The 71,783-nt window shown below is 47.8% G+C and overlaps 1 protein-coding gene across 4 annotated transcripts; it reads right to left on the reverse strand.

Moving 5' to 3' along the window:
• Positions 1-9,509: 9,509 nt before the first annotated feature.
• NXNL2 (nucleoredoxin like 2) lies at positions 9,510-50,507 on the reverse strand. Of its 4 annotated transcripts, none has more exons than XM_016961102.3 (3): positions 49,816-50,507; positions 14,212-14,333; positions 9,510-10,216 (listed from the first exon to the last, which is right to left on the reverse strand). In XM_016961102.3, exons 1-2 carry the CDS (start codon positions 50,115-50,117, stop codon positions 14,228-14,230), a joined length of 408 nt encoding a protein of 135 aa, XP_016816591.1. In that variant the 5' UTR covers positions 50,118-50,507; the 3' UTR covers positions 9,510-10,216; positions 14,212-14,227. The 4 variants fall into 4 exon arrangements, 2 of the variants coding, with proteins under 2 accessions (XP_016816591.1, XP_520116.3); XR_010148649.1 differs by lacking the exons at positions 9,510-10,216; positions 14,212-14,333 and adding exons at positions 40,479-40,549; positions 40,690-41,181 and having other exon boundaries at positions 49,816-50,448; XR_001720843.4 differs by lacking the exons at positions 9,510-10,216; positions 14,212-14,333 and adding exons at positions 41,095-41,181; positions 47,752-47,906 and having other exon boundaries at positions 49,816-50,491.
• Positions 50,508-71,783: the final 21,276 nt, after the last annotated feature.

Here is a 71,783-nt window from a genome sequence, read left to right on the forward strand (position 1 = left end):
AGAAAATAATTTCTCCATGGAATACTGAGTTGACCTGCTGAGGTGTGTCTTTACTTCTAATGTACATACATGTGAGGAGGGACATAGCCATATAACCTAGACTTCATAAAATGAAGTGAGAATGTGTTTTCTCATTAATTTATCAAGGGTTCTGTGCTTAATGACACGTAAGTGGTGATCTTTATGTCTCACCATTCAGAAACGAGATGTCATGAATTAAGACTTCAAATAGAGCTGAAGCTGTTGCCTCTAACCCTTCACCCTCTTCATCAGGACCCATTTCTGAACTGACTTAGAAATACAACAGGAGAGGCAAGCCATGGTGGCTCACATCTGTAATCCCAACACTTTGGGAGGCCAAGTCAGGCAGATCACTTGAGGTCAGGAGTTTGAGGCCAGCCTGGCCAACATGGTAAAACCCCATCTCTACTAAAAAAACAAAAATTAGCTGGGCATGGTGGCATGCACCTGTAATCCCAGCTACTCGGGAGGCTGAGGCAGGAGAATTGCTTGAACTCGGGAAGTGGAGACTGCAGTAAGCCCAGATTGTGCCACTGCACTCCAGCCTGGGCATCACAGTGAGACTTCATCTAAAAAAAAAAAAAAAAAAAAAACGGAAATGCAACAGGAGAAAATACACACCCACACCCCATACCTCATTGTAGCTCAGGAGACTAGCCACAGGTGAACTCCCCTGTCCTTAGAGCCTCTAGGAACTTGGGCTGATAGCTCAGATGGCTCAGACTCAGGAGGATTGATGACTGATCCTCCCTGAGTGGATGGTTTCTTAGCTTCAAACATGTTTTTTCTCTCTGGACATTAAGTGACTGTATTTTTTCGTTCAGGCTGTCATAACAAAATACCACAGGCTGAGTAGTTTAAACAACAGACGTTTATTTCTCACTGTTCTGGAGGCTGGAATTCCAAGATTAAGATGCCCGGCAGGATTAGTTTCTAGGCAGAGCTCTCCTCCAGGCTTGCAGACAGCCGCCTTCTCTTTGTGTTCTTGCATGGCTTTTTCTCAGTGAACGCACACACTTCCTGTTCTTATAAGGACACTGGTCCTATCAGATTAAGGCCCCTTCCTCCAAACACAGTCAGTGATGAGTTGTAGGACCTCAGGCAAATCACCTCGACAGCCCTTGGCTTCTTCTGAGATGATTTCATATTTAGAAATACTAAAAACAGACTGGCTGTCAGGCTAAAGAATTGCTTCTTAGTTCCACCAGCTTCTTCCCAGTGATGCTTTCGGATGATTCTGCAGGCAATTGGATTGCTTCCACCAGATGGCTTGGAACAGAAAGTGCAGGCATGGAGAGAAGGTGGCCGCATGTATTAGTTGGCTCCAGCTGCTGAAACAAAATACCACTGACTGAGTGGCTTACAGATAAAAGAAAATTACGTTCTCATAGTTCTAGAGGTGGGGAAGTCCACATCAAGGTGTCAGCTGATTTGGTTCCTGGCAAGGGTTCTCTTCCTGGCTTGCAGACAAGTGCCTTCTCAGTGTGTTCTCACATGGTGGAGAGAAAAGAAGCTCTTTCTCTTCCTCTCCTTATAAGACCACAGTCATATCAGATTAGGGCCACCCTGTGACACATTTAACCCTAATTGCATTCTACAGACCTTGTCTCCAGACCCAATCACATTGGGCGTGAGGGCTTCAACATATGAATTTGGTAAATGCAGGACACAATTCAATCCACAGCAATGATAAACCACCACCACCACGACCAAAGTCTAGCTTTCATCCCAAAGCATCAGAGCAGCACAATCTCAGCACCATCCTAAGATTTCATGCCCCCAAAGCGGGGGTGTCTGTGTAGGGTGGAGTCACCCGTGAACAGTCAGACCCCTCAGATGCTGACCAGAGACCAGTGGGGTGATGGAAATCCATTTTAGGGCCAGATTACCATGCAGCGTCAAATACCATTATTCCTGCTCGACCTAAGAAGAGTGAGCTATGGATTGGGGGAATTCAGAGAACATTCCCTCTCACTCTTGGAAGTTGTGCCCTGCTGAAAGAGTGAACCCTGATATTCCAAAGAAACTAAGAAGATAACACTGAGCGGGTCTCCATGAGCATGCCACGCATTAGGGCTTTCATCCACGTTTACAGTGCAGCGGTAACAAATGCCGCAGAAGCAGAGACTTGAACAGTGCTGCACAGGCTTAGAATCCCAAAACCACCATGGGAATGAGCCCAGTCGGGCCTGCCAGGGGATAAGAGGCCATAGAGAGCAGCATCAAGGTGCCCTAGCTGCCTGGCTGCCCACTGGCCACAGACACATGGAATTGTCCAGTAGAGACCATCAAGCTGGCCCAAACTAGAAGAAATGCCCAACCAACTCCTAGACTAGTAAGCCAAAGAAAAGGGGTATCATTGGGCCAGGCTCAGTGGCTCATACCTGTAATCCCAGCACTTTGGGAGGCCAAGGCGGGAGGATCCCTTGAGGTCAGGAGTTCGAGACCAGCCTGGCCAACATGGCAAAGCCCCATCTCTACTAAAAATACAAAAATTAGCTGGGTATGGGGCACATATCTGTAATCCCAGCTACTCAGGAGGCTAAGGCACAAGAATTGCTTGAACCCAGGAGGTGGAGGTTGCAGTGAGCCAAGATCGTGCCACTGTGCTCCACCCTGGGTGACAGAGCAAGACTGTCAAAAGAAGAAAGAAAGAGAGAGAGAGGGAGGGAGGGAGGGAGGGAAGGAGGGAGGAAGGAAGGAAGGAAGAAAGGAAGGAAGGAAGGATTGTTTTAAGCCTCTAAGTTTTGAGATATTTTGTTATGCAGCAAATAGTGCTTAATACTTGCTAATGGTGCAATCTCCCCACTTAGACTGCTTTTCTTTTTTTTCATTTTTTTATTTTTTTGAGATGAAGTCTCTCTCTGTCACCCAGGCTGGAGTGCAGTGGTGTGATCTCGGCTCACTGCAAGCTCCGCCTCCCAGGTTCACACCATTCTCCTGCCTCAGCCTCCCGAGTAGCTGGGACTACAGGCGCCCACCACCACGCCCAGCTAATTTTTTGTATTTTTAGCAGAGACAGGGTTTCACCGTGTTAGCCAGGATGGTCTGACCTCGTGATCCGCCCGCCTTGGCCTCGCAAAGTGCTGGGATTACAGGCGTGAGCCACCGCGCCCAGGTCTAGACTGCTTTTCTAATGAAGAACATCCTCCCCTTCCCAAACAAAATTCCATTTCTTTGTACAAATATAGGACTAGGGAGTAGCAAAACCTCCTGCAACTCAAATATTCTTCCAGAAGCCAGGTGAGGAATGACAGAAGTAGTGAATGACGACCCCGAATGAGCTCTGGGGTGGGGAGTGGTGACAGGAGAGGAAGCCGAAGTCCATAAGGAGATGTGCCAAAACCACTCCTCTCCATGGGCTGCAGCCACCAGAACCGGCCACAAATGTGGTCATCTTGCCCATGGTTAGGCTCACCTTGAAAAACAGAACCTTCTCAACTGTAGAGAAAAGCATAGACATCAGCAAGTACTTATGTGCAGCAAAGTCCATTCCACAATATGTTCTTACTGATCTGGAAACAACACAGTCACAAATAAATGGGTTAAGAAAGTGGTTGCAGCCGGGTGCAGTGGCTCACGCCTGTAATCCCAACACTTTGGGAGGCCGAGGTGGGCGGATCACCTGAGGTCGGGTGTTTGAGACCAGCCTGACGAACATGGAGAAACCCCGTCTCCACTAAAAATACAAAATTAGCCAGGCATGGTGGCACATGCAGGTGCATGCCTGTAATTGCAGCTACTCGGGAGGCTGAGGCAGGAGAATCGCTTGAACCTACGAGGCGGAGGTTGCGGTGAGCTGAGATCACGCCATTGCACTCCTGCAGCCTGGGCAACAAGAGCGAAACTCCATCTCAAAAAAAAAAAGAAAAAGTGGTTGCTTCATTTAAAATTACTCATGCTCACTATTGCCAAACTCCCCCCAAAAGTGGTAGCATTGCCTTTGTCTTTGGACACACTGGGTGTTGGAGGTCATTGATGAGGAACTCCTTGTGGACCCCCAGCCGGCTTTGTCCTCTTGGTTTCAGTGAAGCTCCAATTAGGCTTCGCCCATTTCCTGCAGTGGGTAGCTGCGGACAGAAGCTCCTTCCAAGGCAGTGGCTGGGACAGCAGCTAAAAGACTTAACTTGGCAGACACTGTGAGTCAGTGCATGAAAAGGCCGGTATGGAGATACAGATTAATTACATAGGGAAAAATAGCAACTGCCCCGAGGAGAAAGCTGCACACAGCACCTTCACCAGGTGAGCCGGGTTAGCATCATCAGTCATGCCACATACTGGCCTTATGTGCCCTCTGATACCACACACTGAGGAGGATACCACGTCACTCTTATGATATTCTTGCAAAAAAAAATGCATAAGCTACATTTAATCAGGAGGAACGTGCCACAAAATCATGGCCAGTACTCTTTAAAAGTCTGAAGGTCATTAGAGACAAAGAAAAGTTGTGAAACCATTCCAGACTAAAAGAGACCAAGGACATTTGATGACTTAAATACAGCATGAGATATTGGACTGGGTCCTGAATCAGAGAAAGACATCAGTGGGGGCATGGATGAAATCTGAAGAGCATGGGTGGATTCGTTAACAGTACTGCATCAATGCTAAGTCCCTGGGATTGACTATCTTAACACAATTATGTGAGGTGTAAACACTGGGGAAACTGGGGTAAGGCATACAGAAAATTTTTGTACTGTTTTTGCAACTTTAAGTTCCAACTTATTTCAAAATCAAGTTTAAAAAGTGAAAAATAAAATCTCTTTAAAATTTAACAAGAAGAGAAAAAAAAGAGAGAAGCTCCCACCACTGTTGGCTGACATCTATGTTCTTTAAATTTAGTGGGAAAGAAATGATCAATTTTGGCCAGGCAAGGTAATCCTAGCACTTTGGAAGACCAAGGCAGGTGGATCACCTGAGGTCAGGAGTTCAACACCAGCCTGGCCAACATGGTGAAATCCCATCTCTACTAAAAATACAAAAAATTAGCCAGGCCTGGTGGCTGGTGCCTGTAATCCCAGCTACTTGGGAGGCTGAGGCAGAAGAATCACTTGAACCCAGGAAGTAGAGGTTGTAGTGAGCTGAGATTTCACCACTGTACTCCAGCCTGGGCAGCAAGAGTGAAACTCCATCTCAAAAAAAAAAAAAAGAATTTTTTTTTTTTTGAGCTGGAGTCTTGCTCTGTCACCCAGGCTAGCGTGCAATGACGCGATCTTGGCTCACTGCAACCTCTGCCTCCCAGTTCAAGCGATTCTCCTGCCTCAGCCTCCTGAGTAGCTAGGACTACAGGCGTGTGCCACCACGCCCCGCTAATTTTTTTGCATTATTATTTTTTTTAGTAGAGATAGGATTTCACCGTGTTAGTCAGGAGGGTCTCAATCTCCTGACCTCATGATCCACCCTCCTCAGCCTCCAAAATTGCTGGGATTACAGGCGTGAGCCACCGCGCCCTCCCATCATTTTTTAATTCATTTGGCTACCAGCCCTCAGAAGGTTAAGAGATAGCCATATGGTGGACATTTGTTTGGGTCCACCCTGCATAACCCACTCACCCCCTTCTCTCACCCCAGGTTTTCATTGAGGAGTTTATTTTTCCCTTGACTCGCAGTCATAAGACTCTGGGAAAGGAGCTGCTAACTCCAGCCCTAGAAAAGAGGTGTGTGGCCCAAGCCTACCCAGCAGCATATGCAGTCTCCTTGGCCCTGGTGACACTCCACAGACGGCATGTGACAGCAGGAAGTAGACTTAATTCTGAGCGTTTGGCTTAAGCATCATGAGGCTGTCACAACCAGCCCCACCTCCACTGGACTTGAATAAGCTCAATGGGGACCAAAGCTACCTCTGTGACCAGCTGCTGCCAGGAGGGAGTCTGTCCCAGCAAGGAGCCAGCCCTGAAGCTGCAGAAATGAGTCCTGCCACAGCACCCAATCCCTGGTCAGGCCACACCTGACTCCACCCCGTGGGTCCTGTAACTAGAAGAGGTCAGGAAGCCCCCCGTCCTTCAGGCATTCCAGATTGCAGGGGCCTCCCGCAACCAAGAGAGCCACGTTTAGCTGAGTTCCATCTCCTGCTGAGAAAGTCAAGATCAGCCAAACCACATGCTGCAGTGTCAGAGTCTCGGGTTATGAAAGGCGGCATCAGTGGGGTAGTGAAGACAGGAGGAAAGGGCAGAGAGGCCACCAGTGTGCCTCTGGGAGGACAAACGTTTTACATTGGCCAGCGTGCCCCCATATTTTGGCGTTCTGACAACCCACCCACTTAATCAGCAAGAAATCGAGACTTTCCTGTGATCCCCATGTCCAGTTCATCCTTTGCAAGTTCCTGGGCGGGGAGCAGAGTGGCTGTCACATAGACAAAGATGTAGGCCGCCCACCAGCGCCTACTTCTCCAACTTCAAGGTCCCCTGCTCCATCCACTGCTCCCCAGATGGCCTGGGCATCCTTGAACGTGGCCAGCCCTTTCCCCGTGAATCTGTTCCCTGTATGGAGTCCAGGTTGCTCAGAAAGGCCTGTGGACAATGTCTGAGCCCCAGTCGAGGCTGAGCTCCACCAGTTCCTGTGCCCTAAGGAAGTCAGGAGATGGGGCTGAGCGCCCAGCCTTCCGGAGGTCGGAGCCTGCTGCCTAGCAGATGACCACGAGGGGGCAGTGTGGAGCAGTTGGTAGGCCGGGCCGGCGGCTCCTGGCTGACCAGCCGGACCGGACTTCCCAACCTGAAATCCAACCGGAGGGAAGAGAAAATACACAGCCAGCGGCAACAGCCAACCCTGAGTGGCGGGGTGGCAGATTATGTTTATTTCCCAAATGTCCTGTAATTGATAAGTAACTGATTACCAAATAAATTTTATTACTAAAATGAAAGAAAGAAGCCAGATCAGTAGATACCTGTTTTTCTGCATTGCTTGTATCCAAATTCACACATTTGTCCAACTGCAAAGATCCTGAACAGGTGTCAGGGACCACTCCAGGACCGGCAGGGACTGCTTCAGGCAAGGAAGATTTGTACCCCTGGGAGCCGCTGTGCCCGTCTCCACCTGGGGTCCAGCGCAGCCCACCTGGGGTCCGGGAACCCTCGCCTTGAGGACAGGTGTCTCTTATCCTGCGTCCAGTTATTTTGGTTGTGATGGAACTCCATTTTCTCTTGGAGATTAACAGCGCCTGCACTTTGTATGCTTGAGGACGTTGCCAGGGGTGCCCTCTACCACCCCGCTCTTAACTTGTTTTCATAGCGACATTTCCCAAATTCTCAGTCATTTCGCGTGAAGTCTTCCCAATTTCTCCATGGATCCACTTCAACCGTGAAGACACTGGACACAGAGTGCCATGAGGACTGAATATAACGGCAAGGGCCTGCGCCTAGGGGCGGGTCCCACAGCAGGACACTGCTCTTGCTGCCAGACCCACCGCTGGACCCAGGGTTTCTAAGCACTGATGACTCCCAATCACCCAGGGTTCTTGTTATGGACAGGATCATGTGCCCGTAGTTCATATGTTGATGCCCTAAATCCCGATATGGCTTAGAAATGGCACTTGGAAGGACATATTGGATTAGAGTCTCACACTTTTGAAATGAGGTCATAAGTAAGTCCCTGATTCAATATGATGATGCATCCTTAGAAGAAGAGGAACAGATGCACGGTGCTGCGCTCGCTCGCTCTCTTCTCTCTCTCTCTCTTTCTCTCTCCACATAAGCACAGGGGAAAGGCCATGTGAGGACACAGTGTCCACAAGCCAGGAAGCAGGCCTTCATCAGAAACCAGATTTGCCAGCACCTAGATCTTCAGCCTTCAGAACAGTGAGAGAATGAATGTCTGCCATTTGAGCCCCCAGCCTGCGGTATCATGTGAGGCAGCCTGAGCTGGCACCTGCAGTTCTCTTAGGACCGTAGACATGCCTACCCGGAACAGAGGCCACTGTGTCCATTGTCTGTGCAGGGCTGTTCTCACCCCTGCCCAGGGGTGCATCACAAACACCTGATGGTCTCATGCCGCCCCCCATTCACAAACACACACACCCCATCCATGAGCAGTAGAAATAAGCATCCAGGAAAGGAATCAGGGAGCTAATTCCTCTTCCTAATGCTAAGAATTGCTCAGAAATCCATGCACTTTTAACCCTCACTTGTCTGGGGCTCTGACAGACCTCCCTCTCTGGACGGCAGCTGTGTGTGCTTCAACCTGTTTCAGCACAGTCACCCCACTCCCCTGCTTCCTCTCTGCTCCTCATGGCCAGGACACCTCGCAAGGACCCTCCCTCACCCTCTACCTTGAGGGCAGCCATAAGCAGTAGCCTGGGGCTTGGGAGTTGGGAGCTGGGACCCCCCTACCTACCACTCTATGGGTGGTGGCTCACCCCAGTTGGGGATAAGGCTGCAGGGAACACAGTGTTGGAGCCCCTTAAGCATGGCCGAGAAGAAGCACTTCATGGAGACACTCAGGCAGCAACATGGCAGGGGCTGTGTCTGGTGCTCAGGCTCTTACGTCCCAGAGAACCCAGAGGAAAGCAGGGCTGACCTCCCTGCCACGGGCTGCCTGTAGTCTACTCCATAGTCCCAGGAAAACAAGCTCTGCCCTTTCCCTTTGAGGGGCTGGTGGAGAAGGGAGCAGTCCCAGCCAAGAAGACACAAGTTGTCCTTCTAGGCTTGTGGGCCCCGAGGAATAGCTGCCCCTCCCGCACCTCCATTGGCCATTCTCCCTCTTCCCCTTCTCCCCTCAGGAGAGCAGACATGTCTCCCTTGTCACCTGCTAGCAAACTGGAAATCTCTCTCCCTCCTTCAGCAAGCACCCCTGGGAGACTTTATCTTCAGCAGACAAGCTCTTTGCTCACCCTGCACGGGGAGAATTCAAGAGGCCTTGGACGTCACGAGGAAACCTGGCCCACGTGGGAGCTGGGGGTCTAGGGCCACCACATAAGTGTGAGTCCCCAACGTGAGAAAGAAGCAGCCACCTGTTGAACCAGGTATAAAAGGAGTCGAGAAACCTTGAGAAGTCTAGGTCCATCGCTGTGGGTTCACATGTCGGGAGAGTCAAGCGCATTGGGTTTTTGTTTGTGGTTTTCAATATTTTGTTTGTTTGTTTGTTTTGTTTTCTTTTTGAGACGGAGTCTCACTCCGTCGCCCAGGCTGGAGTGCAGTGGTACGATCTCGGCTCACTGCAACCTCCATCTCCTGGGCTCAAGCAATTCTCCTGCTTCCGCCTCCCAAGTAGCTGGGATTACAGGTGCCCGCCACCACACCCAACTAATCTTTTGTATTTTTTAGTAGAGATGGGATTTCACCATGTTGGCCAGGCTGATCTCGAACTCCTGACCTCATGATTCACTTGCCTCAGTCTCCCAAAGTGCTGGGATTACAGGTGTGAGCCACCGTGCCTGGCCTAATTTTTTTATTTTTAATTTTTGTGGGTACATAGTAGGTGTGTATATTTATGGGGTACATGAGATGTTTTGATACAGGCATGCAATGCATAATAATCACATAATGAAGAATCGGAGTATTCATCCCCTCAAGCATTTATCTTTTGTGTTACAAACAATGCAATTATAGTTATTTTTAAATGTACAATTAAATGATTATTGACAGTAGTCACACTGTTGTGCTATCAAATATTAGGTCTTATTTATTCTTTGTATTTTTTTGTACCTATTAACCATTCCCACCTTCCTCCCAACCCCACTATCCTTTCCAGCTTCTGGTAACCAACCTTCTACTCTCTATGTCCAAGAGTTCAATTGTTTTGATCATTAGATCCCACAAATAAGTGAGAACATGTGATGTTTGTCTTTCTGTGCCTGGCTTATTTCACTTCACATAAGGGCCTCCTTTTCCATCTATATTATTGCAAATGACAGAATCTCATTTTTTTAATGGCTGAAGAGTACTCCATTGTGTATATGTACCACGTTTTCTTTATCCATTCATCTGTTGATGGACACTTAGGTTGCTTCCAAATCTTGGCTGTTGTGAACAGTGCTGCAATAAACATGGGGGTGCAGATACCTCTTCAATATACTGGCTTCCTTTTCCTTTCTTTTGGGTATATACCCAGCAGCAGGATTGCTGAGTCACATGGTCACAGCACATTGTTAATGAGCACAGACTCGCAGAATGCAGGACATGGATGGTGCGGGGGGAGAACAGCTGCACTCTCGGGGTGTCCAACTCCTCTTCAATATCTTTCCCTCACCTAATTCACAGCAATGGCTTCAAAGGAATAAGAAGGGGAGGGTGAGCTTAGTGCCAGATCTTTTAATGACCTCCTCTTAAGCTTAAAAATGCAGTTTCAAAATCAAAGAGTCCTACAAAAAGAAATTATTTAAGGTAAGTTATGCAACGTGTGCCCTTTGGAAAAGCAGCAATGTCCTTAGAGTTATGCCCCCAGGATGGTGGGGACAGGCCCTACATCTGCAAACACATGTGCTCAGACCACCTGGCCCCTGCCAGGATCCCCCGCCCCTGGCCGTCTGCAAGTTTCCAGTCTTCGCAAAAATCCATTCAAGTCTGGAAAACATTCCTCTCCCCCACAAGCCGGCTCCTTCCCTCTATTCAGATCAGCTAAAAATCCTCTTCCTAAGGATCCAGCCCCAAATATGCTGTATAAGGAAGTCCCCACCTCAAAATCTCCACTGCTCTATTTCTTACTGAAATTCCTGTGGACAAAGGACAGACAGAGCTCAACGTCATCTCTCTGCACACTGACATAAATGCATATCTAATTGCTTCCTTTGGAACGACTAATCAGAAACTCAAAAGAATGCAATCATTTGTCTCTTATCTACCTATGACTTGGAAGCCCCCTCCTTGCTTCGAGTTGTCCCTCCTTTCTGGACCAAACCAATGTACATCTTACATATATTGATTGATGTCTCATGTCTCCCTAAAATGTATAAAACTAAGCTGTGCCCTGACCACCTTGGGCATATGTCATCGGGACCTCCTGAGGCTGTGTCACAGGCATGTCCTTAACCTTGGCAAAATAAACTTCCTAAATTGATCGAGACTTGTCTCGGATACTCTTTGGTTTACAGTATGGTACCACATTTGTGTATCCATTCATCAATTGACAGACATATGGGTTGCTTCCAGTGTTTGACAATGGTGAATAATACTGCTATGAACATTTGTGTATATGCCTTTCTGGGGCATATGTTTTCAGTTCTCTTGGGTGTATATATATATATATAAATATATATATAAATATATATATATACACATATATATATAAATATATATATATACACATATATATATAAATATATATATACACATATATATATATGAGTGGAACTGCTAGACCATATGAAAACATTTAACTTTTTAAAGAAACCACTAAACTGTTTTACAAAGAGGCTGCACCATGTTACAATCCCAGCAGGAATACAGGTGTTCCAGAGGCTCCACATCCTCACCAATACTTGTTATTAACAGTCTTTCTCATTCTATCCATGCTAGTGGCAGGGAGGTGGTATCTCACGGTGCTTTTGATTTGCATTCATTTGATAACTACTAACGTTTAGCACTTCTTCACATACTTTTTGACCACTTGTGTATTTTCTTTGGAGAACTGTCTATACAGATCTTTTTTAAAATTGTGGCAAAATGCTCAAAACATAACACCATCCTAACCATTTTAGTGTACAGTTCAGCAGTGGTAAGTATATCTGCACTGTTGGGCAACCCATCTCCAGAACATTTTCATACCCACTAAAAACCGTGCCCCATTTCCCCTCCCCCTGCTCTTGGCAACCACCAGTCTACCATTTCCATGCATTCAACCACCTGCTCATGAGTGCAATGAGTAATTCTATTCAATCCCCTAGTGTGATGATCCTATATAAAACATGTCCATTTTATTATGGAACTCTTTGGGGCACCAATCTCTGTTAGAGCATTTCTCCAATATCACCCAAGATAGTATGAGTATTTCAAGTTTCAAGACTACTGTATGGCCAGGCACAGTGGCTCATGAGTGTAATCGCAGCACTTTGGAAGGCTGAGGCAGGGGGATCACTCGAGCCCAGGAGTTCAAAACCAACCTGGGCAACATGGCAAAACGCCTTCTCTACAAAAAATACAAAAATTAGCTGAGCATGGTGGTGCATACCTGTAGTCCCAGCTCTCCGGGAGGCTGAGGTAGGAGGACTGCCTGAGCCCAGGAGGTAGAGGCTGCAATGAGCTGAGATGTCACCACTGCACTCCAGCCTTGGTGACAGAGCAAGACCTTGTCTCAAAAAAAAAAAAATTGACTATTTTATGTCCTTCAGTCAATCATAGGAACAATTTCAATAAATGTTCAATAGCAAGCTAGTAATTGCCCCTCAGGTGGGAACTCCCTAGCCCACAGGTAAATCGGCCCTTCAGACAATATTAATTGGACACATTAATGGGAAGGAGCAAGATTACCCAGGCCCACACAGGGTGCTAATTTCAACAGTACAGAACAGAGGCTGCAGTGCTGGCAGCAAAGTCTCTGCACAATGGCCTCTTGTGGGACACAGACTGAGGCTTATGGCACCAGCCTGTGAGCACATCCCGGCCACACGTGAGTTAGATCCATCTCTGTCTTGGGCGCCTCTTCACCAGGAGGATTAAAGAATAATATCCAGGGTGCTGTCAAAGTGCCGGGCCTCCTTCTCCTAACTCAGATACTCTTAGGGTGACATGGGGGATGGAGAGCTAAAGTGTCCGTCATTAAAGCGAGGCTCAACCTCACCTCAGAGGGATACCCATGATCCCGCTTCACCTCCCAACACCCGGGTCGCAGCACAGGCCGATCACCCTGTGTTTTGCCAGGGTCGGCTGCTCCTTCCGGCCGGCAGGAGCTTCCGCTGCTGAGCATGTCGCCTGGTAGGGGCACGGCTCACCCGGTCTGAGGGCGTCTCCAAAGGCCCGTCATTCGTCACATGTGTGACTACCTGCAGGGTGTACTGTGCATGTTTAACACCCAGCTGCAGGAGGAGCCGCTACTTAGAAGTGTTGTCTGATTTCTGCTCTGTGAATACTCCCCCATGGCCCATTTCAGGCCCGTTTCCTACTATGGGTGGGAGGCCGAAGAAAGGTTCACAGGAGAGCCCTAGTTGCTGTCCCCACCTAGGATCTACTCCACCCATCCACAGAGTCAGAACATGTTTGTCCCAAGGGCAGGCACAAGGGCTGGGATAAAGAAAGCCCCCAGTAATACAATCGAGTGAATGAATGAGTGCACGCCCCAGAAACAACACTAACAAAAGTGTTAAAGGTTCTAGTGCTATTAGAACTGAACTTGGGGTCAGCTATTTAGGGACACGCCAACAGGAATCAGATGCATTCTGTCTGGAGGTGGGCTATGGGGGACTGAGGGAGGGAGAAACCGCCTTCTCTGGGCACATGCTTCTCAGCCTTGGGACACCTATTCACCTTCTCCATTTGTTTGGGGACCAGAAGCCACTCAAGTCTTCAAGGAAGAGATAAACATGGGCCCTGTGTGGCCACCCCCTCCCTGCGTGCCCTCTGATGGTGAAAATGTCTCTCTGAATAGATGTGGTCCTGGCTCTCCCGGCTGAAGGTCTCCAGTGGAGACGTTAAATGGGCAAGGCACAATTCTGAGGAGGACTGGCCTGAACCCCCGTCTTGCCCAGTGAGATGCCCCCAGGTGTTCAAGGATTCATGGTGGGACTGGGCCCCTCCTCCTGATGGAGCAAAGCTCTTGGTGAATTACACAGGACTGGACTAAACCTACTGACACAGGAACTTGCCATTTAGTTTAATTCAACCCTTGCTTGGAAACAGGAGCTCTTGCCATAGCAACGGTGGAATCACAAGATTCCCTGCCCACTCCACACGCGCAGCACAGTTACCAGAGCCAAATTGTGGTAGGAGAGAAAGAGAATTTCAACAGGAAAATAAAACATCAGTTCTGATTCTGCCAGCTAGCTTTAAGATTAATAAGGTATTTAAGATTTCCCCATGTACAGGCCTCAACATTCTTCCTGCACAGTGGAGGCATCTTCCAAAGCACCTATAGCTCCAAGCTCTGATCATTTGAAAGCATCAAAACAGGGCCAGGAGCTGTGGCTCACACATGTAATCCCAGCACTTTGGGAGGTCGAGGCGAGTGGATCACCTGAAGGTCAGGAGTTCGAGACCAGCCTGGACAACATGGTGAAACCCTGTCTCTACTAAAAATACAAAAAAAATTAGCCTGGCATGGTGGCACGCACCTGTAGTCCCAGATGCTCAGGAGGCTAAGGCTAGAGAATCACTTAAACCCAGGAGGCAAAGGTTGCAGTGAACTAAGATCACGCCACTGCACTCCAGCCTGGGCAACAGAGCGAGACTCCGTCTGAAAAAAGAAAAGAAAAGAAAGCATCAAAACAGTATTGGGGACCTGGCACCGGTGGTTCACGCCTGTAATCCCAGCACTTTGGGAGTCCAACTCGGGCGGATCACCTGAGGTCAGGAGTTTGAGACCAGCCTGGCCAACATGGTGAAACCCGGTCTCTACTGAAAATACAAAAATTAGCCAGGCATGGTGGTGCACTCCTGTAATCCCAGCTACTCAGGAGGCTGACGGAGAAGAATCGTTTGAACCCAGGAGGCGGAAGTTTCAGTGAGCCAAGATCCCGCCACTGCACTCTGGCCTGGGCGACAGAACAAGACTCCATCTCAAAAAACAAAACAAAACAAAAACCAGTATTGGGCTCTTCCTGTTAAATCTGAGATTCTCTGAAGCTAACCAAATGAACCAAGCATTTACATAATGTTTGCTGGGTGCTGGATGCCCTTCTAAGAAGTCTGCATATATTCACAATCCATCTATTCCCCCAACAGCCTTATGAGATAGGTGTGATCATTATCTCCATTTTACAAATGAGGAAACTGAGGCATGATGAGGTAAACAAACTTGCCCAGGAGTTTGCATTTAAATAAAGGATTCAAACCTAGTACATCTCCATATTCTATTCACCAAAAAGGAAAGTACATCTTTGAAAATTAAAAACAAGTAAAACCTGCCAGGCATGGTGGCTCACGCCTGTAATCCCAGCACTTTGGGAGGCCAAGGCATGGGGATCGCTTGAGGTCTGGAATTTGAGATCAGCCTGGCCAACATGGTGAAACCTCATCTCTACGAAAATGCCAAAATTAGCCGGACATGGTGGCACGTGCCTGTAATCCCAGCTTTTTGGGAGGCTGAGGCAAGAGGATCACTTGAACCTGGGAGGCAGACATTGCAGTGGGCTGAGATCACAACCCTGCACTCCAGCCTGGACAACAGAGCCAGACTCTGTCTCAAAAATAAAAATAAAAATAAAAATAAAAAAATTAATTAATTTAAAAAAATAAAAACAAGCCAAACCAAGAGTGACACCCTATGAAAAACCACCGAGTACACTGCAAACTACGCAGGTGAGTGGACAAAGCCCTGAATGGGCATGGAGGTTTGCAGATATGAGGCGCCCTGCAGAGGTCTGCAGAAAAGACAGCACATTGCTGGGAATGGCAAGATCTGGGGGCAAAAAGTGCAGAAGAAATAGCATACAAAAAACAATCTCTGCAAATAACCTAAATAAAATATTAGCAAATCTAACTCTAAAACATATTAAAATAATAATAAATCATGGCCAAATAGAATTTATCCCACAGGAATGCAAGGTAAATTCAAATTAAGAATCTATTAACACAATTCACTATATTAATAAGTCAAAGAAGAAAAAACCACATAATTGTCTGCATACAGCTAAAATGGCACTTTAAAAATTCAGAATTCCTGATTAAAATTTTAAAACACTTAATAACAATAAGTGCATATTATGATACAAAGCATATCTTAAACCAAAAATAAGTATTAAACTTGATATCAAAACATCAGACATTTTCATTATGTCTCTGCCATTATTAAATGTCAATTTAAGGCAAGAGAAAACCCGAAGAGATGAAAAATTATACTAAGGAAGGCAAAATTGAAAGATGGCACCTCCATGTGCTTGGGAAATCCAGATACAACTGAAATGCCTTAAAAACAATAAGGTTGCTGGCAAGAAACTACATACTGCACAGAACTTCTTTTCTATATATAAAGTTTGAAGGAAGAAAAAAAGGAAGAAAGGATTATCTTTACAATGGCAACAGCAACAACATATGTGAAAAGTTACAAGCCATGCAGACTTGTATGGAAAAATCATTAAAACTCCAGCAAGTGGGCCAGGCATGGTGGCTTACACCTGTAATCCCAATATTTTGGGAGGCCAAGGCAGGAGGACCATTTGAGACCAGGAGTATGAGACCAGCCTGGGCAACATGGCGAAACCCAGTCTCCACAAAAAAAATACAAAAAAATTATCCTGTGTGGCGGTGCATGCCTGTATTCCCAGCTACTCAGGAGGCTGAAGTGGAAATATCGCTTGAGCCTGAGAGGTTGAGGCTGCAGTGAGCCATGATTGTGCCACTGTACTCCAGCCTGGGTGAGAGTGAGGCGTTGTCCAAGAAAAAAAAATTCATCAAGAGATGTAAAACAAAATTTGAATAAAAGATATCTCAGATCTTCTTGCTGGATCAAAGCCTCCATAATGTAACCAAGTGGGTTCTCATCAAACCATATTATAAATGAATGTGAAATAAATGTGGATTCATGTAAAAACAACAGGATTCTCTTCTGAACTACATACTGACATTTAGCTTATTGCAGAAAAACTAAACATGTGAGAATACCCAAGGAAGTTCTGCAAAAGAAGAGAAAACAGGGAAGATTTGCTCTACCAGATGATAAAACGTTATAATGATACAGAAAATCCAATAGCTTGATAGGACAAACAGATTGACGGACTACTTGGAAAGACCAGAAAGAGGCCCAAGTATAAACATAAATATGGAAAGATAATGCCAGATGCAGGTGACTCTTAGAGTTTGAGGTTGTGGCCCCCAGTGCTGATCCCCTGGGGGGCCCAGTGTCCCCTCAGTCTTTTCAGTGGCACCAGGCCTGCCTCTCACCCTCCCCGGTGCGGAGCTGGGTCCATGGCTGTCTGGCCAGGGACGACACCCCCGGGCTCTCTCTACTCAAGTACAGCCATGTGACCAAGTCTTGGCCAGAGAGAGGAAAGCAGAAGTTCTGAGTGTGGATCCCCCTGTGCCATCCCATTCAGTAGCCACTAGCCACATGTGGGCATTTAAATTTAAATTTAAATTTAAATTAATTAAAATAAGACATTGTTAAAGATGCAGTTAGTTGCACTAGCCATATTTCTTGTGCTCAGATAGTTGCATGTGCCTGCGGCTGCAGTGCTGGGCTATAGGGAATTCTGTGTACTTGATCATCTCTAACTTAAAAGCAAGTCACTTCCCCTGGGTATCCCCTAGCCCAGCGTGGCTCCACCCACGGTAGTAACCATCTGTGGTCACACAGTAAGAACACAACCTTAGGGGCAGGGTTGGGACTGGGTGAGGCAAGTCACGTACCTAGGTTGCAAAATTTAAGGAGGGACTGGCACCCAGCATCACCCAAGTGAGGGCCCCCCTGAATTCTGAGCATCAGTACCTCCTTCAACTCAGGCTGGTCTTGGTCCTGCTGTAGGGAGTGGAGAGCAACCCGATGCAGAGAGCCTAGGGGTTGGCCTGGAGTCTGGGCTGCTCCCCACACAGAGAAGAAAGGCCCAAGTACTTAAGTCACAGCTCCAGGCCCTTGTGGTATAAGTGAGAGATTAGTGCCTTACATATTAGTGTCTTATTTTATTAGCGGGAGAAAGACAGATTATTCCCTAAGTCAGAATGGGACAACTGGCACACTGTTTAGAAAAACAGAGATGAATCATTTTTTTACTCTTTCACCAATTCATCTTGAAGTTAATTGTAGTCCAACAAAAGTCCTGGTTGGCATATATATGAGGATATTTATTGAAGTAAAAGTTAAAGACTGGCATCAATTCTATCAACCAAGGACTGTAGAGAATAAATTATAGTATACCCACTTTAACATGCTGCATAGACATTAAAAAGAATTCAAGCCCAGGCGCGGTGGCTCACGCCTCTAATCCCAGCACTTTGGGAGGCTGAGGCGGGCAAATCACGAAGTCAAGAGTTGGAGACAAGCCTGGCCAACATGGTGAAACCCTGTCTGTACTAAAAATACAAAAATTAGCTGGGGATGGCGGCAGGCGCCTGTAATCCCAGCTACTCAGGAGGTTGAGGCCGGAGAATGGATTGAACCTGGGAGGCAGAGGTTGCAGTGAACCTAGGTTACATCATTGCACTCCAGCCTGGGCAACAGAGCAAGACTCCCCCAGAGAAAAAAAAGAATTCAATAAGTCAGCAAATAGTTATAGAGAATCTACTATGTACCAGTTCTATCAACCAGGCAGATGGAAGTTCTGCTCTCAAAGAAGTCACAGTCTGTCTGTGGAGAAAGAAAACATATTAGATGATAGATAGATAGATAGATAGATAGATAGATAGATAGATAGATAGATGATAGATAGATGATAGATAGATAGGTGATAGATAATAGATGATAGATTAGAAATGATAGAGCTAGATTAGATAGATAGATAGATAGATAGATAGATAGATAGATAGATGATAGATAGATAATAGGCTAGATAGAAAGATAGATAATATACCATTTTCAATAGCATCAAAAGAAATAAAATACTTAGGAATAAATGTAACTAAAAAGATGAAAGACTTGAACACTGAAAACTACAAAACTTTGATGAAAGAAGTTCAGTAAGTGGTGTTGGGAAAACCAGAAAAGAATGAAACATGCAAAAGAATGAAATGTGTCCTTTGTCTACACCATACACAAAAATCAACTCAAAATGGATTAAAGATTTAAATATAAGACCTGAAACTGTAAAACTCCTAAAAGAAAACATAAGGGATCAGCCAGGCGCAGTGGCTCATGCCTGTAATCCCAGAACTTTCGGAGGCCGAGCTGGGTGGATCACCTGAGGTCAGGAGTTTGAGACCAGCCTGGTCAACATGGTGAAACCCTGTCTCTACTAAAAATATAAAAATTAGCCGGGTGTGGTGGTGCGTGCCTGCAGTCCCAGCTACTCAGGAGGCTGAGGCAGGAGAATTGCTTGAACCCGGAAGGCAGAGGTTGTCATGTTGTCATGAGCTGAGTTCATGCCACTGCACTCCAGCCTGAGTAACAGACCAAGACTCCATCTCAAAAAAAAAAAAGAGAAAAAAAAAAAAGAAAAGAAAACATAAGGGAAATCTTCATGACATTGGCCTTGGCAATGATTTAATGGATCTGGCACTAAAAGCACAGATAACTAAGGCAAAAATAGACAAGTGGGATTACATCAAACTAAAAAGCTTCAACACAGCAAAGAAAACAATCAACAGAGTGAAAAGGCAACCTATGCAATGGGAGAAAATATCTGTAAACTGTATATCTGATAAGAGGCTGATTTCCAAAGCATATAGGAATTCATAAAACTCAATAGTAAAAGCAAAACAAAAAATTAATAACTCAATTAAAAATGGGATTAGGACTTGAATAGGCACTTCTCCAAAAACATACAAATGGCAAACAGGTATATGAAAAGATTTTCAACATCACTAATTATCAGGGAAATGCAAATCAAAACCACAATGAGATATCACCTCACACTTGTTAGAATGGCTATTATTAACAACAACAAAAATACAAGTGTTGGCTGGGCACGGTGGCTCATGCCTGTAATCTCAGCACTTTGGGAGACCGAGGTGGGTGGATCACATGAGTTCAGAAGCTCAAGAACAGCCTGGCCAATGTGGTGAAACCCTCTCTCTACTAAAAATACAAAATTAGCCAGGTGTGGTGTCCCGCACCTGTAATCCCAGCTACTCAGGAGGCTGAGACAGGAGAATCACTTGAATCCGGGAGGCAGAGGCTGCAGTGAGCCAAGATCATGCCACTGCACTCCAGCCTGGGCAAGACAGAGAAAGACTCTGTCTCAAAAATTTAAAAAAATTAAAATTAAAATACAAGTGTTAGAGAGGATGTGGAATAATTGGAACCCTTGTACCCAGTTGTTGGCAACGCAAAATGATGCAGCTGCTATGGAAAACAATATGGAACAATTCCTCAAAAAATTAAAAGTAGAACTCTCATATGATCCAGCAATCCTACTTCTTGGTATTTATCCAAAAGAATTGAGATCAGGATCTCAGAAAGATATCTGCAGTCCCATGTCCCCTGCAGCATTATTCACAATAGCCAAGATGGAAACATAACCATCATGTCCATCGACAGATGAATGGATAAAACATGTGGTACACACATACAATGGAATATTATCCAGCCTTACAAAAGAGGGAAATCTTGCCATTTGTGACAATACAAATGAACCTTGAGGATATCATGCTCAGTGGAATAAACCAGGTGCAGAAGGACAAATACTGCACGATTCCACTTACAGGAGGTGTCTAAAGTAGTCAAACTCACAGGAATAGAGTAGAATGGTGGTTGCCAGAGGCTGGGGGAGGAGAAAATGGGAGGTTGCTACTCAATGGATATAAAGTTTCATCTGTGCCACATGAATAAGTTCTAGAGATCTGCTCCAAGACATTGTGCCTGTAGTTGGCAATACTGTATTGTCAACTAGAAATCTGTTAAGAGAGATCTTATGTGAAGTCTTCTTACAAAAATAAAATCAAAATAAGAATCAAGAGATCTAAAGAAAAAGAAATATTAGTAAATGTATAATAGACAGATGGTTGACAGAGATAAAGATAGATGAGAAAGAGAAAGGTAAATAAAAGACAGATAATAGATTAGACAGATTAATAGATACAGCTGGGCACAGTGGCTCACGCCTGTAATCCCAGCACTTTGGGAGGCCGAGGCGAGTGGATCACCTGAGGTCGGGAGTTCAAGACCAGCCTGACCAACATGGAGAAACCCCGTCTCTACTAAAAATAAAAAATAAGCTGGGCATGGTAGCACATGCCTGTAATCCCAGCTACATCAGAGGCTGAGGTAGGAGAATCACTTGAACCCTGGAGGCGGAGGTTGCAGTGAGCTGAGATGGTGCCACTGCACTCCAGCCTGGGCGACAAGAGTGAAACTCCATCTCAAAAAATAAATAAATAAATATATAAATAGATACATATGTACATACATTGTACATATATACATGATAGATAATAGATGACAGATAAATAGATGATAGCTATAAATAGACAGATAGATAGATAGATGATTGATAGATAGATAGATGATAGATAGATAGATAGATAGATAGATAGATAGATAGATAGATAGATAGATAGATAGACAACATCAGAGAAAAGCTTTTTTTTTTTTTCAAATGGAGTTTCGCTCTTGTCCCCCAGGCTGGAGTGCAATGGTGCAATCTCAGCTCACTGCAACCTCTGCCTCCCAGGTTCAAGCGATTCTTCTGCCTCAGCCTCCTGAGTAGCTGGGATTACAGACACATGCCACCACACCCAGCTAATTTTTTTATTTTTAGTAGAGACAGGGTTTCACCATGTTGGCCAGGCTGGTCTCAAACTCCTGACCTTAAGTGATCCACCCACTTTGGCCTCCCAAAGTGCTAGAATTACAGGTGTGAACCACCGCGCCCGGCCCAGAGAAGGGCTTTGATGAAACTCAAGCACGCTGGAAGTCAGGTGCCATTTTTGAATGGGAGGGTCAGGGAAGGGTCCTCTGAGGAGATATTTAGGCAGAGGTGTGAACAATTGGAAAGAGTGATGACTGCAAAGAGGTGGGGAAGGATGCTCCCGAGAGAACGCCCAGCCAGCCACAAGCTCTTGAGAGGAGAGGGTGGTGTGTCTGGAGGGGAGAAAGGGAGGTGCAGAGAAATAGGGGAGCAGCAGGGTGGTTGGGAGAGGACTGGACTTTAGTCTAAAGGCACTGAGAAGCAGCAACACCACATGATCCAATTTAAACCTCAGAAGGCTCATTTGAGTGGCTGTATGGGCAAAGCATTATAGGGAGTCCGGAGTGAGTACTGGGAATCCAGCGGAGAGCCCACTGTGACCACGCAAGTGAGAGGCTGAGGGGCGCAAGGAGGGTGGGAGTGGGCGGTTCGAGATAGATGCCTCCTAAAGCACCGGGTGTGGGATGTGAAGAACAGCAGGCACTGGAGATGACTCCACAGCTTTTGACCTGAGCTACGGGAAGTCAGGAGAAGAACTAATGTATGAATATAAAGTAATCAGCAACAGATGCTGCGACGTGAGAAATTCAGGGTGCAGAAAAGTTAGAATAGAAAGTCGCCAAGTGCACACACGTGTGTGTGTACACACATATGTGTGAGCATGCATGTGCACGAGCATACATGTGTATGTCTGTTCATTGTGTCCATTACCACAAACAGGAATCAAGTCGGTCTATCTCTGTATTCTGACCCCAGACCCATATGTGGTAAGCCCTCAGTCTGTTTATTTTATTTTTATTTTTATTTTTGAGATGGAGTCTCGTTCTGTCACCAGGCTGGATTGCAGTGGCATGATCTCGGCTCACTGCAACCTCCGCCTCCTGGGTTCAAGCGATTCTCCTGCCTCAGCCTCCCGAGTAGCTGGGACTACAGGTGTGTGCCACCACGCCCAGCTAATTTTTGTATTTTTAGTAGAAACAGGGTTTCACCATGTTGGCCAGGATGGTCTCGATCTCTTGACCTTGTGATCCACCTGCCTTGGCCTCCCGAAGTGTTGGGATTTTGTCAATAAGCAAAATTTCCTCTGCCTTCTGTCCTACTATTTGTATGTCTCTTAATGCCTCACTACAATTTTTTTTTTTTTTTGAGGCAGAGTCTTGCCCTGTCACCCAGGCTGGAGTGCAGTGGCATAATCTCAGCTCACTGCAACCTCCACCCCCCGGGTTCAAGTGATTCTCCTACGTCAGCCTCCTAAGTAGCTGGTATTATGGGCCACGCCACCAAGCCTGGCTAATTTTTGTATTTTTAGTAGAAATGGGGTTTCACAATGTTGGCCAGGCTGGTCCTGAACTCCTGACCTCAAGTGATCCACCCACCTCGGCCTCCCAAAGTGCTGGGATGAGCCACCGCTCCCAGTCTCCTTACTACAATTTAAATTGCTTTTCTTTCTTTCTTTTTTCATTTTTTATTTGAAAGTTAACAGAAATGAAGGGCCTGATGGATTTTCACAAAGTGAACACACCCATGTAACCAGCACCTAGATGGAGATGCAGAGCACCTCCAGCACTCCCAGCCGCCCCCAGCCGCACCCTTGGGTGCCCTTTGCATTTCTAACCACCCCTCCACCAAGAGTGAGCACTATCTGACTTTTAACAAACACAGATCAATTTTCTCTGCTTTTGTATTTTCTATCAATGGAAACATACAGTATGTACTCTGTGTGCCTGGCTCCTTTTCCTCCACATTAATTGTTGAGATTCATCTCTATTGTATGTAGTTGTAGGTTGTCCCTGTGTAGTATCATGTTGTGTAAATATACTACAAACGATTTACGCATTCTACTTCTGAGGGGTGATGGAGCTATTCCCAGTCAGGACCTGTTACAACTAGTGCTGCTATGCACATTCCTGGTCGTGTCTTTGGGTAACATAGGATCTGTTGGGATACACCTTGGAATTCCTAGATGTGCAATTTTTCGGCTTTAGGACAATCAGCCAAATTCAATTTCTCAAATGGCTGTATGAGTCTGCATCCCCACCAGCAGCACAAAGACTTCCAGTTATTCCACCTCTTCTCCTGAGCTTGGCTTTCCCACCTTTAGGATCAGAGTCCTTCTGGTGGGTGTGCACCAGTGTCACGTCATGGCTGGTGTGGTTGGTTTCTAATCCTCTGGGCGGAGGTTCTCGGCACATTGGGATTACTGTCCACACAAGGCTCCTCTCTTGTTATTGGTGCTTGCTTATTTATGCCCCTTTGTATCCCCACACCCCTACCTTTCCCCCTCCTCCAGCATTAGGAATTCACTCTAAGGCTTTTATTGTGTAGACTGGTTTGTGTGTGTCATTGTCCCATGTATTAGTCAGGGTTCTCCTAGAGGGACAGAACTAATTAGACAGATAGATGATAGGTAGATAGAAGATAGATAGATAGATAGATAGATAGATAGATAGATAGATAGAAGATAGATTGATCGATAGATTGATAGATAGATGATAGATAAGAGGAGTTTATTAAGTATTAATTTACACAATCACAAGGTTCCACAATAGGCTGTCTGCAAGCTGAGGAGCAAGGAGAGACAGTCCGGGTCCCTAAACTGAAGAACTTGGAGTCTGATGTTTGAGGGCAGGAAGCATCCAGCATGGGAGAAAGATGTAGGCTGGGAGGCTAGGCCCGTTCCATCTCTTCATGTGTTTCTGCCTGCTTTATATTCGCTGGCAGCTGATTAGATGGTGCCCACCTGACTAAGGTGACTGCCTTCCCCAGCCCACTGACTCAAATGTTAATCTCCTTTGGCAACACCCTCACAGACACACCCAGGATCAATACTGCATCCTTCAATCCAATCAAGTCGACACTCAGTATTAACCATCACACCCCATATGTGGGGTCTTCTTGTGTGTGTACATATATTTTTAATTGCATAAAAATAATGTTGCACACCTATCTCATGAATCATCTTGTGTTTTGCTTTCCTCCCCCAGCGCAGTGCTCTCAATATCCATCCCTGCTGCTGTGGGGTCAGATTCTGGGTCTCAGCCCAAGGCCACTCCTCTCTACTCTACACTGTGATGCTGGAAATGAGAACCTATAGTGACGTTCAACATTCCCAGGCTTGTTGTTTGCAGCTTCCTAAATCTTCTTTCTTTTTTTTAGCGACTGGGTCTTACTATGTTGCCCAGGCTAGACTTGGACTCAAACTCCTGAGCTCAAGCGATCTCCAACCTCAGCATCCACAATAGCAGGGATTTACAATGCACAGCACTGCACCTGGCCTGTGTCTTCTTTGCTCTTGAACCTTGCATAGCCAAGATACTTCTGCATGCTCTTCTCTCTGTTTGTCGCAGGTAGTGCAGTTTCCCTTTTCTAATTGATTCTGTTACGCTTCATAAACATCTAGTCCCCTGCACTCTAGATGCTGCATCCACCATGTGGATCTTTGCTTTGGTGGACACCCAGGCCCCTCCAGTTCCAGAGATGTCCCGGCAATCCATTTTTCCGATGACAAGTGAGGTTTAGCATCTCCTCGTGGGGGCGTCAGCCTTTCCGTCTCTTTTCTGTGGCTTGCCAGTTTGTGTTTTTGTCTAGTACTGGGTAGGAGTTCCAACAAGCAGAAGGGCTGAGTGGGCAATGACAGGATCTCAGGGGAGAACCTCCCGCTGGCAGAAAGATGCATCCACATCCAGAGGTCCAGGAAGGGCTGTCTTGCAAAAGTGACCAGGCCTTTTTTCATCATCTTCACTGAGGCCAGAATTTACTGGGAATTGTTTGAACTGCTGCCTAAGGATGTGTATTAGGTTCCTGATGATAAAAGACAGGAAGACCCTGCAATTATTCCCAGGGAAAACTACAGACCTCCTTCCATGAGCCCCACTAGATCTGGAGGCCACGCAGCAGGGCCAGGACAGGGCAGGCCATGAAGGTTAACCCGAAAAGGTTTTAGAAACCCTCCAGACACTCACATCCTGTGTTTACATATGTCCCATTTCAGCCAAACCTTTTACGTTCTCAGGACAGGCTGACTTCATAAAACCTGCCACTTGGTGGCTTTGCTCTGTATGAGAAGTGGAAATGGCCAGGAAGGGCACTGGCTGGTCCTGAAAGATGGACACACACACTCTTTCTACTGAGGCCATTTGTTTTGCAATTTCAGGGTAGAGGGACTTACTGGTCGTGATTGTTCTGAAGTGTGGGATTTAAACAAACTGGGCGAGTAGAATGAGGCTCTGACCACAGGCAGTGCATGGAGTGTGGATTCTGTGCTCAGAGTCTGGCTCAGGGACCTGCTGCAGTAGCTGGCCACCTAGGCCCTTGAATCCCCATTCAAGGGACAGGCCTACGGATGGCAGGGATGAGGTCGAGCAAGTGAGCGTGCTTGGTAGCGAGGAAGCCCTTTGCAATTCGATTTGCTGTTGTTGCTGTTGGAGGGGCAAGTACCAGAGGCTGGCTGGTCATGAAGGACAGATTCTTGTAGGGGGCAAAGCTCTGAGTTTCAGGGGACAAGTTCCTGTTGCAGCCTCCTCTCTGGGCTGTCATTAGAGCCCAGCATCATGGGTGCCTAGAATAGCTTTCAGCCTCCAGAGAGCTGCTGCTATTCCTGGTGGCATTGATCATACTTGCCATGTTACCTGTAGTCCACGGGCCATGAGCAGGCCTCCTCCCAGGCCTGAGCACATGCCATCCCAACAGAGAAAAGGCACCAAGCTCCTTGTCCCCATCCCTCCAGAGGCCACCTGGAAGTGGAAGCAAACAAGAAAGCAGGCAGTGGTCCCTATGGGAAAGAGGTGGTCTGAGGGCTACCTGGACCCTCTGGCTCTTCTTTGTTGTCTGTGTCTCTTGGGAAACACAGAGGGTATCAGTTGCATGCAGAGACATCTATTTGCTCAGCATGGAGAGCTTAAGGGAGGTTGAGTGCTGGGTGCCATAAGGGGAAAGATGGGGACAGGGACCACATCAGTGCTGATGGACCTGCTACCTGGCATCAGAGGGGACTATCTCCACCTGCCATCTCTCCCCTTGAGACCTAAGCCCCTACAGGTAGAAGGAGGCTAAGAGACAGGAAAAACCAAGGTGTTTCTCCTATTCTCACTACCACTCACCACTCACTTCTGACATTAGATGTGTGGGGGTTTTCCCTACACATCAACCAGTTCTCCAGTGGACACCAGCTGGGAGTCCTATAATTTGATTCCATTTTGACACAACCTGCCTATAGTTAGCAGGCAGGTTGGGATATGTAGGGGCATATCCCACAGGTTAAGGGATCAGTCCCACAAGACGGCCTCTTCTACTTCAGACACCAACCAAGCCCCAGGTTGTTTAACCTGTGCTTTTGACCCAGTGGCTATACATAGGGGTTCCCACGACCCTCTCCTTAAGTTTGTTTAATTTGCTACAGGAGCTCACAGAAATCAAGGAAACACTTCACTTACATCTATCCATTTATTATAAAAAATATGAAAAAGGATACAGATTATGTAAGGATGTCTGAGGATGAAGAGATGCTTAGGGAGATGCATATGAGAGAAGGGGTATGGAGCTTCCATGCCCTCTCCGGGAACACCATCCTCCAGGAATCTCTACGTGTTCAGCTAGCCAGAAACTCCCCAAACTCTGTTCTTTTGGGGTTTCATGGAAGCTTTATTACGTAGGCATGACTGATGACATCATTGGCCATTGGTGGTCAACTCAATCTTCAGCCCCTCTTCCCTCCCAGGAGGTCCCCTCGGAGCTGAAAGTTCCAACCCTCTGACCACATGGTTGGTTCCCCTGGGAACCAGCCCCATCCTGAGGCTATTCAGGGGCCCCCAACCAGCAGTCATTTCATTGACATACAAAAGACTCATCACTCTGGAGATTCCAAGTGTTTTATGAGCCATGTGCCAGGAAACAGATGAAGCCCAAATATATATTTCACAGTGTCACAGAGGCACAATCCTATTCCCACTGAACACATTCTCAGTGATGTCTGCTGAATGAAGCAAGGGCAGAAAAATTGTTGCAGGGGAAATTTCCTGGAAAGAGAGAGCAAAGGCCCCTCATTCCAACTGTATGCTCAAACAGGAGAGTGAAATAATCCCTCCTGGAAATTATGCTCTATCTAATGTGCAGATTCTTGAGTGACTGCAGGGATTCTGATGAGTGGCTGCTGGTTGGCTGGTTTTCTGGGCTTTGCCATTCTCCCCCTCTGGGTAGTGTGAAGTGGAAAGCACAATTGTAAACCAAGGTTGCCAGTCAGCGCTCATTTTTGGACAAAGGTCAGTTGTTCAGAAATTAGACTATTCCTGCCTCCTGTCTTAGCTGTTGGTGGCTCCACTCCACCTGAACACAGGGTATAGGGAAGTCATTTCAAGCCCAGTGATTCTGCAAATTGGAATGACTCTGACAGCAAAAGTTGTTTGTTCATATGTTTGTGCATTTGCTTAATTCACGTTTACCTTAAGAACATGCTCACCCTGTGATCTCTGCAGAAATCCTGACTCTGGTGCAGGAGCCTCCACTAGGAAAATTTGGAAAATTTGATGCACAGAATGAAAGGAAAGCCACCCAAGCCTGTGATTTCTCAGGTCTCTTTTAAAGCTGATGTCCCAACAGTATTGTCAACCTAAAATAATCAAAAGGTTCAGAATCTAGTTCAAAGAGAATTTATCCCAACAGTACAAAGTTGAGGACAGCCCACTTGGGAAGAATGTATTCCAAAGAATGGAAATCTGTGCTTCAAAGTGTAGTAGAAGTTTGGGATTGCTTATATGAACAAAGCTTAGGGAAGCTTAACAGAATTTCAACATCTTTCTTTCTTTTTTTTTTTTTTGAGATGGAGTCTCACTCTGTCACCTAGGATGGAGTGCAGTGGCATGATCTTGGCTCACTGCAACCTCCGCCTCCCGGGTTCAAGTGATTCTCCTGTCTCAGCCTCCTGAGTAGCTGGGATTACAGGGGTCTGCAACCACACCCAGGTAATTTTTTTTTTTTTTTTTTTTTTTTTTTTTTGTATGTTTAGTACAGATGAGATTTCACCATGTTGGCCAGGCTGGTTTCGAACTCCTGACCTCAAGAGATCCACCTGCCTCGGCCTCCCAAAGTGCTAGGATTACAGGTGTGAGCCACTTGCACCTGGCCTAACATCTTTCTATGGAAGGCTTAATGCATAGTTACAACAATCTGATGAGCCAAAGTGTTGATAGCAGTAGGAGGCAGACAAATTCCTAGGCAGACAGGGGCAGGTCCCCAGTGAAACCTGATCTTCAAGCCATAGACAGCCTGAAGCCTGAAAACCAGGCAGCCAGCTCCAGGTAGAGTCCATGACCTGAGTGAGAACTTCCTTGATGCTTTTATAGCCAATCAAATGGTGCTTTTTCCAGGACTGCTTATGGACCAATCAGCACACACTCCCCCATTCTGAGCCCATGAAACCCCTGGACTCAGCTACATGTTGGGACTACCCACCTTCAGATATGGGTTACCCACTTCGGGTCCCCTCTCATGTCAAAAACTGTTGTCACTCAATAAAACTCTTCTCTGCCTTGCTGACTCTCCGCTTGTCCATGTAACCTCATTCTTCTTGGACAAGAACCCAAGACCCACCAAACAGTGGGTGAGAAAGGAGCTGTAACACTGTAGCCCTCCTGCCCTCTGCCATTGCCAGGTGGCCTCCCCATGTGACAGGAAGCAGCGGTGGGGCCAGGCCAGCCACAGGCTGAAGTGGACTGGCAAGACCAAACAAGCTGTAATGCAAACGAGCTGAAACATATTCCTGGCTGGCCCACCAAGTTGCAGGCGGTGATGCACTCCCATTCACCAGACTATGAGAGAAGAGCTGTGACCCTCTGGGGGCCGAGACCTCGGGACTCCCTGAGCCAGAGTTGTGACCCACTGTAACACCCGCTTGGGGCTCCAGGGTTGCTGTGTCTCCGAGTTTCTGGGAGCCACTGTGTTGCCCTCATCCAGATGCCAGCACCCAAGGTGGAAGCCATTCAAGGCACACCTGGTCCAGCTGCAGCCTTGCGTGGAGCCCATGCCTGTGCTGGCACCTAGAGCTGCCCACCCAACCACAACAGCCGGCGTGCCTGGCTGTGCACTGTGGCCGGACCCTCTGCTCACTGGCTCACACACCTTTTGCCGCTCTGCACCTGGCTTGCCCTCAGAAGGTGAAGGATCTGGGACAGTAGCAAGAACTGAGCGCAGCTCGCCAGGCTAAGTGGGAGGAGTGAGCCCAGTGCCAAGCCCAGAACCAAGCAAAGCCCGAGCAAAGGCACCACCGGACAGAGGTTTCCAGCTGGCAAAGCAGCACCGAAAGAATCACCAGGGCTTTTTTCCTTTCAGGAAAAGTATATTTACATTCCACACTGAAGATATAACTGTCATTAAGATAGGAGTTTGCAAGGACTTGTTTCACAAGACACAGGTCACAAAGACCCTGCTGATGTGGCAGAGAAGCCAGTCCAAACCAGCTAGAACACAGACAGCTACAAAAGCAACCTCTGGCTGTCCTCATGGCTCATTATATGCTAATTATATAGTGCATCAGCATGCTAAAAGACACTCCCAGTGGCGCCATGACAGTTAACAGATGCCATGGTAACTTCCAGAAGTTACCCTATATGGTCCAAAAAGAGTAGGAACCCCGGGTTTTGAGGATTCACCACCAGTTTCCAGAAAACTCATCAATAATCCACACTTTGTTTAGCATATGATCAAGCAACAACCATAAAAATAGCCAACCAGCAGCCCTGAGGGTTGCCTATGAAGGAATCGCCCTTTTATTCATTTACTTTCTTAACAAACTTGCTCTCACTGTCTCTGTCAGCTCACTCTTGAATTCTTTCCTGTGCAAAGCCAAAAAACCCATGTGGCCTCCTGGGCTAAGCCCCAGTTTCAGGGTTTACCCTGCAACATCATCAAGTCTTGTGTACCATCTGGTCTGAGTTAGGTACAGGACAATAAATGAGGCAGTCAATCTATAACCAAGATCAGTGATTGGAAGGTGGGTAGATCTGGTATCTGGTCTCTCCTAGTCAATTCTAGGACAAGAACAGTGAGTAAGAGAGTTAAGCTATAATAAGAAGCAGAATTGCAAACAACATGCTACGTGACTCAGTCTCCAGGCTTAAGTTCCCCCACGGTATAAAAATTTATAGGGCCCTGAAATTTTATTTTCTTTTACAATGTCCAGGGAGAGGTCGGAAAAAGAGGAGCCTCATTCAGGTGAGATATGTAAACGAGACAGCAACCTGCCAAAAATACTTGTTGCAATTAATATTTGTTGCTGCAATATTGTTATATCCAGGGCTCTGCAATACAGAGAAATATTCCTAAATGATTTCCTTCAGTGCAGATATATAATTCTTGGTTCAACTCCAGCAGATGGTTATTATCAACATAAAGAAATAAATCATTCCCTGCCAAAGGCATCAGATTTCCTCTCCAGGAAGTGGTCATTGAGGTCTTCTTTAAAGGGCCTGTCTGGGTGCGGTGGCTCACGTCTGTAATCCCAGCACTTTGGGAGGCCAAGGTGGGCAGATCACTTGAGGTCAGGAGTTTGAGACCAGCCTGGCCAACATGGTGAAACCCCATCTCTACTAAAAAGACAAAAATTAGCTGCTGTGGTGGTGCACGCCTATAATCCCAGCTACTCAGGAGGCTGAGGCAGGAGAATCACTTGAACGTGGGAGGTGGAGGTTGCAGTGAGCCAAGATCTCACCACTTCACTCCCACCTGGGTGACAAAGGGAGACTCCATCTCAAAAACATAATAATAAAAATAAATAAAGGGCCATGGTGTCAGAATGGGGCAGTGGTCCTTACAGGTTCCTCCAGCCCCACTCTATCTTCTCCCTCTGAGCTTCATCCCTGCCTGAGGCCCTGACTCCACCACCTCATCATATACCATTATAACGGTGAGTTTCATGTCAGCCCAGGCCTGGAGAGAGAAGAACCAAACACCTGTTGAATGAATGAATGGATGAATTAATTAATTGATATCTAAAACCTTGTACTAATACAATACATTTACCTGAAGATGATTATTTGTAACAAAATCATGACAACACATACATAAGGAAAGAGGAATAAAGATCATTACTTTTCTGTTTCAGAAAGTGAAAATAGAAAAGCAAAAAGAACATAGGAATGAAAAATGATGTCTCTTATGCCTTATCACTGCAAATGTTTACCCAAACAAACCATAAGGCTTTAATCTTGAGGATTTATTCCAGGTAAATATATCTGGAATAATATCAGATCTTTTACATGAAGTATAAAGGAGATATGATTTCTTGTGTCCCTAGCCAGCCCTCTCTCTGTCACTCCACAGCTAGATAAGAAAAATGTTCTTCTTACCCTGTCGGACTCTCCACCTCCCTGACCCGCTAGAAAGAGCCTCTGGGTTAGACCCAGCTGCAGATGTAGCACCAGGAGAAAAAAATAAAGCGATGCAGATTCAACCAGACATGCTGCAACACGCTATGTAGCAAGGAGTTCACAGACAAGGAGAAGGAGGGTGGGGAGCAGAGCCACATGGGCTGGGCCTCAAAAGGAGTGGATGGAAGACTCTGGAGGGCTATTTGGGGAGGAGAAGCAAGGGTTTTTTGTTGTTGTTGTTGTTGTTTGGGCTTTTTTGAGACAGAATTTCACTCTTGTCACCCAGGCTGGAGTGCAATGGCACAATCTCAGCTCACTGCAACCTCCGCTTCCCGGGTTCAATCAATTCTCCTGCCTCAGCCTCCTGAGTAGCTGGGATTACAGGCGCACATCACCATGCCCGGCTAGCAAAGGAGGTTTTAGATGAGTAGCCTTGGGTTGTGAAGTGGATCTCCTCAATTATTTTTCAAATGATGCAAGTAACAATTGGAGTTTGCTTTTTGCAATTATTACGGCATTCACTGAAGGCAAGACTGGGTCCCATGGGACATTAGATTATAGATGGGTTTTTCATGTGGAGTGGAAGGATATCATCCAGGATTTCAGATCTAAGATTCCTAGCTAGCTGCCCCTAGTTTAAAATCATCCTTTTAGGTCTTAGTCGTGGGCAATTTTTCCACCACTTCCTACCTCTGGTGTAAAGTGGTCAGATTCAACTGGGCACAATTGTTCTCATTCTCATACTCCAATGGCAAAGTCAGACAGATATTGTAGAAATAACTTTGAACTTGTCATTACAACTGTGGAGGTATTATAAAGGTTAAGAATGCATGTTTCACCGGGCGCGGTGGCTCACGCCTGTAATCCCAGCACTTTGGGAGGCCGAGGTGGGTGGATCACGAGGTCAGGAGATTGAGACCATCCTGGCTAACACGGTGAAATCCCGTCTCTACTAAAAATACAAAAATTAGCTGGGCGTGGTGGCGGGCACCTGTAGTCCCAGCTACTAGGGAGGCTGAGGCAGGAGAATGGCGTGAACTCAGGAGGCAGAGTTTGCAGTGAGTGGAGATCGCCATTGCACTCCAGCCTGGGTGACAGAGCAAGACTCCATCTCAAAAAAAAAAAAAAAAAAAAAATGCATGTTTAAAGCAGAAAACTAGATTCACATGGTATTTTGTCAGTTCACTAAATTAAGTAAAATTTTAAAAGGAGTCTTCTTGTAAAATTACAAACATAAAATTAACTTTTCTCAACAATCAGGCAAATAGGCAGTTTAAACACATGCATGCAATTTCACTCCCTAATAGAGCCATTGAAATGACAGCAAAGGGATTTGTTTTTTTAATGATGGGGAAAACAAAAGAGTAAACAAAACAAAAACATGTTTGGAAGCTGTAAAAGCGGAAGGGAAGTGGAGGCTGACTCCACAGACACACAGGCGTGATCTGGGCCAGAGGTAGAAAATGTGAGAACCAACTGGTTTATCCCAAGTAATCCTCAAATGACTGGGGGCCAGTGGCTCCAGAAGCCCCCTTGAAGTAGTAATACAGGCACCTATAAGGAAGAGTGTGATGTGTTTACAAAATGGTTTGATCTCCAGCCTCCCTCCCACCTCCACATGCTGAGTGATTGAACTTACCACCCCTGAGGTGACAAATGGGCTCTCTTGGTTGAGAAATACGTGGCTGAAAGTAAGAGTGCCAAAATGAAATCAGGGTAATTTCATGAAAAGGTATGATCCTACCCAGGTCCCAGAACACTGAGCCTTTCATCCCTCCTCCTGATAGGAGATAAGAGGATGCTTTCTAGTAAATGTGACAAGCCAGAAAGAGCAATCTTGCTAACAGAATGGCTCCAGCAGGATCACTCTATAGGGGAGCTCAGCGTTACCAAGCCCCACTGATGTTCTGCTAAGTCCCTCCCAAAATAAACAGGAGAGAGAAGCAACAGAGGAAGGGGAAGGGGAAGCCACTTGGGGTGAACAGAAACTGTGCAGAAAGAAGACATTTTAAAAATATGGTTAATATCCTTAGAGAGGTATGAGGAGATGTTGCTTTCATGGAACTAGAACAGAATGCCATGAAAGAAAGAGATAGGAAGGGAAAGGAGGGAGAGAAGAGAGACAGAGAGAAACTGACTCAGACAACAAAGAACTCTTTATATGTATTAAAATCATGATAGCAGATAAAGGGCTAGAAGATAAATTTGAGGAAATCTCTCAAAAAGTAGAACAAAAATAAAAAGAGATGGCAGATAGAAGAGAAAAATATAAGGATGTTAGAGGTCCAATCTAGAAAGTCCAACATTCAAATACTAGGAATTGCCGAAAGACAAAGCCAACAAAACAGAAGACAGAAAATTAAGAAAAATAACTCAAACATTTCCCAGAAGAAAACAAGTGTGTTTCCAGACTGAACAGCTCCCAAGAGCCAACAGGCCCTAAGGTGAAAACAGAGGCTTGCTAAGGCATCATGAAAGTATAGAACAACAGGCAAGGAGAATATCTGACAAGTTCTGAGAGAGAATAGACCACGCTTGAGATGCAGCAGGGACCCCTCTTGGAGGCCTGCCACCCCTGACAAGCATGGAAATAAAGGAACATCTTGAGTTTCTTTAAGGGAAATTCCAGGCACCTACCCAGCCTTGAGAAGTAAATAAGCAACCTAGAAAACAAGAAGGTGACGAGAGCCTCACACAATAGCCAAGGAAGTCAGAGCCACAGAATGTTCGGTTCCCTACAGAAACTAAAGATTACACCTTAACAATATTCTTGAGTTGCTTTTCAGAAACCTGGACCATACCAAATGGAAAGTGTCATCTACTGGCACATAGACCTCAGAGAAGAGAGAATTGAGGACTGAACTGTGACCACTGTTCTCTATTCTAAATTTCTTCCTACTAAGGGTCCTGGAGGAAGTCACACCCACAGGCCAGAGCTCAAGATTCCTTTCTGCTGACCCCAAGTTTTTAGACAAAGCTTAACCAATAACAAGTCAGAAAATCTTTGAATCTACCTATGACCTATGAGCTTCCCTGCTTCAAGATGTCCCACCTTTTTAGGCCAAACCAATGTGTAGCTTCCATGTATTCATTTATTACTTTGCATGTAACCTCTGCCTCCCGCCTTTAAAAACCCTTACACGTAAGCCATTAAATTTGTGTCTTAAGCCTGAGCTGCCTGATTCTTGTTGGCACCACACAATAAATGCCTCACTTTCTCTCACTGCCATCACCATGTTAGTGTTTAGCTTTGCTGTGCTGGGTGGGCAGACCCAGGTCCAGCTTGGTCACTGATGTAGTTTGGATGTGTGTCCCTTCCCAAATATCATGTTGAATTGTAACTCCCATTGGTGGAGGTGGGGCTTGGTGGGTGGTGATTGGATCATGGGGGTGGATTTCTCATGAATGGTTTAGTGCCATTCTCTTGGTATTGTCCTTGCAATAGTGACTGAGCTCTTGCAAGATCTGGTAGCTTAGAAGTGTGTGGCAGGCTGGGCACTGTGGCTCACGCCTGTAATCCCAGACCTTTGGGAGGCCAAGGTGGGCAGATCACCTGAGGTCAGGAGTTTGAGACCAGCCAGACCAATATGGAGAAATCCCATCTCTACTAAAAATACAAAAAAATTAGCCAGGCGTGATGGCCCATGCCTGTAATCGCAGCTACTCAGGAGGCTGAGGCAGGAGGATCACTTAAACCTGGGAGGCGGAGGTTGCCGTGATAGCACCACTATACTCCAGCCTGGGCAACGAGTGCAAAACTCCATCTAAAAAAACAAAAAAAGTGTGTGGCACCTTCCCCCTCCCTTTCTTGCTCCTGCTCTGGGCATGTAACATGCCTGCTCGCCTTTCACCTTCTGCCATGATTGTAAGCTTCCTGAGGCCTCCCAAGAAGCTAAGCAAATGCCAGCATCATGCTTCCTGTATAGCCTGCAGAACCATGAGCCAGTCTCAGGTATCTATAGCAATGCAAGAATGGCCTAATACAGTAACAACTCACAGGGCCAGGGGTCACAGTGTAGTTGGATCTCTCGACAATAACAAAGAAACAAAAAAAACTATGAGGTAGTGCCTTCAAATCACTGAAGGAAAGTACTTCCAACCTAAATTCTGCACCTGCCACTCATCCAGTGAGTACATATAGAATGGAGGCTTTTCAGACTCAGGAGACTTCAAAGAGTTTGCCCCCTTTCACCTGTTCTTAGGAAACTATTAGAGGATGTATTCCAACAAAACAAGGGTGGAAACCAAGAAACAGAATGACAAGAAAGAGAAACTCAATGCAGGAGAGAGCCGTGGAGCAGCCCAGGGATCATTCCAAAGGGTGACATCGGGTTGACAGATGTACCAGGCACATAGCTCACCAGAACCTATGGAGATGTTGGGAGGCTTCAGCACAGGTTTCTTCAAGAAGATAGAAGGGACAGACCAATGGATGTGTCTGCATATCTCGAGAGGAGACCTGGATAGCCAGTGGAGGGTTCAGGTTAGACTACTTAAAGGCGCTGTCTTTGTCTGCTCAGGCTGCTATCACAAAATACCACAGACGAGGCTGTGTATCATAATAGAAATGTATTGCTCACAGTTTTGGAGGCTGGAAGTCCAAGGTCAAAATGGCAGTAGTTTCTGTGTTTCCTAAGGGCCCACTTCTTGTTCACAGATGGCATCTGCTCACTGTGTCCTCATATATTAGAAGGGGTAAGGGTCTCTCTTAGGAGGACACTACTCCCATTTATGAGGGCTCCACCCCACCCTCCTGACCTAATCACCTCCCAAAGGCCCCACCTCCTAACACCACCATCACCTAGGGGTTAGGACTTCAACACATGGATTATACCGGACAGAAACATTCAGGCCATGGCAAGTACATAGAATAAAATACACACACAAAGCAAACAGCCAGATAAGATAATTCCTTTTTTTTTTTTTTTTTTTTTTTTGAGACAGAGTCTTGCTCTGTTACCCAGGCTGGAGTGCGGTGGTGCCATCTCGGCTCACTGCAAGCTCCGCCTCCCAGGTTCAGCCTCCCACCTCAGCCTCCTGAGTAGCTGGGACTACAGATGCGTGCCACCATGCCTGGCTATTTTTTGTTTGTTTGTTTGTATTTTTAGTAGAGACAGGGTTTCACCATTTTAGAGACAGGGTTTCACCATATTAGCCAGGATGGTCTCCATCTCCTGACCTCGTGATCCACACACCTTGGCCTCCAAAAGTGCTAGGATTACAGGCATGAGCTACAGCACCCAGCTTTTTTTTTTTTTTTTTTTTTTTGAGACAAAGTCTTCCTCTTGTTGCCCAGGCTGGAGGGCAATAGCGTGATCTTGGCACACTGCAACCTCCACCTCCTGGGTTCAAGCAATTCTCCTGCCTCAGCCTCCTGAGTAGCTGGGATTACAGGCACCTGCCACCACGCCCAGCTAATTTTTGTATTTTTAGTAGAGACGGGGTTTCACCATGTTGTCCAGGCTGGTCTTGAACTCCTGACCTCAGGCAATCCACCCACCTCGGCCTCCCAAAGTGCTGGGATTACAGGCGTGAGCCACCACACCTGACTCATCAGATAAGATCATTCTTTTTTCTTTATTTTTTTTTTTTAAGATGGAGTTGCGCCCTTTGTTGCCCAGGCTGGAGTGCGGTGGTATGATCTCAGCTCACTGCAACCTCTGCCTCCTGGGTTCGGCGATTCTGTTGCCTCAGCCTCCCGGGTAGCTGGAATTACAGGTGCCCGCCACCATGCCCAGCTAATTTTTGTATTTTTAGTAGAGACGGGGTTTCACCACATTGGCCAGGCTGGTCTTGAACTTCTGACCTTAGGTAATCCACCCACCTCGGCCTCCGGAAGTGCTGGGATTATAGGCATGAGCCACCATGCCCAGCCCAGATAATTCTTAAACAAAAATGCAGGAGAGAAGGGTAATTCAGTTTACCAAATGGCTCAAAGATTCTAGATAGCTGGCAAAGTGGAGGTGACTAAAACAGAGGCTCTTTTCAATGAAAATTAGCATAGGCCACCCTACTGAAAGGATGGGGTTTTAAGGTACCTCCATGGTGTTTGTAAATTCGGCCTAAGTCAGTCTAGCCCAATAGAGCATAATTCTCCTGACTGGTGAGCTCTGTGTCACCCCTCTTCTTCCTTTCTCTAGGAATGTCTGTGTCTGTGTGTGTGTTTGTGGTGTGTGTAGGTTATATGTGTGGTGTATACGTGTGTTCTCTCAGTGACTTCCCCTCTCCAGTGCACAGTGACCAGCATTTCATGAGTCTCCCTGAGGTCTGCACGCCCTCCTGCAGGAATGCCAGTGGCTAGGCATCTCCTGAGAGAGGGGAGGGCCCCCACCTGCCCCAGGCCTGATGGCTTGTGGAGCACCCTGGGCTTTAATAAAGATGCCCCAGTTGTGGGCTGAAATCAGTGAAATGACTTCAATAAATTCAGTGGACAAGACACCTTTGCAGAGCCATGCTTCTCAGATGTTAGCGCCCACGGGGCTCACCAGGGAGTCTGGATGAGACGTGGGCCTGGGCTGGGTCACGATGCTGCATGTCTTTCAACCCCTGCCCCATGGTGCCCACACCACGCTGCCACTGCTTGTCTATGTCCACACGCAGGGTGGCAAGTGTATAAAGATGAAAAGCAATGTGTACACACAGAAAAAATAAAAAGGTGGTGACTTTAGGGGACATATAGATGGACTAAAACATCCATCATGGCTTTCCCTCAGGATGATGGAATCTTTTTCCTGATGTTCGTCCACAGTGAGCACGTATTGCTTCTGGAACACAAGGGGCACAAGGCACTTGTAGAAATAGTCACAAATTACACAGTTCTCGGAAAGAAGGCTGGAATACTTTGCCTTACATCAAGAAAAATTGTTTGGGATGTTATAATATTAAAGTATGTGTTGGCCAAGCATGGTGGCTCATGACTGTAATCACAGCACTCTGGGAGGCCGAAGCGGGTGGATCACTTGAGGTCAGGAGTTCGAGACCAGCCTGGCCAACATGAAGAAACACCATTTCAACTAAAAATACAAAATTAGCCGGGCTTGGTGGCAGGCGCCTCTAATCCCAGCTACTCGGGAGGCTGAGGCAACAGAATCGCTTGAACCCAGGAGGCAGAGATTGCAGTGAGCCAAGATGGTGCCGCTGCACTCCAGCATGGGAGACAAGAGACTCTGTCTCAGAAAAAAAAAAAAAAAAAGAATGTGTCTTCAGGGAGTAATAATGGTTCAAAGGACACATCACTCTCCCAGCCCTAGGTGACGAAGGCCCATGTCCTACAGGGCCAGCCCAGCCGAGGTGGACCCTGCCTCTCCCTCTAGTCACCCCAGAGCAAAATCTTCCAGCCCACAAACACCAACACAGTTCTTGGCAGTTACAAGCACGTTTACCAGGAGGGCCGTTTCTCTACCTTTTAAAAGTGTGTGGTTGTGGTTCACACACACACACACACACACACACACACACACACGAACAGTTTATGGATACTCTACATGCAAGAGATGTCCACCCAGTTCCCAAGAATGTGTGATTGAAAATACCATAATTAGGCCGGGCACAGTGGCTCACGCCTGTAATCCCAGCACTTTGGGAGGCCGAGGCAGGTGGATCACCTGAGGTAAGGAGTTCGAGACCAGCCTGACCAATATGATGAAACCCCATCTCTACTAAAAATACAAAAATTCGCTGGGCGTGGTGGCGGGCGCCTGTAATCCCAGCTACTCGGGAGGCTGAGACAAGAGAATCGCTTGAACCCGGGAGGCGGAGGTTGCAGTGAGCTGAGACCGCGCCATTGCACTCCAGCCTGGGCAACAAGAGTGAAACTCCATCTCAAAAAAAAAAGAAAAGAAAAAGCCATAATTAAATAAATATTTCACCTCTGAGTTTTGGAAGAAAACTGCATTTCTACATGACTTATTTGGGGCATGAATAACAATGAGGTTAGTGTAAATGCATCCTTAGTCAACCCACAGGGCCCCCAGGAGGCTGGGTCTCAGTGGTCAGGGAAGCTAACTGACAGCGCAGAGGGTGAGGGAGATTGAAGGGACTAATTAATTAACAGCTTATGTCTTGGTGGCACAGGTTCACTGAGTATCACCCACTGGGCTTCCTTACTCTACTATTGCTGGTCCTAGTGGTGTCAGCTTTGCTCCAAATTCTCAGCTGAGGAACCCAGCAAGCTGACCAGATCTGCAGGTGAGGACTTGGCTAGAGATGGGTATCGGTATTTTCACAATCCCAGCTGATTGGATAAGAATGAGGCTGGAAAGAAACAGGAAAGACCCGCCAGCAAGAGGCCACAGGGGAAGCTGGGACAGTAATCTGAACCACTGATGGCTTTCAACACCATTAATAAAGATTGTTTACTTCGATGGATTATTAACTTTTAGGTAACACTGAGGTTTGATCTTGAAGATGTGAAAACACACCCTTGAAAATTTCATTGCTTTCTAGGATATTGTAATGCTGTTACAAATAAGTGTAAAGAAAACAAAGAGAAGAAGAAAATTCCAAGATGACATTTAATTAAAAACTAGCACCTGTGACAAATAAGACATATTTAAGCACGGTATTTGTCAAGAGACTCCTTTTCTTCCTACTGGCACCTGGAATGGAATGAGAAAGAAGGCAATAGACTTGTTTATTAAAGTACACAGCTTGCAAACTTTATTAAGATAGTTGTGAAAGCATATCATTAAAATAAACAGATCGCCAGAAAATGTTATCAATAAATATATTATTTTACCTGAAGAGACTTGTACAAATAAATGTCTTGCATAGATTTCCAACAGCTCAGTATGAACATATGAGGATCCTTCCTTAAGCACAGGTGGATAAAGGTATGCAAAGAATAACAAAAATAACTATAATACAAACAGGCTGCATGATCAAAATATGGAGTGTATTATTTCCTGAGCAATAGTTGCTTTTGACCACAGCTTAGTGCTTCTGCTCTGAAATACAATGAAATCACACCAACAGAGGAAGGAACCCAACATGCTCCTCTTTGCCCCAGCGTCGGTGCTGGAGAAGCAGCACCTGTCCTGGCCCTCTGAGGTCCCTCCCACTTCAAACGGAGAAATTCTGGAAGATATCGGCCGCCTCCACCCAGTCCTGGAAGCAGGCCAACCCCCGTTCCCGGATCTGCTTCCGCCCTTTGTTGGTGATGACCTCCCCATTTTGTTTCACAATCACAAGCTTGGGGATGGCTGTGACGTTGTACCTCTTCCTCAGCTCACTGCAGGAGAGAAGAGTGGTACCGAAGTTAGCACTCCCACATGCACATCTGAAGGGACACGCCCCCTCCCTCCAGCCTGAGGTACAGCCAACTTGGAGGAAGCCACCGGGTGCCCCACCCAGCCTGCTCCTGTTCTCCCTCCTGCTGGGGTGGGGGCTCCTTTCTTCTTGGTGCTACTATTTCTTTTTCTTTTTCTTTTTCTTTTTTGAGATGGAGTTTTGTTCTTGTCGCCCAGGCTAGAGTGCAATGGCACGATCTCGGCTCACTGCAACCTCCACCTCCCACGTTCAAGTGATTCTCCTGCCTCAGCCTACCAAGTAGCTGGGATTACAGGTATGTGCCACCACATCCAGCTAATTTTTTGTATTTTTAGTAGAGACGGGGTTTCACCATGTTGGCCAGACTGGTCTCGACCTCCGGGCCTCAAGTGATCTGCCCGCCTTGGCCTCCCAAAATGCTGGGATTACAGGCGTTAGCCAGCACGCCCAGCCTTGGTGCTACCATTTCTAACCCAGTTCCACACCAGAGAGCTGCCTGCAGCAGTGAACTCTCCGTATCTGTGCTACCCAATCCAGTAGCCACCAGCCACATATGGCTGGGAGAGCTCAGAATGTGGCTAGTGTGCCTAAGGAACTGAAGTTTTCATTTTAATTAACTTTTAATTTAAATTTAAGTTGTCACAAGTGGCTAGTGGCTACCAGATTGGATAGTGCAGGTCTAAACCCACAAATAAACCCAGTAATTTTTTATGTCCTCTACATCTCAAGGGGTTGAAAAATATCAGGTATATATAATGGTAAAAGTTAAAATTCCAGCCAGGTGTGGTTGCTGACACCTGTAATCCCAGCACTTCAAGAGACTGAGGTGGGAAGATGGCTTAAGCCCAAGAGTTCAAGACCAGCCTGGGCAACATAGTGAGACCTTGTCTCTACAAAAGTTAAAAAATTAGCTAGGCATGGTGGCATGCACCTATAGTCCCAGCTACTCGACAGGCTGAGGTGGGAGGATCGCTTGAGCCCAGGAGGTCGAGGCTGCAGTGAGCCGTGTTATTGCCTCTACATTCCAGCCTGGGCGGCAGACCCCATTTCTAAGGAAAAAAAAAAAAAGTTAAAATTCCATGAGTTCTAAATACATCTAGAGCTTCACTTGACTTTCCACCCTACAAATTCAGTGATGCACCAATTGCCATTATCATGATGAGAGGTTTCTTAGCCTCATTTTACATCATTTACATTTACAGTATCTATAACCTGATGAGTGGTCTTTTTACAAAATTATTTGTATTCATTTAGGGAAACGAGCATCTGCCTTCTTGGTTTTGCAATTCTCGTAATCTTCACTGGGATTACTCCCTCAAGACAGGGCAGCCGGGTGAAATCCCTTTCCTGTTTACCATGGCCAGGTCACCAGGGCCTCACAGTGACAGTAATCGGATTTCCTTGATCTGTCACCCTCAGGATTGTGAACCCGAGTGGAAGGAAAAACCCATTTGAGACCCTCCTATTAGCAAATCTCCCCTTTGACACGTCCCTCAAGTTCTTCCTGCCACTTTCTGGCATCCAGGTCAAAGACACACCATCACTCAAGCAGGAAAGAATACAGGGTCCCCTACGCTCAACAGAGAGAGAATATGGTTTATTTCCAAACATCTATGAAGCAGTGACAAAATCAATCACGTTCTCAAGTCACAAAGGAAGTATTAATGAATTTCAAGTGGTCAATAACATATAGATCACTTAATCAGACCAATGGTAATGGAATTGGAAACCAATAAGAAACCATTTTTGGGGCCCGGCGCGGGTGGCACATGCCTGTAATCCCAGCACTTTGGGAGGCTGAGGTGGGCAGATCATGAGGTCAGGAGTTTGAGACCAGCCTGGCCAGCATGGTGAAACCCTGTCTCTGCTAAAAATACAAAAAATTAGCCGGGCATGGTGGCACGCATTTGTGGTCCCAGCTACTTGGGAGGCTGAGGCCAGAGAATTGCTTGAATCCAGCAGGCGGAAGTTGCAGTGAGCCGAGATCGCGCCACTGCACTCCAGCCTGGGTGACAGAGTGAGACTCTGTCTCAAAAAATAAAAATAAAAAAAAATATATTTTTTTGTTCGTTTGTTTTTGTTTTTTGTTTTTTGTTTTTTTGTTTTTTGAGATGGAGTCTTGCTCTGTCGCCCAGGCTGGAGTGCAGTGACGCAATCTCGGCTTACTGCAAGCTCCGCCTCCTGGGTTCATGCCATTCTCCTGCCTCAGCCTCCCGAGTAGCTGGGACTACAGGCGCCCGCCACCATGCCCGGCTAATTTTTTTGTATTTTTTTAGTAGAGATGGGGTTTCACCGTGTTAGCCAGGATGGTCTCGATCTCCTGACCTCGTGATCCACCTACCTCGGCCTCCCAAAGTGCTGGGATTACAGGCATGAGCCACCATGCTCAGCCAAAAAGAAATCATTTTTAAGAATGAGTTTTAAAACTAACTGTATGTTATATGGGAAATAGTAACGCAGATGACAAAGTATTTAAAACAGAACAATATGGAATATACTACAAATCCCAAGCTGTAAACACAATTAAACACACTTAGGAAGCTGTAGCCTTAAAAACGCTTATCCAAAACTTTAGTATATAGATGACTTATGGATCTAATTCAATAAGCTAGAAAAATAAGGATGGCACAAACACAAAGAAAGTAGAAAGAAGGCAGAATAAGATTGAGAACAAAAATTACTGACATAGGAAATGAACCAACAAAAACCAACATGGGGTGACCAATAAAACCCAACCTGGTTCTCAGGAAACACTAAAATGTGAAACAAATCTCTACCGAGCCTGGGCACAGTGGCTCACGCCTGTAATCCCAGCACTTTGGGAGGTCAAGGTGAGAGGATCACTTGAGCCCAAGAGTTCAAGACATCCCTGGGTGACATGACAAGACCCTGTCTCCACAAAATAAAAAAAAATTAACCAGGTGTGGTTGCACGCACCTGTAGTCCCAGCTACTTGGGAGGCTGAGGCAGAAGGATTGCTTGAACCCAGGAGTTTGAGGTTGCAGGGAGCTGTGATCACACCACTGCACTCCAGCCTGGATGACGGTGCAAGACCCTAGCTCTAAAAAAAAAGTCTACTGAGATTGAGCAAGGAAAAAGAGAGAAGGCAGAAGAATATCAAAAATCAGGCCAGCCTGGTCATTACACAGGCCCAGTGTGGACTGAACCTCCTTGAGGGGACACTGGTGGGTGACATGACAAGACCCTATCTCCACAAAATAAAAAAAAATAACCAGGTGTGGCTGTGCACACCTGTAGGCTCAGCTACTTGGGAGGCTGAGGCATGAGGATCGCTTGAACCCAGGAGTTCAAGGTTGCAGGGAGCTGTGACCACACCACTGCACTCCAGCCTGGATGATGGTGCAAGACCCTAGCTCCAAAAAAAAAAAAAAATCTACTGAGATTGAGCAAGGAAAAAGAGAGAAGGCACAAGAATATCAAAAATGAGGCCAACCTGGTCATTACACAGGCCCAGTGTGGACTGAACCTCCTTGAGGGGACACTGTTGGGAGGGCTGTGGCCTTTCTGGGGCTGCATGACCCCTGCCAGGACAGGCCTATTCCCCAAAGAACCAATGGACACAGCCCCCACCCCGGCAGTCCGGACCTGCTCCCTGTGGTGTCCAATGACTCACCTGGGGAGGGAAAGGAAAAGTGGGAAAAAATAAACATGTAAACTATTCTCTAAAACCTATCATGCATAGTGAAAAAAAGACACAGGAGAGACCACTCAGCCAAAACTGTATTTGCAGAACTGAGAAAGTCATGTCTCAAACACAGAGCAGATGTGAATTCATGTCAAACTGCAGGTTTAGGGGACACCAACTCCTTCACGAACAGCCATGAGTGCTCACAACAGGGGAGGCGCGTGTGGAACTCGGCCAGATGGAGCCTGGACAGGTCAACGAACCACAGCAGTCAGCATGAAAGATGTGGCAGAGATGTCCCTCTCTAGCATCTTAAGAATCCTGCACAACACCTTTTTTTTTTTTTTTTAAGATGGAGTCTCGCTCTTTCACCCAGACTGGAGTGCAGTGGTACAATCTCGGCTCACTGCAACCTCCACCTCCCAGGTTCACGCCATTCTCCTGCCTCAGCCTCCAGAGTAGCGGGGACCACAGGCGCCCGCCACCATGCCTGGCTAATTTTTTGTATTTTTAGTAGAGACAGGGTTTCACCGTGTTAGCCAGGATGGTTTCGATCTCCTGACCATGTGATCCACCCGCCTCGGCCTCCCAAAGTGCTGGGATTACAGGCATGAGCCACCACGCCCAGCTGCACAACACCTAAAATTTAAAATGCCTAAGCAATTAGCTTTTCCCAAAGGCATAAAACAAAAATGTGTGGCCAGGTGCGGTCGTTCACGCCTGTAATCCTAGCAATTTGGGAGGCCAAGATGGGTGGATCACCTGAGGTCAGGAGTTCGAGACCTGTTCACATGGTGAAACCCTGTGTCTGCTAAAAATACGAAAATTAGCCGGGTGTGGTGGTGGGTGCCTGTAATCCCAGCTACTTGGGAGGCTGAGGCAGGAGAATCACTTGAACCCAGGAGGCAGAGGTTGCAGTGAGCCGAGCCTGCGCCATTGCACTCTAGCCTGGGCAACAAGAGCGAAACTCCATCTCAGAAAATAAAAAAGAAAGAAAGAAAAAGGTGAAGAAACGAGAAACAACCAAGTAACTCTTTGCATAAAGACTGCAGCAAAATGGCCAGCAGCCTGATTTAAGCTCTTTATCCAGCAGTTTTGGCAAATGGGTTATTTTAGCATCTGTACTTTGGGCAGTGGGACAGGGCAGGGCCCGCACACGTCACTTCCAGAAAGGAAAGTAGATGGTCCAGCTGGGGCCAGACCAGGTGGGACTCTGTTATCTCAGGAACCTGAACCTCTTCCCCAAGGCCATGAGGACTCCTTGGAGGGCTGCTGGTGGGTCGTGAAGGGGTTGGAATGCCAGCAGCAGCAGCAGCAGTATCTCACCTACAGATTCCTGAGCACCCCCAGGTCCGACAGCATCTGCACTCCTGACAGATTCCCAACTGACATGGGTCCATGCACCAGCCTTTGACCAGCACTGTCAGGAACAATGTGAGGTCCCAGGAGCAGCAACACCAACATCACCCGGAAACTCATCAGAAATGCAATCTCCCCACCTCTGACGCTGGGGCAGTGCCCAAGATCTGGTGGTTTATGCTTGCTCAAGTTGGCCAATCCCACAGCAGTCTTCCAGGGCTTTCTGCATCCCCTGCACCAACTGGGAGGAGGTAGGAGACAGCAAGCGGAGAGGAGGCTGGGCATGGTGCCCCTGACAGCACGGGGAGTACAGGCCTGTGGTTTGCTGCTCAGCATCTGTGACCCTCCTTGGGAAACCATGTCTCCTTCATTTTCTGGCATGAACTAGCTGTGTGTCATGGGCAGGCTAGTTAACCTCCTGCACCTCGGATTCCTCATCTACACCTCGGGAATAACAGAATCCACCTCCTGGAGTTGTTGTGAGGATTAAATAAACAGCTTAATGAAGAATGAGGCTTGGCACATAATAAGTACTTGATAAATGCTAGCTGTTCTTACTGTGTGGGAAAGACCCACCTCCAATTCCACCTGAGCCAACTGCTCAGTCAGCATATCTATCTATCTGGTGGCCCCTGGCTACACTTAATAGTACAGAAATGGGGAACTAGCCAAATCAGAATCAGTGAGGCGTGGTGCGGCACCTGGCTGTGTGCTGGGAAAGAGGAAAGTACAGAAATGCGCAGTCTGAGACACAGCAGCCATTCTGCCACCGTGAGGAGACACAGGATTTGCCAGGCAGCAACTGCCTGCAGCCTGAGCAAGGGGCAGACATGGCAGAAGGCGAGCCACAAAGCTGCATCCTCCGTGGCCTCCAGCTTGCCCTTGACACCATCTTCTGGCTGATGGGTGTCTCATTAAAGCCAGCCCATAACCTTTACTGTTCAAGCTCTTTGAGTTGTTCTCATTGCTGCTGTTTTAATCACTTGCAACATTAAATCAAGCTCTAACACAGTCAGGGGGATGCAGAGCAGGCTGGGCTTTGAGGAATCAGGAGGGTGGAGGTGGTCATTTCACTGATATTCCAAGAGACACTCAGTACCAGCCCTCAAATCCCCATGCTGGCAGCCTCTGCCTGGGGACAAATGTAACCTTGGAGCTGCACATGAGAGGCAAAGAACCTCACTTTTTCCCTAATGTCATCTCAATCCCCTCTGGGCCCTGAGCTGTGTCCACAGAGAAAAGAACTTGCTTTTGGAGGAGAGAATGTTGTCATGGTAATAACTTAGGACTTTAAGCATTTGGGGAAAATCCAAGAGCCCAGTTCCTCCTTGTCCTCAGCACTGTTGCAACCAGCGTTGGTCCCTGCCTTCAACTAACACAGCCACATCCTTGTTGCTGGCATAAACCACACTTCTGGGTTGCCATGGCAACTCCTGACTCTAGTCTGTCATCTCAGCCAGGAGCAGGCTGTGGCCAAGCAAATCTCTCTGCAGAACTGTCTTTTGCTCACTTGCTTCAACTACTCACCAAACACACTCCCTGGGGATGCCAGGCACTGAACCATGTCTGGCTCTGTCCTGTGGGCAATGGAAACTCAGGAAACCCCCGGAGAGTTGGAGCAAGGCATGGCTAAACCGGATGGTCTTTGAACCAAGAGCCAATCAGATGGGAACACCAAGGTCCTGTAGACGTAGGATAAGCAGAATTTAGGGCGTAGCTCCAACAATTCCCACAGAATATCCCACTCCCTAGCTTACACATGACAACAACAGGGTTAAGGAAGTTCAGTGTGGAAAGGGGTAGGGACAAACAGCTAAGTTTACAAAAAGAAAAATCCCTCCCAGGCCAGCCAGGCTGAGAAGATAGGAGCACACAGCTGACCCACGTCACGCAGCTCACTGCCTCCAGCTGGAGCTCACAGGCTTGACCAGAGCATCAGAAACAGACGAGCAGTCTCCATGGCCCCAAGCGATGACCTCCCCAGTCCAATCTGTGTGCCGCTGGGGACCAAGGCTCACCACCCCCTCAGTGAGGAAGTAGGGCACGGCAGAAAGAGGGTCCTCAGAGCCAGGAGAACTGAACTCTATGCCTCAATGGCACATCTGTAAAATGGGGCAATAGACTAGAGAGCTGGGACATAACCAGCGGACACATGAGCTCACATGTGATCAGCTCAACCCTGACAACAACCACGTGATGTATCATATGCTCAGCAATAAAATACCTTGCCTGCCATCACCTGGCAAGTAAATCCCAGAGCTGGGCCAGAGCTTTGTGCCTAATTACTATAATGATACTGCCATCGTCTCTCGCTTTCAAGCCTGTGTTCTTTCAAAAGCTTACAAATAACTTGAGTACTAAACAAGTCCAATCCTGTTTTTAAAAGCACCACTTGAACTGATTCTATAAGAAATCCTTTTGCAAAGTGAACCACCCATCTTGGAGATTCATTATCAATAGAACTTTCAGAGTCCCGGTGTGAGTGAGGCTCCCAGAAGCAGGTTACCCCCCTGGAAGGCTGGGCGGTGCCCTGCCTGGGCCTCCTCTTTCACTGGGAATCACCAAAAATCATGTTTGGGGGAATAATTAGATTTCTTCCCATTAATTACTCATCTACAAAACTTTCCAAAGTTAGCTTCCAGTTTTCATTTTCCAGAAGGAATGTCATCTCATGATAATCAGTTTAGGGGGTAATGCCACAACTTAATGATAATCTCCAGAAATGTGAGGCTGTAAAACAAAACCCAGAAATTCACATTGGTACCTAGAAGGGGGTGGCCAGGACAACATACTTGACGAGGCCTGCTTTAAACCTAAGTCTGGACTCTTACACCATAGGAGACCACAGGAGACCCACCCCAAAAGCAGAACAATCAATCCCTGTAATCCCCTCTCTGCCAATCCCTACCCCCTCCTTTGCAACAGTTAGAGTAATAAAGTTTATAGAAATGAGTTTTATGCTTCTCTAGTGGTGAAATTCCATCAGTGTCGGTAAAAATGAAACCGCAAAGGTGGCCAGCACCTGGGTTCCTGCCAGCCTTGAAGCCCCCGTCCCTCCCTCCTAGCAAACCAACCACGGCCTGCACTGTGGGTGCCTGTCACAGAGCTGATGTCCTCGCGGGTCATCCCTCATCCCCGCATCCAGACACCGGGTCATGTCCCTGTGCTTCCTGCCCACTAACTGGGAGGATGACGCAGCGGCGCCGGGAGTCCAGGGCTGATTGGGCCGGCGGTTCCCGGAGCCGAGCCCGCGAACCCACAGCATCAACACCACTGGGAGCTCCTTCGCAATGCAGATTCCCGGAGCTCCAGACCCCAGGCAGAAACGCGCCCGCGTCCATGCTCCACGAGCCCCCTTGGGGTGCCGATGCCCTGGGTTTTCGAATCTGGTCTGCACCCTCCCTGGTCTCCAAGAGAGGTTGAAACTGAGACTGAGTGTGATTTACCGGAGCCCGGACGTGAACCGAGAGACGGGGAGGTGGTGGGGGAGGGGGGGCGTCATAAAGAGCTCCCCAGTGCAGAGGGGGAGGCCTGGGGGAACATGGGGAAGACGTGCCGGGCGGCCCCCGCCCCCCCAGGACCCCCACTCACTGCCGGTAGGGGTCGTGGAAGGGCAGCGCCAGCCAGGCGCCATGCAGCTCGCGCATGAAGTCCAGCATCTCCTGGGAGCTGCCGTCGGCTGACACGAAGACCACTTCGAAGGGCGCGGGCCGCCGTGCCTCGGCCACCAGCGCCGTATAGAAGTCGCAGAGCAGCGGCGTGAAGTCGCGGCTCGGCGCGCACCGGGCGGCCGCGAAGTACAGTGCCACCACCTTGTTCTGCAGCGCCGCCTCGGCCTCCACCGTCGCGCCCTTACAGGTCACCAGGTGCCGCCCGCCCAGAATGTCAACCATGGCGCAGACGCGCAGCCACCTGAGACCCGAGGACACCTGCAGGAGGATGATCACCTGCGGGGAGGCGGCGGCGAGCGCCGCGGTGCCCCGCCTCTGTCCGCACCACCGGGCGCTGGACCTCTCAAGACCTGCCCCAGATGCGCCCACACCTTGGCCAGGCCTCGCCTGTGGCTGGAGCAATTGTGTTCGCGCCGACAATGAGACACTCAGACACCAGAGACCCCAGATACCTGGGCGACAGCGCGGCACCCGCCTCTGGGAAGGGAGCCAGCCAGGCAACCTCAAGCCCTCTGATCTCTGCACCCTCCCCCAACTGCGCCCCGCCCACACTCCTGCGCCCTCCCACCACTGCGCCCCGCCCACATTCCCCGCATGCTCCCCAACTGCGCCCCGCCCACATCCCGCACTCTCCACCCACTGCGCCCCGCCCACATCCCCGCCCCCGCCCCCACTGCGCCTCGCCCGTATCCCCACACTGTCCCCACGCTGTCCCCCCACTGCGCTGGGCCCACATCCCTACACTCTCGACCCACTGCGCCCCGCCCACATCTCCGCACCCTCCCCCACCGCACCCCGCCCACATCCCCGCACTCTCCTCCAACTGCGCCTCGCCCACATTCCACAGTTTCCCCTCACTGCGCCCCGCCCACATCCCCGCACTCTTCTCCAACTGCGCCTCGCCCACATTCCACAGTTTCCCCTCACTGCGCCCCGCGCACACTCCCGCTCCCTCCCCCACTGCGCCCCGCCCACACTCCCGCGCCCTCCCCCACTGCGCCCCGCCCACACTCCCGCGCCCTCCCCCTCACTGCGGCCCGCCGACATCCCGCGCCCCCGCCCCCATCCCGACTGCGCCCCGCCCACCTCCCGCGCCCTCTCCCACTGGTTGTCCAGCCCACATCCCGCACTCCCTCCACTGCGCCCCGCTCACACTCCCGCACCCTCCCCTCACTGCGCCCTGCCCACATTCCTGCACTCTCCCCCCACTACGCCCCCTACCACATCCCGCGCCCCCACCCCCATCCCCACTGCGCCCCGCCCACACTCCCGCGCCCTCGCGCCCCTGGGCTCTCCCGTCGTGGGCACTCTCCCCAGCGCCTCTACACTTTCTCCCGACGCAGCGCCCTGCCCTCCGTCCCGCCCCACCTATTGCCTCCTGCGCTTCCCCCACACCGTGCTCTTCCTCCTCCTTCACTTCCTCCCACTCCTCGCGCTCCCCTTCAGCGCCCCACGCAGCCCCTCCCCCAAAACCCTGCGTCGCTCTCCTTCCCTCCTGGCCTCTCTTCCAGTCTCGCGCTCCCTGCCGGGCCCCGCCGCAGGTGTCCCGCAGCCGTCTCCCCAGGGCATTTGAATCTTGCCTTGGAGCTCTTGCCGCGCGGCCCAGCGCCTTGAAAGAGGCATCAGGGAGGATGGGACGACGAGGAAGGGGAAGGGTAATTGGGCTTGGAGCGGGCTTGAGCGGGGTGGTAGGGAACCTGAGCTCCGTTGGTTCAGGGTGTTTGCCCCTGACATCCTGTGTCCTGGCTGGGAGGGTTCGTGAAGTTCAGGAAGAAATTGGGAGCAGTCCTTACAGAATGTTTTATTTGAAGAACCAAGAGTATTAATTTTTTGGCGAGCACTGTTGTAGGCCCTGGGAATTCAGCAGTGAGAAAAAGAATTTCAACTCCCTGCCAGACCCGGGCTAGAAGGAGGCAAGCGAGCGAGGCACTCGCATAGGGGCAAAATTTAAGGGCGCGACAAAAAACTCAGTAATCAAGGTAAATAATGTTTTAATACAATATCTTAAAAAGTCAAAATGAATGCAAAAGAAGTTTATAATGAACAAAATATCAAAAACTTAAAGACAGTGAATGAAACCAAAATATGCCACCCTAAAATATGCCGCTTTGGTATATTGATTATTTTGAGCGAGAGGCACTTGAAAAATAGCAAATGCAGAGAGACGTTCTCCCCTTACCTGTCTAAAGACGGAGCCTCCAAAAGAAACTGATCGTCGTAAATTCCCTCCCGGGAGGATGGACTCTTATCACAGCAGAAGTCCACACCACACCTAGACAAACTTTGTCACAAACTCATAAAGACTTATGCATCTTTCCTAAAAATCAGTTACTCTCCCCTAAGTGGCCTACACCAGCTTCCAGTTCCCCAATTTTAGAAGCTCTCAAAGCTCACTGGTTTGGGGGGTTTTCACCTAGTTTCCTGCAATGCCCCCATGCAGGTGATATTAAAGATTAATAAATGTGTATTCCCGTTCCCCCCGTTCATCTGCCCGTTGGCAGTTAATTTCATAGAGCCAGCTATGGAACCGGGGAGGACAGAGAGAAGGTCTTTGCTCTCCTAAGACAAGATGGATCCCCCCACTGACTTTGGACTCCCGTCACGTTCACCGACCCCTGAGTCCTGCTCCTGTGCCTGCCTGGAGCTTATGTTCTAACGGGCACAAACAATAAATAAGGAAGATATTTTGCAGGTGCTATGCCAAAAGAAGAGCCATGAGGAGGGGCGCAGGTTTTTGTTTTGTTTTATTTTGGTTTGGTTTGGTTGGTTGGTTGAGATGGAGTCTCGCTCTTGTTGCCCAGGCTGGACTGCAATGGCGTGATCTCGGCTCACTGCAACCTCCGCCTCCCGGGTTCAAGCAATTCTCCCGCCTCAGCCTCCTGAGTAGCTGGGATTACTGGCGCGTGCCACCACGCCCAGCTAATTTTTGTATTTTTAGTAGAGACGGGGTTTCACCATGTTAGCCAGGCTGGTCTCAAACTCCTGACTTCAGGTACCCACCTCTGCCTCCCAAAGTGCTGGAATTACAGGCTTGAGCCACCGAGGGGCGCAGTTTTAATCTAGCGGTGAGAGGAGTCAGGGAAGGTGAAATTTGCGCTTCCTGAGGACCCGCCTGCCGGCCCGGGCTCCCCCAGTCTCGCCGTTAAATGAACGGAAATTGGCGGACGCCGTTGCCTGCAGGCACAGCCCGTCGGCTCGGTTGCGTAAATGTACTTAGCAGCCAAAGCTCAGTGGAAACCCTGCGGGAGGATTGATTGGCGCTCTTAGGTGAAGCAGGCTGTCAAGAGCCCCGATTCACTGTCGTCTGGGGAAAATGGATAGACAAATCGGAGGAAAAAATTGAGAGGAACTGTGAGCAGTATAAATCTTGCATGAGGAGGCCCCTGACTTACGTTAAAACTCAGAGGTAAGAGGAATGAAATGCAGCTAAGCTCTCAAAATCATCCAGACTATTTTGTTTTGTCATCTTATCCTTGAACACACAATGAGCCAAAGTAGACAGCATTCCTAATTAGTTGACGGTGCCACCCTCCCGAGAAAATTAACGGTCATTCGCATTAATACTGCCTGCCCTGGGGAACTCACCCAACCTCCATCCAGGAATGGATCGCACTTCCTGCTGCCGATGTCGGGGGCAGGGCGGCTTCCTAGGCATGCAGACCCTCAGAGGCACAGGGCCCTGCACTCACTTGGGGCTCAGTGTTCTGCGGTTGCAGTCTTTGTTGTTTTGTTTTTTGTTTAGAAACTGAATCTCAGTCTCTTACCCAGGCTGGAGTGCAGTAGTGGGATCATAGCTCACTGCAGCTTCCAACTCCTGGGCTCCAGGGATCCTCCCGCCTCAGCCTCCTGAGTAGCTAGGACTATAGCCACATGCCACTATGCAAGGCTAATTTTTTTATTATTATTATTATTTTTTAGAGATGGGGTCTCCCTATGTTGCCCAGCCTGGTGATTTTTTTTTTTTTTTGGATGGAGTCTCGCTCTGTGGCCCAGGCTGGAGTGCAATGGCGTGATCTCAGCTCACTGCAACCTCCACCTCTCAGGTTCAAGTGATTCTTCTGCCTCAGCCTCCCGTGTAGCTGGGATTACAGGTGCACGCCACCACGCCCGGCTAATTTTTTTATTTTTAGTAGAGACGGGGTTTCACCATATTGACCAAGCTGGTCCCTAACTCCTGACCTCGTGATCGGCCCGCCTCAGCCTCCCAAAGTGCTGGGATTACAGGCGTGAGCCACCGCACCCAGCCAAAATTCTTAATTTATCTTTGAATTTGTGTGGTATATGAGAGGTCTTGGACAGTGGCACATATGTGAGTGTTTGGACCCCAGCTCATGTGTGCTCCCACCTGCCACTGCCTCCCTACCTCCCCAAGACAGGTTCTTATTATTATTATTATTATTTTGAGACTGAGTCCCACTCTGTCACCCAGGCTAGAGTGCAGTGCTGTGATCTCAGCTCACTGCAACCTCCGCTTCCTGGCTTCAAGCAATTCTCCCTGCCTCAGCGTCCCGAGTAGGTGGGATTACAGACACCTGCCACCACGCCCAACTAATTTTTGTATTTTTAGTAGACACGGTTTCACCATGTTGGCCAGGCTGGTCTTGAACTCCTGACCTCAGGTAATCCGCCTGCCTTGGCCTCTCAAAGTGCTGGGATTACAAGAGTGAGCCACTGTGCCCAGCCCAAGATAGGTTCTTGACTGCTCAATCCTCTCCTCCTTTTGGTGTCCTGGGCCACACCTGGACTCCCCATCTCCACCTCCACCCAGGAACCGCTAGTGTCCTCTGTGGTCACTGGGGGCCCAGGTGGTGGGGGGAAGACTGACGTCCGATGCCTTTGCCCCACAAGGTCTCAGGGTAGGTACGGCATAGGAATAGCTGGTGGCCTGCAGGGCCCCCAGACAAGGGTGAAAGTTGACATTCACCCTGTGCCCAAGAAAGTGTGACATTCAATGGCAAATAAAAGACCATGCTAGAAAGAGAAAAGCTTTTGCATATTAGTGCCTTTGCTGGCACTTTCCTTTCCTGCTTGTTGAACAAGGGGCACTGCATTTCCATTGCTGGGGAGAGCAGCCCACTCAGTGTTAATGGAAAAACCAAACTCTGTAAACTATTTGAAAGAGGTTTATTCTGAGCTAGTATGAGTGACAACAGCCCAGGGAAAGACATAAACTGAAAAAGCCTTGAGTCAGTGGTCTCAGGGCAGTTAGATCGCAACTCTGTTTTACACATTTCAGGGAAGCAGAAGTTATGAAAAAGTCATAAATCAATACATGAAGATTAGACATTGATTTGGCCCAAAAAGGCAGAATATGTTAAAGTGGGGGCTTCCTGGTCATAGGTCACTCCAGAGTCTTCAATTTGCAATTGGTTAAAAGAGTAAAACTTTGTCTAAAAATTTTGAATCAGCAGAAAGGAATGTTTTCAGTTAAGATAAGGAAGTCTGTTAACCAAACCACTGGGTCAGAGTGACCCATGGGGTGTGTGACTTAATCCTTGCCTGACATGGACTTAGGTCCTATTTATCATTTGCTACCTTATTGTCACAAAGAGTCTGTTTTGTTAGTCTTATGATCTGTATTTTAACATTTATGCTGGTCAGTTCTGCCTAAACTCCAAAAGGGAGGGCATGTAACAAGGCATGAGTCCAACCTCCCTTCCCATTGTGGCCAGGAATTTCGTTTTTAACTTTTTTCTGGGATCCTCTTGGCCAACAGGGGGTCTGTTCAGTGAGTAGAGGGTTAGGATTTTATATTTAGTTTACATCAGGGACCTGGGTGAAGCGAGTAAGCCCTCCAGGGAGGTGTGATCATGGGGGAACAGAGTCAGCCACCCCCATCCCAGATTCTCTTTGGACTGCCTGCTCTGAGCGGCTGTGTGTAGACAGCAAGGAAGAGGGGTCTTCGTCAGATGCGTGCACCAGAGACTCCAGAACAGCTCAGCCTGGCTCACTCAGTAAAGGGCATTCTCAAGGGTCATTGCTGACTCTTCTGGGGCAACCAGTCTTCAAATGGACTTTCCCAAACCCCTTCCTATTGCAGAAAGCTTGCGTCATTTGCCTCCAAATGCTGTCCCCCTGACCTCTCCCTGGGGAGGGAGTGGGCTGCAGGTGCCACAGGATGCAGCATGAAGCCCTGCATTCTCCCACCGCTGCTGGAGCCAAGTTCTCCTTCATGTTTCTCTCTGCACAACACACACAGGAACACTCACAAATGCAGTCCTGGAAACAGGATTAGGTGGCCCCTACTTTCCTAGCTGGGATATGCAAAGCCACTTTCATACCAAACTTCCTTCCAGGGCATCTAAAGGTGACATGAGTGTGGGCATCTGTAAGCAGCTTTACTTGCCTTGGACAACCACAGGGAAACTGGGCAGTGAGTCCCACTCCAGATGCTGGCCGGAGAGACCCCAGTGAAGGCTCCCTCAGGCCTGCCCTCCCTCCCTGAGCCCCTCTCCTCTCCCCACTGCCCCTGATTTAAGGGTAGTCCTTTCTGCATTTCCTCCCGAGAGCACGATAATAACTCACTGCTTGACCAACTTCAGACAGACTCCTCCGGCACTTTTTTCAACTAGGCCTCATCCTTGGACCCCGTGCTCAGCCTGCCTGAGCCAGTCTTAGCAAAGAATCCTGTTAAGTCCTCTTCTGCCCTTAGTATCCAATCATCCTGGCCTGCCTGCAGCAAGTGTCCTGTTAAGTTAGTTTAGCAAGATACCCCCCTACCGTCAAGGTCCCCTCTGTTTTCCATCTGCCAACCCCCCACCTCCACCCTGTTCCTGGGCTGTAAATCCCCACTTGTCCTTGTGTTGGGAATTGTGCTCGGCGCTTTCCTCTTGCAGTAGTGCTCAACAGAGTCTGTCTTTTTGCCTTGGATAGTGTTCAGTTCTATTTCTCATTAACAGTTATGAAGGGCTGTGACACCTTGCTTGGCTTCTAGTCTTGACATAGACTAAAAGGCAGAAGGTTTCCAGAGCTCATGCTGGATGGCTGGGCAGATGAGGTCTTCAGAGACTCTCCAGGGAGGTACGGCTCTGCCTTTCTACTCAGTATGCAAGCTCCCCGGACTTCTGAAGAGGGGTGTTTCTCCTTAGAGAAAGTCTCCCTGAATGTGGGTATTTCATAAGTTCTTGGACCAGTTCTGCTCTTCTCAGTCCTGCTTTTTGTCAACATACATTGAATCACTTCTCCCTAGCAAAAGAGCAGCATGTGAAGAAAATGTGATCCTTGGTGGTTTGACATGAAATTGACTTTTTCTTCTAGCAACATTTATGAATATTCAAATACAATTATGGAAAAGATTTTTTGCACTGATCAGTGTAACAAACAAATTAGACATCCCAGTGTGCAAATATAACTTTCTGAATTTCCTAGTTTTAAATATTCCAATGGCCAGGATACCCTATCCAGAGGAAGCAGGACCGTCTCAGCTGACCAGGGCCCTTGCCTGCTAATAGCATCATGCATACCTTGTTTCTTCATGAGGCTGCTTGCCCAAGTTCCAATCCACAAGGAATTCATCTTATATCATAGCTGATGGATCCCGTGTCTCGTTTCTAAGTTGGAGCATCACTTTGCAGCTCCCAACCAGGGCCAGTCACATAATTTGAAAGGCCCAGTGCAAAATAAAAATGCAGAGCCCCTTGTTCAAAAAGCAGGAAAAGAATGGGCCAGCAAATAAACGAAACTAAAATAAACGAAAGCTTTTCCCTTTCTTCCATGGTCTCTCTTTTGACCTATCATGGTGTTTTTATTTGCTACTGAATATCATGCTTTCTTGGGACAGGGTGAGTGTCAACTGTCACACTTGCCCAGGGGCCCTGCCGAGTGACTTGGTGGGTACACAGTCCACCAGCTGCTTGCATGGCCATGCCCACCCTGAGATGCCATGGGTAGTGTAGTAAAAGCATCTGATGTCAACCCCACACCCCTCCACACATACACACTCAGGCTCCCGCAGACCATGGAGGGCACCAGCGGTTGCTGGGTGAGGGTGGGGATGGGGAGGCCATGTGGGGCCCAGGACACCAAAAGGAGGGAGACGAGCAGTCAAGAATGTGCCTGGGAGAGGTGGCGGACCAGCAGCAGATGGGAGCACACATGAGACAGGCTCCAAGTGCTCACGTATGCTCCACTGTCCAATGAGGCCTCACTTACACCACACAAATTCAAAGATAAAATAAAGTTTTTTTTGTTTTGTTTTGTTTTGTTTTTTTTTGGAGACAAGAGTCTCACTCTGTCACCCAGGCTAGAGTGCAGTGGCGCAATCTTGGCTCACTGCAACTTCCACCTTCCAGGTTCAAGTGATTCTCCTGCCTCAGCCTCCCAAACAGCTGGGACTACAGGTGCCCACCACCACACCTGGCTAATTTTTTGTATTTTTAGTAGAGATGGGGTTTCTCCATGCTGGCCAGGCTGGTCTCAAACTCCTGACCTCAAGTGATCCGCCCCCCTTGGCCTCCTAAAGTGCTGGGATTAGAGGCATGAGCCACCGTGCCCAGCCTGATAAAATAATTAAGAATGTCAAGACAGCAGTCACAGAGCCCTAAACCCCAAGTGCAGGGCCCTGTGCCTCTGAGGGGCTGCATGGCCACGAAGCCACCCTGCTCCAGCACTGGCAGCAGGAAATACAATCCATTCCTGGATGGAGGTTGGGTTAGTTCCTCAGGGCTGCTGTAACAAAGACAACCTGGGTGGCTCCAAACAACAGAAATGGGCTATCTCATAGTTCCAGAGGCCAGAAGTCTGACATCAGCGTGGTGCAGGGCCGTGCTCCCTCTGAAACCTTAGGAAGTCCTTGCTTGCCTCTTCCTGGCTTCTGGTGGCTGCAGCAATCTTTGGATTCCTTGGCTTGTGGCTGTGTCACTCCAATCCTAGGTCTTCACCGGTGTCCTTTTTATAAGAACACAGTCACATTGGGTCAGGGGCCCACCCTGCTCCAATGTGACCTAACTTTAACTATTACATCTGCAAGGATCCTGTTTCCAAATAAGGTCACATTTTGAGGTCCTGAGAGTTAGGACTTCAGAATGGCTCATCTTTGTGGGGGATGCACAACCCATAATAGAGGTGTGGAGGAAGGAGAGTTTCTTCAAGGGGCAGAACTGGGAAAGACTTTGTAAGGAGGCTGGTCCTTGAAAGAGGTGGCAGGAGCGGGGCCACAGCAGGTTGGGAGAGGGAAGAGTGAGCTTCTCAGTTTGGCCACCATGAGGGTGGCTGTCACTGGGTGCAGACAGCTGACCCCACTGTCAAGTTCTAGGGCTGGGCACACTGTTGCCCAGGAAGCAGGAGCTGGTCAAACCCCTATGGGGGTTTCCTAGGAGATAAACCCCACGGCCCAGGTAGGGCACGACAGAACAGACTGTATGGGGACAAGAGGTTCAACTGGCAGGACTCTTGGTAACACAAGGAAGGGTGGAAATGCAGAGGGAACAAGCCATGACTGACTGCTCTGCAAACATAACTTGTCACATTAAAATCACCCACTCTCTGCCTGGGCGCGGTGGCTCATGCCTGTAATCCCAGCACTTTGGGGGGCCAAGGCAGGTGGATCACAAGGTCAGGAGATTGAGACCATCCTGGCCAACATGGTGAAACCTCGTCTCTACTAAAAATACAAAAATTAGCTGGGCATGGTGGTGTGCACCTACAATCCCAGCTACTTGGGAGACTGAGGCAGAACAATCGCTTGAACCCGGGAGGCAGAGGTTGCAGTGAGCCAAGATCGCACTACTGCATTCTAGCCTGGCGACAGAGCAAGACTCCATGGCAAAAAAAAAAAAAAAAAAAAAAAAAGAGGCACCTGAAAGATGCTTCGCTATGACATAGAACACATTTCTATAGCTTGTATTTTTGAAACCATGTTTACCAGATGCCCAGGGCTTTTGTTTTTGGTGTTCTGTTTTGTTCTGCTTTTCCAGCATTTTTCCAGCAGCATCCTACAGATATTTCCAACAGTCACTGTCACTTCATCACACTCCCCAAAACTAACCACGCCAGCTACTCCTAATGACGACAGCAGCAAGCCCCCTAGCCCAAAGGCCTTTTCATTTCAGAACAAAACCCTTGATATAGACACCATTCAGTTATCTGTTAAGCCTGACCAGAGAACTACCATCACCAAGTCAGAAAATCACAAAAACCCTATAGTCCTAACCCACGGTTGAAAATTCAGTCCAGGTGCAGCGGCTCATGCCCATAATCTCAGCAATTTGTTAGGTCAAGGCAGGAGGATCACTTAAGCCCAGGAGTTCGAGACCAGCCTGGGCAACATAGCAAGACCGCCCCATCTCTACAAAAACAAAAAAGAAGAAAATTCAGTCTTTAACGTAGCATGCATCTGTATGTAAGTGTGTGTGTGGTGGTGTGTATATGAGTGTTGTGTGTGTATGTACATGTGCATAAGGGTTATATGAGTGTATATATATGCATGTGTGTCCCAGCTTCCAAACCCCACGAATGGCCCCTCTAGGACTCGGGGCTAGGTCTTGCCTGCTCGTGGAAGCCTCCTTTGCTCCTCCCTCACTCTGCAGCCGCAGCCTGGCACAGTCATGGGCTCAGTCCATGAGAGGCTTCTCTCCGCCTGTAACAGGGAAGAGGTCACTCAGTGGGAATGGCCAGGGTGGTGGCTTGCAGAGTGCAGGGCAGGGCCCCACCCTTGGGTTATGCCTGTTTCTAGAGCCAAACCTGCTCTTGGACCTTTTTAAAAGAACCTATATGCACCGCCCCCCGACCCCCCGCCATCCCCTATCCCCTCTGAGAAAGACTTTCTGTTGCTTGGAGCCAAAACACCTGACTGCTGACCCAGAGGGGATGGTCATGCCCCACGTCCTATCACATCCTCATAAAATGTACTATTTCTCCAATTTAAGCCATCTCCAAAGACCTCATTTCATGTGAGGGGAAATTTTTTTTTTTTTTTTTTTTTTTTTTTTTGAGACGGACTCTCGCTCTGTCGCCCAGGCTGGAGTGCAGTGGCGCGATCTTGGCTCACTGCAAGCTCCGCCTCCTGGGTTCACGCCATTCTCCTCCCTCAGCCTTCCGAGTATCTGGGACTACAGGCGCCTACCACCGCGCCCGGCTAATTTTTTGTATTTTTTTTAGTAGAGACGGGGTTTCACCGTGGTCTCGATCTCCTGACCTCGTGATCCACCTGCCTCAGCCTCCTAAAGTGCTGGGATTACAGGCGTGAGCCACTGCGCCCGGCCGAGGGGAAATTTGAAGAAAGGAGGAGCTGTACAAAAATTGTGTCAACAGGAAATAGCTGTTCATGTCAGGGTGAGGTGGGGGACTCCATTGACCCACACAGCTTTTGACTTGGAACTTTTTCCTTTGAATTTGTATCCCCTGAGTATAACCCAATAGTATTCAACTTTTGAGACCTGTCATTGTTTTATCATTTTATCAGAATGTTTGTCCATGTCCCCTCCCTCCCCCACTCCTGGCCAGTTACTTGCTTTTAAGAGATTTGGGCAGGGCGTGGTGGCTCATGCCTATAATCCCAGCACTTTGGGAAGCTGAGGTGGGCGGATCACCTGAGATCAGGAGATCGAGACTAGCCTGGCCAACATGGCGAAAACCCATCTCTAGTAAAAATACAAAAATCAGCTGGGCATGGTGGCAGGCACCTGTAATCTCAGCTACTCAGGAGGCTGAGGCAGGAGAATCACTGGAACCTGAGAGGCGGATGTTGCAGTGAGCCGAGATCGTGCCATTGCACTCCAGCCTGGGCAACAGAGCAAGACTCCATCTCAAAAAAAAGAAAAAAAAGAAAAAAAAGAGAAAGAGAGAGAGGTTTGATGAATTCTTAAAGGCCAGTCCCTGGGGTGGAGGGTACCATGGCTAAGATGCCTCCATGCCACACCGAAGGTCATTAGGGATACAGGACTCCCTGGGCTCCTTCCTGGGCCATTTTTATCATGTCAAATGCCCAGGGTCTTAGAGGCTCACCTGAGAACACGTGACTTCACCTCAGACCAAACCTGGAGGCCTCAAGCCACCTGCATTTGGATGATGAGAAACCACCACGTCATTAGACTCATTCATCTTTGTATCAACTTCAGCAAAAAGCAATTAAACCAGGAAGCAGGGCATAATTCATAGTTATAGGAAATCATTTCAACTCTTCGGTACCCAAGTCAAAGACAAAAGGCAAGAGCTTTTTTGTGTAAAATCTCTGTAGCATAGAAAGTCTGCTAGATCTCCCTAGAAAGGACACATTCCAGCAGCCTACGCATAGACATTTTCTCAGGCCTCCCCATTTTTTCCTGATCTCATCCATGTGTTTCTTCCAGCTTTGATTGTAAAATAAAAATGAGATTCAGAAAACCACATAAAACAAACATACAGCTGAATGAGTTACCATAAGAGGAATACCCCTGCACTCCTCACCCAGGTCATAAAGAAGCTTTTCCCCCATCCAGAGGCTTTCCCAAGCTCCCTCCCTCCCCAGGAAGGTGACCACATCCTGATGTCCCTGGAAATCGCCCCCTCACATTTCTTCCTGGTACGTCACCCTGGCCGCATCCCTAGACACTGTTTCTATCCATTTGTCCAAGTCCATCTCTTTCTTTGCCTTACAGTTTACCTGTTGAAGGTTCCCCTGTCGCTGGCCCTACTGCCCCACTCTGTGGTTGTGTTACCTGAGATCGCTCCAAATATTAATAATTTATACTCGGCCAGGTGCGGTGGCTCACACCTGTAATCCCAGCACTTTGGGAGGCTGAGGCGGGTGGATCACCTGAGGTCAGCAGTTCGAGATTAGCCTGGTCAACATGGTGAAACTCCGTCTCTACTAAAAATACAAAAATTAGTCAGGCGTGGTGGCAGGCGCCTGTAGTCCCAGCCCCACTCAGGAGGCTGAGTCAGGAGAATCGCTTGAACCCAGGAGGCGGAGGTTGCAGTGAGCCGAGATCGCGCCACTGCACTACAGCCTGGGCAACAAGAGCAAAACTCCATCTTAATAATAATAATAATAGTAATAATAATAATAATAGTTCATACTCAAATGCTCATCTCAGGTACTGTGTGACAGGGCAGGTGTCGCTTCTAACCAGCCCAATCCAAGAGAGCCTCTCCAACCACAGCCCCAGGTTAGGTGCCACCCACCCAATGTGGCCTAGGCCAGCGTCTAGATTGGGCCCTCAAGGACAGGACCAGTGTCCTCTGTCTTCCTCCCCACTGGCCACACAGAAGGGAGGGTGCAGTCAACTGTGGAGCAGACAGGATTTGGGGTTCCGCAGAGCCACACAGCTGCATGACCCTGTCCCTTTCCAGAGGGAAGATCTCACGGGCTGGCCAGGATAAAGGGGAGTTAGAGGGCCTTGGAGAGAGTGGGATGGTCCCAGAACCTCCTCACAAAAATGGACATTTGTAAAGCAGTGAAAGTTAAATAAATAAATAAGATGGGTCGTCATCTGGCTCTGCCTTTATTTTAACTTGCTTTGAGGATGAAAGAGTCAAACCGTGGGGAGTGACCAGTTGTCTGAGAAAAAGAAGAAAATGAGAGGCCCCTCGGGTCATCTCTCCAATGTATGACCTGGTCTGGGCTCCCCTGAATCTGCCCTGCTCCTTCCCGGCACTCAGGTTAGGAGAGGCTCCTTCTCTCCTTCTTCCTTTGGGGGTGACTTGCTGGAAGACACTCAACTGGCCTTCCTTAACTGATATGAGGCATCCTGTATGTGGTCCGTGCCAGTAAACTATTTGACACTGAATTTTTTTTTTTTTTTTTTTGAGATAGAGTCTCTGTCAGAAGACTGGAGTGCAGTGGCACAATTTCAGCTCATTGCAACTTCTGACTCCCTGGTTCAAGCGATTCTCCTGCCTCAGCCTCCTGAGTAGCTAGAATTACAGGCACATGCGACCACGCTCGGCTAAATTTTTTGTATTCTTAGTAGAGACGGGTTTTCACGATGTTGGCCAGGATGGTCTCCATCTCCTGACCTCGTGATTCACCTGCTTTGGCCTCCCAAAGTGCTGGAATTACAGGTGTGAGCCACCGCACCCGGCTATTTGACACTTTCGTCCCCAAATTATAGCTGTTGTAAAATAGTCCCATTTTTTAAAGAGAGAAACCCACATTCATATGCCTTTGGGTTTGGGTTTGAAGGATGCTCTAAGCCCTGCAGTTGCTGCAAGTGCACTGGCTCAGTGGGTGGAATCGGAAAGCTACTTCCTCTCTGTGAAGCGCTGAGCTCAGCTCAGAGCCACGGCCTCTGTGGGGGCACTTCTCCAGCTGAGCCACATTTACAAACTTCAGCTTTCAAAGCAGTCTCCGAGCCCAAGCAACAGGGCTTCTGGAGAGCAGCTCAGCGATGAAATCACCCCCTAATTAGCAACCTGAGAGAGGATTACATAAAAGACCCAAGATAATGCCATGCTCTTTTTGAAGGTAAAAGAGAAAACTCTAAACTGTATTATCTTTTTACCTTCTCTTCATATCAGAAATCATTGTGGGAAGCTCATTCCTCTTTCTGCAGGTCCCCATTCTCCTTTCCAATCAGCCCTCCTCCCCCAGCACAGGCACTTACAAATTCTGGAAATATCACTGCTTTGAGAAAACAAATAGGTTGTCAGGACAAGCGTCTCTAAGGGGAAAATGGTTTTCCCTGGCGGGATGAAAAACATTAAATCACAAGAATTTCTGTCTATGTGCTACCACCTGAAATGGAAAAGTTTTGTTCATTCCACCAGACAAACAGCTGATGTTTAAGTCCTGACCCCGGGTGCAGTGAGGTCCTAAAGCGTATAGCATAACCATCAGCATGCCACCGTTGGGGGTATGGGGAGGAGTGGAGACCAGGACCCCATGGGCACTAGGGCCTGGGGATCCCGCAACCAGGTTGTAAGCACGCAGGTGTTTCTTCCTGCCCATTGTATAAATAAAGACCATAGCATTGCAGTAAAGAAAGAGTTTAATAGACACAAGGCCGTTCATGACCATGGGAGATGGAATTTATACTCAAATCATCTCGTCCAAAGCTCGTGGGTTAGGGTTTTTTGTTTTTTTGTTTTTATTTGTTTGTTTGAGACAGTCTCGCTCTTCTGCCCAGGCTGAAGTGCAGTGGTGCAATCTCGGCTCACTGCAACCTCTGCCCCTCAGGTTCAAGCAATTCTCCTGCCTCAGCCTCCTGAGCAGCTGGGATTATATGCGCCCCCCACCACACCTGGCTAATTTTTTTGTATTTTTAGCAGAGACAGGGTTTCGCTATGTTGGCCAGGCTGATCACCCGCCTAGACCTCCCAAAGTGCTAGGAAGGATTACAGGCGTGAGCCACCGTCCCCAACCAAGGGTTAGGGGTTTTTCTTTCCTTTTTTGTTTTTTCTGTTTTGTTTTTTTTTTTTTGAGAGGGAGTTTTTTGCTCTTGTTTCCCAGGCTGGAGTGCAATGGCACTGTCTCGGCTCACTGCAACCTCTGCTTCCCGGGTCCAAGTGATTCTCCTGCCTCAGCCTCCCACGTAGCTGGGATTACAGGTGCCCGCCACCACACCCAGCTAATTTTTTGTATTTTTAGTAGAGATGGGGCTTCATCATGTTGGCCAGGCTGGTCTGAAACTCCTGACCTCAGGTGATCCACCCGCTTCGGCCTCCCAAAGTGCTGTGATTACAGGCATGAGCCAACATGCCCGGCCAGGAGTTTTTCAAAGGCAGTTTGGGGGAAGGGCTGTGGGTGGCTGCTGATTGGTTGAGGTGGAGATGAAATCATAGCAGGTGGAAGCTGCCCCCCTGCGAGCTCAATAGCTTCTGGTGGGCCACAGGAGTGAGGTTGGTAGGTCCAGGTGGAACCATAGATGTCAGACATGAAGATAAAACTGAAAAGATATCTTAGGTTCTACAACAGTGATATTATTTGCAGGAGTAATTGGGGAAGTTGCATATCTTAAAACCTCAAGAATAATGGCTGACAATCGTTTACGTCTGCGCCTTAGCAGGACGCAGGCTCCTCTCCACCTCCCAGCCTGATGGCCTCCCATTAGCTTTACAAAAGCGGTTGAATTTGGGGGGAGACCTATTAACACTATATCCTAAAAGTCTCTCAAAGTTAGCTCAGCCCAATAACCCAGGAATAATTAAGGGGAAGGCAAGACACAGGGTGGGTTAGCTCAGATCTCTTTCACTGTCATACTTTTCTCACTGATACAATTTTTGCAAAAGCAGTTTCAAGATCATAGCAAGAGGCAGAAACCAGCTCCGCCCCACATCTGAGCCCCCAAAGGAATTCAGGTCGGGAGTCAGCATCCACGGCCAGGGTCACTGGAGAATTCAGGCTCAGAAATCCTGCACATGGGTGTCTAAACATCTGTGGCTGACTTTAGTTCTTATGGAACTGAAGACTTTTCTGAAGGGGAAAGAGGCCCCATAGTGGGTAACCAGCCCCTATTCTGTGCTTCTGCTGAGACGGCCCCTGGATGCCAGTGATCAGGCCAGAATTGGGATCCACTAGTAGGGACATCCTGTCACCAGAAAGCAGGGATGTTCCTGAATGTTCCATGATCCCTTTCCTGATGGCTGTGTCTAACCCACGTTTTCTCTACTCTTAGATCCAAGCAAGGGATTGGCTACCTGCCCCCCACAAGATATTTTATTCACCTGACACGTCTTCTCAATTGAGATGAGCCCTTTTTTAACCATCCATAAACACATTCATGCACCATATGTTTCCGCCAACTACAGACGACATAGACAACGGTGGTCCCATAAGATTATGATACCGTATTTTTACTGTGCCTTTCTATGTTTAGATATGATAGATACACACTTACCACTGTGCTCCAACTGCCTACAGTATGGAGTACGTCACACACTGTACAGTTTTGTAGCCTAGGAGCAATAGGCTTTATCATATGGCCTCCTAGGAGAGTAGGAAGCCATACCATCTAGGTTTGTGTGAGTACACTCCATGATATTCACAGGATGACAAAATCGCCTAGCACCACATTTCTCTGAACATATTCCTGTCTGCCGGGCATGGTGGCTCATGCCTGTAATCCCAGCACTTTGTGAGGCTGTGGTGAGTGGATCGTCTGAGGCCAGGAGTTCAAGACCAGCCTGGCCAACATGGTGAAACCTCATCTCTGCTTACAAAATAAAACATTAAAAAATAAATAAATAAATTAGCATGGCCAGGTGTGGTGGCTCACGCCTGTAATCCCAGCATTTTGGGAGGCCGAGGTGGGCGGATCACCTGAGGTTGGGAGTTTGAGACCAGCCTGACCAACATGTAGAAGCCCCATCTCTACTAAAAATACAAAATTAGCCAGACATGGTGGCACATGCCTGTAATCCCAGCTACTTGGGAGGCTGAGGCAGGAGAATCGCTTGAACCCAGGAGGCGGAGGTTGCGGTGAGCCAAGACGGCACCATTGCACTCCTGCAGCCTGGGCAACAAGAGCGAAACTCCATCACAAAATAAATAAATAAATAAATAAATAAATAAATTAGCTGGGCATGGTGGTGCAACGCCTGCAGTTCCAACTACTTAAGAGACTGAGGCAGGAGAATCACTTGCACCCAGGAGGCAGAGGTTGCAGTGAGGGGAGATTGCGCCATTGCACTCAAGCCTGGGCGACGGAGCAAGACTGCCTCAAAAAAAAAAAAAAAAAAAAAACCACCAAAAAAAGCACATATTCCTGTCATTAACTGACACATGACTGCTCCAGTATGTTATCTCTAAACATATAAGACTCTTTTAAAAAATTTAACTACAGTGCCATTACCACACCTACTAAAAAGTAAAATAATTCTTTAATAACATCCAGTGGCAAAGTAGGTTGCAGTTTACTCAATGGCAATTCCTCATGTTCAAATTCTCCCAAGTTTCAAAGGTTAAAAGGTTAAAAAGTCTTTTTTTTTTACACTTGGTTTGCTCAAGTGAGGACCCAAAGAAAACCACTCATTAAATGTGGTTGGTTGAACAAACATATGAAAAAAGTCATCATCACTGATCATTAGAGAAATGCAAATCAAAACCACAATGAGATACCATCTCACACCAATTTGAATGGCGATCATTAAAAAGGCAGGAAACAACAGATGCTGGAGAAGACGTGGAGAAATAGGAATGCTTTTACACTGTTGGAGGGAGTGTAAATTAATTCAGCCATGGTGGAAGACAGTGTGGCGATTCCTCAAGGATCTAGAACTAGAATTACCATTTGACCCAGCAATCCCATTACTGGATATATACCCAAAGGATTATAAATAATTCTACTATAAAGACACACGCACACGTATGTTTATTGTGGTACTGTTCACAATAGCAAAGACTTGGAACCAACCCAAATGCCCATCAATGATAGACTGGATAAAGAAAAGGTGGCACATACATACCATGGAATACTGTGCGGCCATAAAAAAGGATGAGTTCATGTCCTTTGCAGGGACATGGATGAAGCTGGAAACCATCATTCTCAGCAAACTAACACAAGAACAAAAAACCAAACACCGCATGTTCTCACTCAAAAGTGGGAAGTGAACAATGAGAACACATGGACACAGGGAGGGGAACATCACACACTGGGGCTTGTCGGGGGGTGGGGGACTAGGGGAGGGATAGCATTAGGAGGAATACCTAATGTATATCACGGGTTGATGGGTGCCGCAAACTACCATGGCATGTGTATACTTATGTGACAAACCTGCACATTCTGCACATGTACCCCAGAACTTAGAGTATAAAAAAAAAAGTGGTTGGCTAGGTTGGGTTCACACCTGTAAACCCAACACCTTGAGAGGCCAAGGTGGGCTGATCATTTGAGGTCAGGAGTTCAAGACCAGCCTGGTGTGGTGGCGCATGCCTGTAGTCCCAGCTACTCAGGAGGCTGAGGCGGGAGAATGGCTTGAACTTGGGAAGCAGAGGTTGCAGTGAGACTGCACCAATGCACTCCAGCCTGGGTGACTGACTGAGACCCTGTCTCAGAAAGAAAGGAAGGAAGGAGGGAGGGAGGGAGGGAAGGAAGGAAGGAAGGAAGGAAGGAAGGAAGGAAGGAAGGAAACAAAATGTGGTTGATCAGTCTCCAGGCCTCTTTCAATGTATTAAAGCCTCCTCCCGCTACTTTTCCCCATACTGTTTACTCACTGAAGAAGCCGAGTTGTTTAGCTTAGAGAAGTTTCCAGTCTGGATTTGGCAGATGGTTTACTTGTGGTGTCATTAATTTATTCCTCCATGCCTGGTTTCCTGTAAGACATTGGTTTAAACTAGAGGGTCGACCGGCATGGTGGCTCAAGCCTGTAATCCCAGCAGTTTGGGAGGCCGAGGCAGGTGGATCACCTGAGGTTGGGAGTTTGAGACCAGCCTGGCCAACATGGAGAAACCCCGTCTCTACTAAAAATAAAAAATGAGCCGGGCATGGTGGTGCATGCCTGTAATCCCAGCTACTCGGGAGGCTAAGGCAGGAGAATTGCTTGAACCCAGTGGGTGGAGGTTGCTGTGAGTAGAGATTGCGCCATTGCACTCCAGCTCTGGGCAACAAGAGCGAAACTCCATCTCAAAAAAAATTAAAATTTAAATTAAAAAAATAAACTAGAGGGTTGATTTTTTTTTTCTTTTATTGGTGAGCTACCTCTTAGGTGATGCTGAGTGCTTCCCACAGCATCGCTTCCATCAAAACTGATCAGTGGTTTCAGGTGTTGTCAACCTGCTCTGTCCTTTAAAAGTTTTCCTCAAAATTTCACCTATGGCTTTAGCATCCACTGATTATTTTTGTCTCAATCTGTTACTTCAGCCTGTTTAACATGGTGACTTCCTAATCCAATCCTCCCTTTAGCTTTCTGCACTGACATTTTTCCATAAAGAAGACCTTTCCCTCCTCTGGTATGGTTTCCCTGAGGTGCCGTTCATGCAGAAAAAGCTGGATACATGTTTGATTCTTTATGGATTTTCAAAATGAGTGACACCCACCAACCTTGAAAGGGAGCTAATGCATTTTATTAAATATTTTTATTAATACATATGGAATTTTATAAATTTGATGTGCTTTGATCCATTGTAGCGGTTTTTCTTTCTAATGTTCAAATTGTCATTTCTTTGGCCAGTAGGACTCCTTTCAAATTAGCTGTGTCCTTCTAAAATGACCCAGAGCCGGGCGCAGTTGTTCATGCCTGCAATCCCAGCACTTTGGGAGGCCAAGGCAGACAGATCACAAGGTTAGGAGTTTGAGACCAGCGTGGCCATCATGGTGAAACCCCTTCTCTACTAAAGATACAAAAAATTAGCCGGGCATGGTGGGACGCACCTGTAATCCCAGCTACTCGGGAGGCTGAAGCAGGAGAATTGTTTGAACCCGGGAGGCGGAGGTTGCAGTGAGCCAAGATCATGCCAGTGCACTCCAGCCTGGGTGACAGGGCGAGACTCCATCTCAAATAAATAAATAAATAAATAATAAATAAATAAATAAAATGAACCTCGTAGTTTTTGTTGTTCGGCACAAAATGTGCCCCAGGTTTGTCTTGTGCATTTCCTGCCCCAGACTGGAATCAGCCATTGCTCCAAAGAGCCCTACTCTTTTTTTTAGAGGAATACGGTATTTAGCAACCAAATCATTAGAGAATTAGAAGTGTTACATGACAGAGGTCCCCATCCAGACCCCAAGAGAGGGTTCCTGGGTCTCATGTAAGAAAGAATTCAGGGCGAGTCCACAGTGCAAAGTGAAAGCAAGTTTGTTAAGAAAGTAGAGGAATAAAAGAACGGCTACTCCAATGGCTGGGCGCAGTGGCTCATGCCTGTAATCCCAGCATTTTGGAAGGCTGAGGTGAGCGGATCACAAGGTTAGGAGATCGAGACCAGCCTGACCAACATGATGAAACCCCATCTCTACTAAAGATACAAAAATTAGCTGGGTGTGGTGGCACGCCTGTAATCCCAGCTACTTGGGAGACTGAAGCAGGAGAATGTCTTGAACCTGGGAAGCGGAGGTTGCAGTGAGCCAAGATCATGCCACTGCACTCCAGCCTGGGCAACAAAAGCAAAATCTGTCTCAAAAAAAAAAAAAAAAAAGAATTGCTGCTCCATAGACAGCGCAGCCCCGAGGGCTGCTGGTTGCCCATTTTTATAGTTATTTTTTGATGATATGCTAAACAAGGAGTGGATTATTCATGCCTCCCCTTTTTAGGCCATATAGGGCAACTTCCTGATGTTCCATGGCATTTGTAAATGCCATGGCGCTGGTGGGAGCGTAGCAGTGAGGATGACCAGAAGTCACTCTCGTAGCCATTTTGGTTTTAGTGGGTGTCAGGCCTCTGAGCCCAAGCCTGCACGTATACATCCAGATAGCCTGAAGCAACTGAAGAATCACAAAAGAAGTTAAAATGGCCAGTTCCTGCCTTAACTGATGACATTACCTTGTGAAATTTCTTCTCCTGGCTCAGAAGCTCCCCCACTGAGTACCTTGTGACCCCTGCCCCTGCCCGCCAGGGAACAATCCCCTTTGACTGTAATTTTCCACTACCTACTCAAATCCTATAAAACTGACCCACCCCTAGCTCCCTTTGCTGACTCTCTTTTCGGACTCAGCCCACCTGCACCCAGGTGATTAAAAAGCTTTATTGCTCACAGAAAGCCTGTTTGGTGGTCTCTTCACACGGATGCACGTTGACAGTGGGTTTCGGCCGGCTCCTTTACTGCAAGCTGTTTTATCAGCAAGGCCTTTGTGACCTGTATTTTGTGCTGACCTCCTATCTTATCCTGTGACTCAGAATGCCTTAACCATCTGGGAATGCAGCCCAGTAGGTTTCAGTCTTATCTCACCCAGCTCCTGTTTAAGATGGAGTTGCTCTGGTTCACACACCTCTGACAGAAGTGCTCATTGCTACTGGGTTATCATGGCTTCTAGGTGTTTTCATGGCCAGAACTAGGAAACATTTATGTTGTAAAAAGAGAAAAATAAATCCTGAGTTCAT

Source organism: Pan troglodytes, chromosome 11 (assembly GCF_028858775.2).
Source record: "Pan troglodytes isolate AG18354 chromosome 11, NHGRI_mPanTro3-v2.0_pri, whole genome shotgun sequence".
In the NCBI taxonomy this organism is placed as follows: Eukaryota; Metazoa; Chordata; class Mammalia; order Primates; family Hominidae; genus Pan; species Pan troglodytes.

Coding starts and splice junctions, on each gene's coding strand:
- NXNL2 (XM_520116.8), bottom strand. CDS start 50,117: ATGGTTGACATTCTGGGCGGGCGGCACCTGGTGACCTGTAAGGGCGCG. Junction 41,182..49,815: donor TTCCACGACCCCTACCGGCA/GTGAGTGGGGGT, acceptor TCTCTCCTGCAG/TGAGCTGAGGAAGAGGTACA.